At 31.3% G+C, this 72,089-nt stretch overlaps 3 protein-coding genes across 20 annotated transcripts; 1 reads left to right on the top strand and 2 right to left on the bottom strand.

Annotated features, from left to right (window-relative positions):
* Window positions 1-9,345: 9,345 nt before the first annotated feature.
* Window positions 9,346-58,469, top strand: LOC134721431 (uncharacterized). Of its 18 annotated transcripts, none has more exons than XM_063584438.1 (25): window positions 9,350-9,367; window positions 23,606-23,658; window positions 24,367-24,411; window positions 29,062-29,103; window positions 30,332-30,382; window positions 31,350-31,400; window positions 32,128-32,166; window positions 33,071-33,103; window positions 33,917-33,958; window positions 36,109-36,147; window positions 36,446-36,475; window positions 37,085-37,114; window positions 37,459-37,503; window positions 38,468-38,494; window positions 39,200-39,286; window positions 41,535-41,573; window positions 44,018-44,047; window positions 45,145-45,177; window positions 48,632-48,874; window positions 52,338-52,394; window positions 53,649-53,681; window positions 54,112-54,246; window positions 54,932-55,163; window positions 56,108-56,344; window positions 57,243-58,469. In XM_063584438.1, the coding sequence occupies exons 2-25, from the start codon at window positions 23,647-23,649 to the stop codon at window positions 57,332-57,334; spliced, it is 1,704 nt and encodes a 567-aa protein (XP_063440508.1). In that variant the 5' UTR covers window positions 9,350-9,367; window positions 23,606-23,646; the 3' UTR covers window positions 57,335-58,469. The 18 variants fall into 18 exon arrangements, with proteins under 18 accessions (XP_063440511.1, XP_063440508.1, XP_063440507.1 ...); XM_063584437.1 differs by lacking the exon at window positions 29,062-29,103 and adding an exon at window positions 29,165-29,209 and having other exon boundaries at window positions 9,352-9,367; XM_063584439.1 differs by lacking the exons at window positions 29,062-29,103; window positions 39,200-39,286 and adding exons at window positions 29,165-29,209; window positions 39,902-39,979 and having other exon boundaries at window positions 9,353-9,367.
* Window positions 15,551-21,787, bottom strand: LOC134722744 (uncharacterized). Its single transcript, XM_063586368.1, has 5 exons — window positions 21,271-21,787; window positions 20,121-20,298; window positions 19,381-19,478; window positions 17,076-18,200; window positions 15,551-16,350 (listed from the first exon to the last, which is right to left on the bottom strand). Exons 1-5 carry the CDS (start codon window positions 21,686-21,688, stop codon window positions 15,551-15,553), a joined length of 2,619 nt encoding a protein of 872 aa, XP_063442438.1. The 5' UTR covers window positions 21,689-21,787.
* A 6,454-nt stretch (window positions 58,470-64,923) lies between the features above and the next one.
* LOC134721432 (uncharacterized) lies at window positions 64,924-70,341 on the bottom strand. The gene is made up of 6 exons (XM_063584457.1): window positions 70,274-70,341; window positions 68,655-68,904; window positions 68,168-68,248; window positions 67,637-67,759; window positions 67,138-67,259; window positions 64,924-66,409 (listed from the first exon to the last, which is right to left on the bottom strand). The coding sequence occupies exons 2-6, from the start codon at window positions 68,889-68,891 to the stop codon at window positions 65,626-65,628; spliced, it is 1,347 nt and encodes a 448-aa protein (XP_063440527.1). The 5' UTR covers window positions 68,892-68,904; window positions 70,274-70,341; the 3' UTR covers window positions 64,924-65,625.
* Between the last annotated feature and the right edge of the window lie 1,748 nt (window positions 70,342-72,089).

Below are 72,089 nucleotides of genomic sequence, written 5' to 3' on the forward strand. Positions count from 1 at the left end.
ATAAATAATAACTCAATCTACAAATTTTCCCAGATATGCTTTATAGAATGTTCATAGCAGCTAAAAGCAAACTTAAAGTACCTACAATGTAACCTGCTTATATGCAATCAGGTCATACTAAATTGAAAATAAAAATATGACCTTCCCGGTCCTTCGTTAGTATGCACTCAATGATTTTTTTTAGGGTTGACATAGATGCAACAACGAAAAGTTAAGGTAAGGAAAACACTACATCAAACACTATTATTAAACATCATGAACCCCATGTAAAGCCAACTAGGGATTTAAGACAAAGAGCTAATATAATTTCAGCGATAAATTCATTTAGAATAAAGAAATTGCAAAACGTCAACAATTTATGTACTATACAATACGAATAGATTAAAACGAACTGACTTTTGCGACCCCAAATGCAAAATAAAATTAATACACAATCAAATAATTCACTAACATATTATATTTAATGAAAACGAGTTAAGGGGTTATTGGGTAAACCTAAATGGTAGATCAATCCAACAATTAAAATGAAAAAAAAACCAAAACAATTTGCCTAGTGTAAATCGCCTTTGGTCTAAAAAGTGAGAACAAAAAATACACAGAGGCTTCCATAACATGATCTGCCATCATCACTATGTTATCCAAATAACTGAAACAACCCCCCTCCAAAAATGTAAAACTAAGGATTATGTAAACCCTTTTCTAACTTTAGCAAACCCCTCTACAAATGTTCTTTTAAATATTATAAAAGGGACCATTTATTTTGTAAATACAGTTTGAAAGAAATGCATTTCGAACAATTGTTTTTAAAAAAAAACTTGTTTAAAGTCTAAACAAAATGTATCTGTGATGATTTAAAAGCCTTTAATTTCAATGATAGTCCTGTGTGTTATAATGTGATCAATATTTCCGCAACCCCTTCTAAATACAGTTTGCATTTACAAACTATATTTTTATGTTCCGAACACAAATTCTAATCTATTCTGCTAAACAAATTTCGTAAACAGCTTGATAGGACAACCACCCTTTAATTTTGAGAGTATTTTCCCCCTCTCCAACCGAAGGGATTAATCTAAGACTTCGATAAGGTAAAAGCAACTTCACATACATATAAGTACTAACTGTATTATCTAATTTGTAACACACTTAGCTCTATAAGCTTGCTTTTTAAAAAAAAAATTCTTTAATGATTTTAATGCAAGTATCTGTTCCTGTTATATTCACCTTCTCAGTTGTTATGTCATTCTTGATAATATCAGTGAGAGTTAATTGACAACTAAGCTGATAATTCTTAGAAAAAATATCGTTCTTACTTGTATTCATACGATTTTTTGGAAGTATTGAAACATTCCTTATGGGCTAAATTTGAACTAGTGTCATAATTTGTAATGGGATTTAAAGGACATTGTATTTATGGCTTTCACAAATTTTACAGGATTGCGTTTTTTTCGGCCTACAAAATATCATTCAAAACTTTAGAAAGGCAAAATTTTTATACCGTGACTCCTTTGCATTGAATTACAGCTTAGAAGGCTCAGGTTCCTGAAATTGAAAAAAAGGGGATAGGATCATGTAAGTAGACATTTTAGTTTAGAAATGACATTTGAGCTATCACTTTGATGTCGAAGTTGCTCTATTAAACCTTAATAGATTTTCTTTACATACATCTACCAACTCAACGTATTGTCAATTTGTATCGTCCTAAACATGCATTAAATAAAGGCAACAATAGTATACCGCTGTTCAAAACCCATAAATCGATAGAAAAAAAAACAAATCCGGGTTACAAACTAAAACTGAGGGAAACGTTAAATATTTGCAAATGGGACGTTGAGCGAATAAAACTAAAATAATCTATCCTGATAACTTTGAAATGATATAAATGACGTTTAAAACGTAAAACTGCAACAATATGATACCGCTGTTCAAAACCCATAAATCGATAGAAAAAAACAAATCCGGGTTACAAACAAAAACTGAGGGAAACGTTAAATATTTGCAAATGGGACGTTGAGCGAATAAAACTAAAATAATCTATCCTGATAACTTTGAACTGATATAAATGACGTTTAAAACGTAAAAGTGTTTTTGACGTTTATTTTTAAATGGAAAACTTTGACGAAAATTGCAATATTGTCACACATTTTTCTTTAATCATATTTTGACCGAGAAATTTTAAGTTATACTATATGACTTAAACATAATTATTATATCTAAAATTAAAGTATGTTTCAGATGAGTGAATTCAAGGAAAAATATGAAATGTATAGAACAATGTTTTTTCTAAGAATTTAAAACGACTTTAAGTTTCTTGCAAGCATAATTTAAATTCAACAACATGCATGTTATTCAAAAGTGCTATTAACATAAGAATGATGTGTAATGGCTTTCCTCCATATATATTCTTATATCATTAATGTCCGGTTTACAGGAATTTCTTGTCAAAATTAGGTATGCCTTTCAATAAATAAACAGTGTACTTTGCTACATAGATGCATGAAAGTCGAATGTTTAATGATTCTCTCTCTCTCTCTCTCTCTCTCTCTCTCTCTCTCTCTCTCTCTCTCTCTCTGAAAACCTATCTTAACCATGACAAAGAAACGTATTGTATTGGCATTCTAGAATTACAAATCAATGACATATCAATTGATGTAAATATGAAAATATTTCCTCCTCCTATTACTTCATTTAATCATTAGAATTGGGCTCGTCTGTATGTATTGCATTCAACACGACAACATGTATCAATTTCCGAAATGTAAAAACATTCAATTTGATATATTATCAGTAACTGATGGTGCTTGACCATCCTTCAAGTTGACAGGCATGCGATATTTGCCACTGATCGTTAAGCAATCGACCATCAATTAACCTTAATTGCAAATATCATAACCAAAACTGAAACGGTGAAAGATAGACAAGTTCATTTTTCAACCCTGTTGCAATCTCAATATATGCACTAACTTTACGTTCGCTTGTTGATCCTTTGTTGGATTTTTGTCAGATTTAAGGAATCCTCTGGGTTTTTTTTCATTTGAATGCCTTAAAAAATTTTGACAAAAAAAGGACACAGACTATGCTGATGATTTAGCTCTTTTATACCATACCGAAGACCATATGCAGGAGAAGACCAAAAAGCTAGAAGAAACAGCTAAAATGATTGGACTTAAGATCAATGCCAAAAAGACAAAAGCTAATGTACCTCAATACAGAGAAACATCCTGCCATATTTGTAGAAGGGAAACAGCTTGAAACAGTAGAGTCATTTAATTACCTAGGCAGTTGTATAACAACAGAAGGTGGTGCTGAGAGAGACATAAAGATCAGAATAGGAAAAGCTAGATCTGCATTCATTAGATTAGGCAACATCTGGAAAACAACAGCCTTTTCAAAGAAGACCAAGCTCAGACTATATAACAGCTGTGTACTCTCAGTACTCCTATATGGCTCAGAGTGCTGGAGAATGACTGACAAAGAGATCAACAGACTCTCCAGCTTCCATAACACATGTCTGCGAAAGATAATGAAAATATTCTGGCCAGACAAAATCTCCAACAAAGACCTACATGAGATGACGAATACCAAAGACATGGAGACTTTGCTCATACAAAAAAGATGGAGGTGGCTTGGTCATGTTATACGCAAACCATCTGATGACATGACCAAGGTAGCCCTTAGATGGACACCAGAGGGGAAGAGAAAGAGAGGCCGACCTAAAGCAACATGGAGACGCACTGTAGAAAATTAACTAAAGGAAAGAGAATATACCTGGGGTACAGTTGAAAGAACAGCAAACAACAGAGAAGAGTGGAGGAAACTTGTCCTTGCCCTATGTGCCACTAGGCATAGCAAGGACTAAGTATGTAAGTAAGTAAGTAAAAAAATTTGACCCCCAGTTTTCTTTTTATAAATCTTTTAAATGTAAAATGATAAACCATCTGTAAAAGTCTTATAAAAATTTAATTATTTTTGAATAGTTTTTAGGATTTAACTTGTCAATGATAAAGCTATGAAAAGTCAAGAGAGAATGTTTTCCCACCAAAATTTCAATGGCTAATATCTCGAAAACAAGCACATTAACCTATATATCTTGTTTGCTCTTTTGATTCCTTTTTCAATCCCCTATCAATATAAACTAATGTTTTGAAAAGATAATTATTTTGAAACTGAAAAGCAAACTCCCTCAACTAGAAAAACCGGAATAATTATAGATAACAAAAAAAATCAACAATTATTCAAAGCATACTGTAATATATGTGCCTTGATGAGCCTGATTAATTCCCCTTAAGTTGGACAAATTAATTATTTAGTATTTAAATGTTTATTTTAGGTTTGATTTGATTTATATATGTAAGATAATAGTAAGGATTGTTAATTTAACTGTTTTAGTATTTAACTTTGATATCAGTCTATTATGTTTGATTTTATTTGACAAAATTGAACAATTTTGGCTGCTAATAGCGAATTATTATTTCACTATTTCACTTTCATTATTGATTTAACAAAAAAAATCTTACTTAAGATTTTTTATATATCTTGTAGCTAGTTCCCCTTTAAAGTTCTCATGATTAATGACAAGAATAGGATTTTATTTGATATTCAGTCGGAGTCGGCCTTGCACAGGTCTCCAAATACTCGCCGGACTGTATCAGTCCACTTGAGTCTAGAGTTAGCCACCACTTCGGCGCAGTTCGCCAGAGTTAGTCACCTTGTTTTAGTGCAAATTTAATTAATTACTTAATTACAGAACGCGAAGCAAATATAATTAACTTTTAAGACTAACTCTGGGAACACTTTATTTTCATTTTACATTTGAAATTACTCTATTTTTGAACTACAGTTAAGAAAGTTTTCTAACTCCTGTTTATTTCCGACTTTGTTTAATACGTGCAATTATTGTACATTTGTGAATAAAATATAGTTTCGTTTGATTTTTTGTCTGTCGTTCAGCCATAATCTGATATCAGGTATCCCGATGGTCGAATAGGGGCGAAGTACTGGCCACTACTCGTCCTGGGAGGTGTCGTCATCGACCCCCTCCGTTGCAATACTATAGAATGTACTTAGCTCATAAAAGCAAGGGTAAAAGTACTTACAATGTAACTTGCTGATATGCAATTAAGTCGTACTAAAATTGAAAAAAAAATCCTTCCCGGTCTTTTGTTAATACGATATAGATGTACTCAATTCTTTTCAGGGCTGATCAATGGATCTTTGGAATACAACAAATAGATAAATACAACATCGGAAAGTTGAGGTCACGAAAACACTAACTACTAAAGTGAACTTGGTGTTCTCAGAAGGATAAGCAGTTTCTGTTCAACTGTTGCCTTCCGTCGTGTCGCTAACGACAATAAAAATGTTGTTAAGCCGGAATTATAGTCGGTGATGTTATAAAAAAAGAAATGAAGGGAGAGGGGAAATTTGGATACGTAAGGCGGAACTTAGTCAAAGTCTTTTGAGTCACAAATATTCAATCCAATGCTACTTGATAATTCAATGATAGTGTTTATGAACCTTTTGATTTGATTGATAACGTCACTCTAAGCACTATTGTGGCGGTCAACTTTTGTTGACGGAGGAAGCTGTAGTGTTCGGAGAGTACCACCGACCATCGGTAGGAAAGTGACAGTTTATTATGATTTTAGTCCAGCGCACTTGTTATGTGCGTAAATTCGAACTCACAACATCATTACTTCAATTTAAACAGTAAAATCCCTGTGTTCAATAGGTTTCTTTTAAGCAGCAATTATACATACCTGATGCTTTAAACCGTATGCATAGGCTTTATTTTGTACTTAATATCTAAACTAAAGTATAACATCAAAATATAGTAAATTATGACTGCTAAAACATATGCTAGAACATTCATCTGCATCCGTATTGCATTATTAGAAATTTTAAATAAAATTGAGAATGGAAACGGGGAATATGTCAAAGAGATAACACCCCGACCAAAGAGTATACAGAGATAAATTCATCCAAAATAAAGCAACTGCAAAGGGTCAACAATTCATGTAAACAAATACATAGACGTAGATTATGTATATATATAGTTTAATATATATGCCATTAGTAGAAAGCTCTATAATGTGAAAAATAAAGCAAATCTTCTCCAACATAATAATTCATATTTTCATCAAATGAGATATGCGTCTCTACCTGCAAAATGAATTAAAACAAGAATGTGTCCCAAGTACACGGATGCCCCATCTGCACTATCATTTTCTATGTTCAGTGGACCATGAAAATGGAATAAAATCTCTAATTTGGCATTGAAACTAGACAAATCATAGCATAGGGAACATGTTTACTAAGTTTTAAATGGATTGGACTTCAACTTCATCAAAAACCACCTTGACCAAAAACTTTAACCTGAAGTGGGACGAACAGACGGACGGACGGACGGACGGAAGGACGCACAGACCAGAAAATATAATGCCCATAAATAGGACATAAAAACAACACACGCTACCAAACTTCTCAATTAAATAGTATATTCTATTGAAACGACCTGAGGAAGATATACTGGGGTTTACCACAACCAGAGATCAACCCAACGATTAAAATAGCAAAAAGAGAATTAGCCTAGTGATAATCGCCTTTGGTCTAAAAAGCGAATAAATCACACAGAGGTGTTCAAATCGACCAGCAACACAAAGCTATCCAATTACATTACCCAAATATCAAATTATACAATGGACAAAAAAGGAGCATATAGCAGCCTTTCTGCTTGTATAAAATGAGGAGCCGTTGTGTACACGGACTCTGTGTGATTGAACAAACTATTTCAAAATATCATAGTGATTGTTGTATAGTCAACATACGTTTTACTTATAGACGATACTGTTGCTTTTTTCAAAAAGGATGCAACTGATTTTCATTTATTGTATTTCTTCTTGTACTACCGAACTGTCCCTGTCTCACCATCTTCTGAGAGATAAGAGTTTCTGAACATAAGAGTTACATGTATAAATTATTTGAAAAAAAACCAAACAAACTACATTCAAAAAGTAATAGGAAAATGGTGTCAATAAATATCATTTTGCATTTTAAATACATAACAAGCATTTATCATACATTTAGTAATCAATACAGTACTTTTGAATATTTGATAAATAGCCTGCTGTTTAATCCATATCGCACAACTTTGATGCGCACCCTTTATCCCACACCTACTTTTTAAATTTTGTTTTTCATTTCTTTACATTAACTCCATTTTAATTTATGGGAGCTTCTTCAGAATTTTTTCCCCCTCATAATAAGTGCAGTATTGCGGCGCATGTATGAAACGGCTATGAACTCTGCGCCGGGGATTGACTGTTGTGTACCTGTAACAAAGAGTAGGCAAAAAAAAAGAGGAATAAAAAAATTGAGCAAACATACACAATGACTTTTCAAACGTTATAATTCTGTACCTTTACACAAATTTGGAATATCATTTAAACATCCAATTTTTCATGTTTGTTTTATTTCAGCCCTTTCATATGTAGGAATCTGTAACAAAGAAACACAATCAGTATTAAAACACAATGTAAATCTGAGTTATGCCGCTTTGTTGGACAAAAATAACTTTAAGCAGTGAAATAGGTTGACAAAAAAAGAGTTTCTGTCAGCTGAATCAGCGCCGCATAATCAATATTCAAAGTACAAAAAAAAAAAAAAAAAAAATAGCGACCAGTTAAACTTTCACCATATACACATATCATTAAACATATTAGTTACATAGACAAATCTCTATTGGAATGATTATACTTTTCGCATAATGTATACTTTTAAAATAAGTATTGTATGGGTTATATACTCATTGTTGATGACCGTACGATGATATCATTTGTTTTTCAGTAGATACGATATAATTGCCATAGATTGATCGCATGCAAAATGAAACAGCGATTCTTTAATCTAGGTCTACCTTATAAATTCGATTTCAAATTAAAAATTCTCCAGAATTAAGTGGCGTATATCATCATATCTCCAATCAGCTATTAAAAGCCATACCAAAGAGACGTTTCTGTTTGGCTCAGTGGAACGTAAAAATACGCAGTCATATCCAATTTGAATGTAGACGTAAAACCCAATGTCTCATGTATGGAGTGCTACAAGCCCTTTGCATATTAAAGAAATCTTGAAACGAACTCTTTCATGTGTCTGTTGCAAAATAAAATATTTTTTTATTACCAATCGTACCCATGTTTTGAGGGATCTTAGTTGTCGACTCACAATTAATTGACCAGGTCAACACTGTTTACAGAACCTGCATGTGCATAGTGAATAGCTGTGTCTTCTTCGTTAATATTTATGTCCTATATACTTCCCTCTGGACTTTCAGCAAACACAAAACAATAAACGGAATAAAATATACATCTATCCCATTTATCTATAAAGTACGAAGTGAGATCCCTTTTGTATGGTAAACTTGGGCTTATTTTATCTTTCGCGCCATACATACATACATACATACATACATACATACATACATACATACATTACATTGATTTCAGTATAGCATAGTGAAAAGAATGATGCGATATTATTACAGTTGGTCATTAAGTCAAACGTTTTAATATTTCTAAGGGTTTTATCTTGTTCTCTCGGTTCCAAGTGCAAACGATATTTTTTTTCTTCTACAAACGGATTCAGTCATCAAAGGACCATTTTCCGACAAGTTCTCTGAAAACTCTTCGTCATTAAAATCGGTTCCATCGCCTACTGTAAATTTAATGTTTTCAAGTGGCAATCTCCCCCTGTTTTTGCACATGTTTACTCACGGTCTTATGCTCTTTTAGTTGACACTTTTCAAATTTCATTTGTGTTCATGTTTTAGAAATGCAGCTTATTAGTATCGATCATAAGGATATTATTTTATTACTTTTTTCTTGATCGAAAGGGAAAAAGGGGGGATTTGGTATTTTGTCCAGTCTTATAAATATCGTCAATATTTCATCTCGCATGTTCTCGGTGTACTCCTATAAATTTATCTTTTTTTAATATATGCATACTTACCACAGTGACCATAATAGATTTCTATCAAAAACAAACACTCGATTTGCTCAATTAGTTTACAAAAGTGTTCAAATTTAACAAACTTTTAAGTACTTCATTTTAAATGTTCCTTGTCATATAAACTGCTAGTTGCATTGAATTCTTAATGTTTGATTAAATCAGGATTATGTACAGTATTTAAATATGTAAATAACAGGTTTATCTTAAAACCGATAAATTTTCTTTTCAACTGAAAATAAAGACTTTCAACTGTTATCAATAACTCCCCTGCGTTTTAAAAACAAAACAACTGTCTCAAGTTGACATTTTCCGGTTCACTAAGCGCATAGCGTAACGAGGTACTTTTGTTTTCATTATTTAGGCAGTAAGTAATTAATTGGAAACAAGTGAAAGCAGTACCAGAAGACATCCAATTTGATTCTGAAACCAATGTGATGATGATATTTTGATTTATTTTGTGACATTGTGACAACAATAGTACATAACTACCAATTTTTGTGACGATAGTATTAATTTTGGGCACAATCAGTGCAGACAAGGATTATTTTTTTTCTAATTAAAGAGATATTATTTATATTAATCTGAAATAAATAAAAAAGGTAAGCTTAACATTTTGACAATGCCTTTTTTTTTTTAGTAAATTGAAAAAAAAAAGAAATTGTATATTTTCATTATTTATTATGTTTGTTTTTGTGTATTGCAACCATAATACGTTTCATTGTTTTAACAATAGATTTAAAAGAAAGTTATTGAATACACGAATGAATTTGAATAAACTGTGTCATGTAGTTAGCAACTGGGCTATTTAACGCATATCTTAAGGTATAGAAAATAAATAAGAAAAACATTTAATACTTCAAATTCTATGTAAGGTCGAATGGTTCGGAATTCTTTAAAAATTTGTCGTTATGTCAAAATAAGAAATATGGTATATCTTTAAATGCTACCTAGATTTCTTTTCTGTTAAGTTGCATGGCAATGAACAATTAATGTTCAATAAAAACAAAAAGACAGATTGTGTCTATGGCGAAAAACAAAACAGAAATAAAATGCTAATATCAAAATCCTTAAAACTTATAGTGCATCTATAAAAGAGTACAATCAGGCTATAAAAATAAAAGTAGCAGTTTAATAAGATAAATATGGAATTTTGTCTGGTTGGGCTAACATCATTTTCTGCTCAAATGTGGGATTCTTAATAATTTCTAGTCATGAATATGTATGAACTATTTGCCACTGCACGTAAAGCAACGAAACAAAACCGATATTGTCTACATCCGTAGAACCAAACTCAGTTTTCTTTAAAAAGATGTATATGGGTCAACTACGCATTTTAACAATACATGTGTTTCATGTGGTCAATTTTTCTATTGAAAACCTCAAAATATCAACAAACATTTTTCGATTTAATTTTTCAAAAACAGAAGTCATCCGTGTTTAAATTAAATCGAAGACTGCGTTGTATCAAGTTACTGATTATCTAGAGCTCAAAGTCAAAATTTAAATAAAGAAATATGCGGTTAATTAAACCTATTTATAAGTAACCTATAATCCATGTGGAATTCAGTTAAATATACATAGATATATATTGACATATATATTATATATTACAATTTAAACTTTCTAAAAGAAATTTTCATACACGAGTTAAGCGAAACAAACGTTATTTACTTTGTGCTTCCTTACTTTCCCGTAATGTTCATGCCTACCCCATCACAGCCTTCGAGCATCTGAATCCATGAAGCGCCTTTCAAATGCAGCCATTTTATTCTTAGCACTTTTTTTGACAATATCCGGAACATTTATTTTTTTAATTTAAAAGTTGTTTAGTTTAATAAAATTATTTAATCTATCTCCCTACCAGAAAACAAGTATTTATTATATTTATTATATATTTTAAACAATTTGAAAACATATGTTCATTGAGACACAGACACAAATGAGATTTGACTATACAGATACCATAGTTTACGTTTTCAAGTGTAAATATGAGGGTTTAAAGCTTTGCTACGGATACTTCAATTTGAAACTATATTACATTTTTTAAAAGTATAATATTGTCAAAAGAGGCATTATATATAATAACATGTACACATGTGATACGATTCTTGAAGACGGATGCACGGAAAATAACTTAATGTTTCAGAAACAACTTTAATCTTAGAGGCATGATTTTTTAATTTAGTTGTAAGTGGCTTTGAACTAGCTGTTAGATGACTGCGAGTACTCTCAGATCTGTTCATTGTGTCTTTTTGTGTCGGGATGTGTAAGTACCCGGACAAGTCCACTTGTATGTTTTGTCTATCTGATGAGTTAAGCCTTTTTCAACTGATTTTTATAGTTCGTTCTTATGTTGTATTGTTATATACCACTGTCCCAGGTTAGGGGGGTTGGGATCCCGCTAACATGTTTAACCCCGCCACATTATTGATGTATGTGCCTGTCCCAAGTCAGGAGCCTGTTATTCAGTGGTTGTCGTTTGTTTATGTGTTACATATTTGTTTTTCGTTCATTTTTTTTCTCACATAAATAAGGCCGTTAGTTTTCTCGTTTGGATTGTTTTACATTTTCTTATCGGGGCCTTTTATAGCTGACTATGCGGTACGGGCTTTGCTCATTGTTGAAGACCGTACGGTGACCTATAGTTGTTAATGTTTGTGTCATTTTGGTCTTTTGTGGATAGTTGTCTCATTGGCAATCATACCACATCTCCTTTTTTATATTAACTTTGTTAAAATAAAATGATAAAAAAACCACAAATTCTAATTTGAAATAAATGGAACAAAAACGTGGTTAAAATTCACTCCAAATTAGACCCATGGTATTCTTTTACTTTCTTGTGTCCTTGGGTTACTTTTCAATGAAGTCTTAAAGATATAACGATAGGGATCTGTGGTATGATTGTCAATGGGACAACTATCCACTAAAGTTCAAATGAAATGGAAGTTGGCAATAGTAGGCAACCAATGAGTAGAGCCCATTCCGTATAGTCGGACATACAACCCCCGACATGCAGTTCAATTAAGAAAACTAACCGCCTAAATTATAACAAATAATTTACTGACAACAAATATGACAGACTTGAATCAACAACAACCACTGTACAAACCTTCCTCTGACAATGGACAGTGGTCTAACTGTACAACATAAGAACGAACTATACAAATCCGTTGACAAGGTCTTATCTCATCAGATCGATACAACGCAGAAAAATCACAGACTGGACGTGATAGGGTATTTATCCATCCCTCATCCCTATATACAATATAAGTACCGAGAACAAATCTAAAAGTACACACAGTTACTGATAACGAAAGCCTTCGTTTCCTGTTACTAGTATAAATTTTAATAGCCTCATGATACATAATTTGTAATTATTACCTATATTGAATCTTTTCAAGATAATACGCAATACTCTATGATCATGACGGTTGCTTAATGCAAACCAATATACCTTACGATAATCATATTTAAATACACTCGGCAAGCTTCGGAAACATTTGAAATTTTGACAAATATTATAATAATAATTTAATCATAGTTAATATATAAAAGCTTGTGGTGACACAATCTTTATATCTTACAACCTTGTCTTTCGAGGACAATTGATGTCTATGTATTAACCTTTTATTTCATATTTTGAAATAAGTTTAGTATACTTAAATTTTTGTCTGACTTATCTCTATTAACTCTTTCAAATTTAATCATCAATATTTAAAAAAAAAATACAAGTACGTACATTTATTTATATTTGAAATTTAAATTTTGTTACAATTAATAATTTGCTGTTATGTCAAACGTTCTTGACGACTGACACTCTATGATTGTTAACAAGTATATTTATTTGTTAAAAAAATATAATTCGTGACCCATGCAGTGTGAAAATTACAGTGTCAATGTCAAAGCATTGTATGAATATCTTTCTTTGCTATCAGATTTGTATATACGGTAACGTTTCAAACTAATGGGTTGGCCTTCCTATAAAGGCCTCTCAAATAGCTGAATAATATAATCAAATAAACATCACGTCAAAGTAACAGGTACCATTTCAACCTGTTTGAAATATATACTCCATATCTTAGAACCAAATATCAGATAGCAGTTTACATGTAACTCATTTCTGAACTAAGTTTGTCATGTCGAATTTGTATTTACTTAATTCAAACTATATTGTCATTAAAAGCTAACATTCAATCCTATTCTCGACTTTGTCTTGTAAATCTTAGCATCATTTTAAATCATCAAAATCAAGTACTTGTAGTTGTCGACAACTTATATTACATTGATTGTTTGTTTCTCCTTTTTGTCTGTAACTATCTTTTTTTAAAGAAAATTTAAGTTCGGACCGATAATATGTACTTTAAGGTGGTACCCAACACCTGAACTAAAATTAATTTGGCTGGATTAATTTTCTTAAAATTTTGACAAAGTATTTACTTTCACCCTTTGACAAAAAAAATCAAAAAATCTGAACCAACTGTTTAATCGGAAAAATTACACTGGTTGTATATCAGTTTGATTAACACTTATTTTGATCCTTGAGAAGCTTAATATTACCTTATCAATACAACGTAATTAAAACGTTCTTCTGATTTTACAGAGTTATCTCTCTGTAGTGTTAGGTACCACCTTAAGGGCATACGATACAGTTACAGGGGAGGTAATGACGTTGCTAACGTAAAATGTTATTTTCGCGACGTCAAACTTTGACATATCGGGAAAAGATGCATTTTTGGACTGATTTTTATCATTCAAACTGATTTAATTTAAAAACGAGTTCATGGACCCCTATTTTTCAAAACAGCAATTTGTTTCATTTTGCAGGGAGATTATCTGACCCAAATTTTATAAATCTGTAAATAGAGGATTTTTTTTAATTTTGACAAACATGCAGCAAAAAAATGGCGTATTTTCCTCAATTCATGAACATTTGATAAATATGAGTTATTTCTGAATAAAAAATGCATAATTGTTTAGGGAACTTATAAAATACAGAAATTACCGATTATTTAACAGAAAACAATTTGTGGTTATCTTTTATAACAAAAAAGTTATGTCTTTCTCTCGAAAAAGAAATTACGGCCACAAATCTAAATTTTGAGCAAATATACAAAATTTCGAATTCATTTTACTCAAAAAGTAGCACATGAAGGTATATTTTTTATTACATATTTGATTTAATCAGGTAAAAAATAGCCTATATGCAAATTTTCACGAACTTGTAAATACGGGACCAAAACTGTATCGTATGCCCTTAAGGTAACAGGTACGTAAATGGCTTGTCCACCGATTTTTTTAAGAAATTGTATTCACGTAGAACTTTTAAAAACAAACAGAAAAATTGAAAATTTTGAGTGGGTAACCGATGTACTTTCAAAGTTACAGTCATTTGAAATTGTTAGAAAAACACCATGAAGTACATAGACATAACGTCAAATTTACGCAAAAAGTAAGAAATTTCCAGCTTATTTTAAACTGCAGTTAAAACCATTCCCACGATTTTTCTATAAAAATTAAATGTTTTTATGATAGAATTTTCCTTTCTATTGATATATAATTTTCCTATGGTTACCGGACTCCTTTTTTATATATCAGCCGTTGAAAGGGTATTGCTGACGGTAAAAGATAGAAATTGCATGACGTCGCCGAAGAGGATTACGCAACGTCAAGTCTCTATCAGCAGAATAGTCACCAACATAAAAATCTTGTCAAATGAAGACAACGACCGCTACCTCAAGGCGTCTCTTTGTTTACAATGTGTTTTTAAACTAATTACGCGCTATAGCGCTTATGAAATAATTATCCTGTCTGAAAAAGTATCACTAGTTATTACGGATATTCATTTGTTTACAGATTAGATGAGACCCTAGTCATGTATAACTTAATTTTTCTATCAGTGTGGGGTTTACGTCAATGAACAACAATTAAGGCACTGATTTAATGATAAAAGAAAATCTTTAAACAATGGACTGGTAGTTTAGAATCTGTAAAAGTTTAAGCCAAGTAAACGGAAACTATCATTGAAATCCACAGAATGACGATATACATTCATTGAATACATTTTCGACCCGAAAATACATGAAATATTTGCTGCTGCTCAATCAGTAAGGAAAACGAAATGTTCCAAAGATGAAAACAAATTGACAATGCCGCAGAAAAACTGTAGAAAAAGTCAAAAGACAAACTGTACTGAAAAACACATTTTTTTACCTAATCGAGTCATCAATGTGCCGATGAATCGTCGTACGACGTACAACACAAAAAATAGACAATAGTACTGATTTATTATTCCATCCTGAAATTAGATGGTGACTATGTTTTATATTATAAAAGCAAAGGGGATACACGTAATTTATAGATAAAACCTACACAATATATCAAAGTTTGATGCAAATCTTCCATTATCCTTTTATCCTACTTTTTGTTTTGTTCAATGATCGTGAATTGATGTCAATATTATAAAATCGTAATGTGTTTTATCTAGAAACTAAACGTGTAATATAAAATAAAAAAAATAATGTATAAACGTTCAGACAATGTTTTTTTTCTAGTTTTGCAATGACATAATATGTTCTGAAATCGAGTCCAGTATCTTCTTGTCTTTGGTAACTCGGGGCTTCCCGTCGATCTGTTCTGTAAGCAATTCGCGTATACCATCAACACCTCCTCTATTTCCTGCAAGGATGAGATGGTTTAACCGTAAACCGGATTTGGCAATTTTGTTCAGCATTGTCTTTGAACAAAAAGAAGATGGTATGTTGTTAAATGACTCCAGTCTAGATTTAGTTAGCTGCAGCTTACTGATCATGTTTACTGTGTAGCGAACAGAGAAGCTGTGTTTTTCAAGCATTCTTGGAGAAACTTTTAACGTGTTGATCAGCTGTTGCAGGGATTGCACATCACCAATGGCATTGTGTGCATCATAACTAATTCCAACAATATCTTTCACGAGTGATTCCTGGTTGTATGACTGCTTACTTGTCTTTCTGTCTGGTAGTAGTTCTTTCGTCAATGATAAGGTGTCAATAAATCCAACGCATTTCAATTCAAAATCTTTCATGACATTATTATTTTGTAAAGCCTTAGTCAGAATCCTGGAATCAAAAATTTTTGAATTGTGACCAATCAGAATGCATTTTTTTGGAAGCCAAGAAATAAACTGCTTAAAAATTTCAGGTTCTTCATCTGTCTGCATAATTTCCCCGTTTTTGTACAAAATTAAACCACTTTTTGAAAACCCGGTTACTTTAGAGGCAGATGGCGAGATACGCTGACTAGGAACCATATACCGATTATAATTTTGGTTGGCATATGCTGCAGCTAATTGAATGATATCACAATCAGTACCTGAAAAAGAAACAATTCAAAATAAGTCTTTGATATTAATACTTAAAAATTGCCGTCCTATCATTCATCTTACGATGCACACAGTAAAAAACTACAATGATTATCGTTTATGTTACTTAGCAAAACTAACGGAAACGCATACAATTCAATGCAGAAAAAAACGGTTGTTGTTTCATGTTAAACATTATATGTAGCGATTGCGGATGTGAAGGGGATTTTTTCTTTTTGTAGTGTCCTCTGAATTTCTGAATTCCAGTTAATTTCTCTCTTTATTCATAATTATTTAGCCTATTTATTATGTATGCATAATGTTAAATACATTTGATATTATTATTCAAACTTCTTAGTATTGGTAAAAACGCTAAGACATTTTAAATATACTGTGATACTATAAAGATTTCTAATAATGTATTCAGGTCCTATAGAATAGCAACGCATTATATTCCAAGTTGTATTTTATCCCTTTTTGAATGACAATAAGACATATAAATATTAGGCACACATATAACATTTACATACTGGTGTAGCCTGATCGTGTTTTTTTATTTGTTGTTTTTGTTTTTTGTTTATAAATTTCCAATTACTCAGTGTAGATTCAAATCAAAGAAGATCTGGCTGTTTAAGTTCTTCATAAATAGGAAAATAATCTGTAGCCGAAAAAAGATAACGATTCTATTGGCTATATAATAAAAGACAGCCATCAACAAAAACAATTAATTTCTTACCGAATCCTGTAGTTTCAAGGTCAAAGTAAACAAATGTTTCGTCTTTCAAAGACACGGGATCTTCTGTCACTTCTGGTTCAGGATCAGGAATGGGTGAAATATCATCAGCTTTCTCTATCGAATTTCCTGGTGCAGATATAGAGGTTGCATATGTGATGCCTTCTCGTATTTCTTTGGCCTTTAGATTTATGTTGAATTTTCCTTTTTTGACTAGTCTTTTTCTCTTTGCCTCCCGGGTACTTGCATTTACTTTGTCATGTTTGCGCTTTTTGTCTATTTTTGCCGTATGCATTACTGTAAATTTTCCCGGTGACAAATTATGAGCTTCGTATACTTGTGGTATATAAGAACGACCTTCGTTTTTCTGAATAACACCCACGCATACTCGGAAAGGAAGGGATTGGCTACTCCCAAAATGCTTAGCTTTTGGTGCCTTTAACGCGATTATTTGATTTAAGGATTCGTTTCCTTGTGAGCTGCCACAGTTAGCTAATTTATGTGAGTTCTTTGCGTAAGAATCAAACAATTTTGACAAATCAGCAAACATTTCCTCTCCGTTTAAATCTTTGCCATACGGAAGACTTTTGTGTTTGTAATTTTCTGGATCTTTATGGTAGTTACACCACGATAAGTCACAGTGAGAATGATCACCAAAAGAATGGGGAATGATAGCATAAATATTCTGGCTCAATTGTTCTGCATGATTCTGGTTTTGGGCTATCGCATAATCTAAATCTTTTGTCAAGTAGCTTATAGTACTTGTTGACAATTTACCTTTGTGTTTTTCATGTAAGCGGTATAAGTCACTAACAATATTTTTTCTCTGGTGGTTTTTGTCTGACCTTTTAACAATATCAGAATTAATGTTTTGTTTAAGTCTAGCTAGAGTAGTGGTATCGTCATCCATTATTATACATGAAACTGTGCATCCTTTGCATTGCAGGTCCTGCACCATTTCAACGGCTAAGTTTGGCTCCATCGACTTTGCACTTCCGCTGTGATTTTTCCTACAATCGTGCTGTCCATCTCCCTTTTCATCCACATACATACACTTTCTGCAATCTGCTGATTTAGTTCCTTGACTCACACATTTTCCAGTTTTTTCACCAATCATTGTAGCATGACCTACCAATATAATTATATGATTTATAACGACATTCATATTCAAGCTTGGTACAAGTCAAATATTTGACATTTTACAGGTTTCTGAATAAATGTAGTCACAGAACTTAAAATAAGTAATATAAATTGAAATTATATTCATATATTATTACTGTTGTGCAATACAAGGTGCTGTTGTGCAATACTTAGTACATCTGTTGTCAGACTATAAACAAATAAAGTTCAATTTATTCTCAATGCCATATAAGAAATTTATGAAAATCAAAATGGATTTTACATATTTAGATATAAACAATTTATGAAAAACGAATGAGAGCTCACAACAATAAATATAAACAATTCACCAAAGTTATATGAGAATTGGTTAAAGCGTTTTTGCGGTAATGTATGACATGTTGATGACGGACGGACGGACCGACGAATGAACGAACAACAGTATACTATAATACGTGCCGTAAACAGACGATGTATAAAATTGAAAAGAATAATTTATATGAAAACCCAAATGCCCCGCCCAAAGCTTTGAAATATTTCGAGTTAAAAAGAGCATAATTTCAGAACGGCAAAAGACCCAATACTGAAATTCGAATACTGTTTACATGTTGTGATACTCAGTAATGTATATGAGATTTATAAAATTCACATGACATATATAATAAGAAACAATGTTCCCATTTAAAAGGGCATAACTCTAGAATAGTAAGCGATTCACAGCCCAAACTTGAACCATGCATACCACTGTCCCAGGTTAGGGGAGGGCTGGGATTCCGCTAGCATGTTTAACCCCGCCACATTATTTATGCATGTGCCTGTCCCAAGTCAAGAGCTTGTAATTCAGTGGGCTTTGCTCATTGTTGGAGGCCGTACGGTGACCTAAAATTGTTTATGTTTGTGTCATTTTGGTCTTTTGTGGATAGTCTCATTGGCAATCATACCACATCTTCTTTTTTATATGTCTGCAAATTGTTGTATTTAACACTGATAATTTCTTTTATTAAATTTAAGCAAGATTGTATAAACAAAGATGGGACAGACAGCCGGACGGTGAAGGATTACTCTTAATGCTCCTTCTTCTAGACTCTGGGCATACAAAATCATTAACTAAATAAGAAGTGATTTTTGGGGGTGACGTGAAATCTCTGTTTTAGCTATTTATCGTTTTACTATATGCATATAGGCATACCTGTCAAGCTACTGTAGCTTCTTCCACTTCCTCGTTTCTGCCAAGCACCATCAAAAGAAACTGTTATTGAAGGTCCATTTAAATTATCATCTTCATCTCTAAAAATATATGTTTCTTGTTAATGGGTAGTTTATATAACTAGGTCTATTTAATCACACACGCTGGCAATCCGATTAACTTTATTTTCAATATATCTGACTATAAATCATCTTTTATTGAATTAAATATTATTGATTGTGAGGAGATGCCTGAATTTTGTTTCGTTTTTTCATAAAACTGAACACATCGACACTTCAAGATTTAATTTTAGATGTTCACCATTTGCAATGATTTATTTTCTTCATAAAGGATTTTTTTTAAATTGTTCAACTATAAACTACATGTATAGAGACATTACTATCCCAAGTGTGTGGTAGCCAGGATAAGTTTAACCTCAACACCTTCTATATGTGCTTGTCCCAGGTACGGAGCCTGTAATTCAGTGGTTGTCATTTATTGATGTGTTTCATACTTATTTTCATTCTATTATTTTGTAAGGAAATTAGATCGTTAGTATTTTTCGTTTAAATTGTTTTACTGTATTTCGGGGCCTGTTGAAGCTACCTATTCGTTATGATCAGCCGGCCTTACGGTCTTATACATGTAGTTGTTATGTCAGAATATATCGCGTGGATAGTTTTCTTAATACATGCATCATACCAAATCTTCTTATTTTTAATAGATATAAAATTTTGACTTACCTGCTTAAATCTATTTCTTCTTGTAAAGCTTTCTGACAAGACATTTCAGCACACTTTTCAATAGTTTTACCGATTTCTCTTTCTCTGATCTTTAAATTCTTAACTGCTATTGGGGGGATGTTAATGCCAGCAAGAAAATTCACTGTCTGGTGTGGACCCATTCCAGCATCTAAATAGGCTAAACAAACGATTTTTTTTCATAAATACAATGTATCCGATATATATGTAATAAAATTTGATTTTATTGGAAAGACATTTATATGAAATGTTTGTACTTGAAAAATACATATTACAAAAGCAAAAACCAACCCCAAAGTCTACATTTTAATACTTTTTTTTAAATGAAATTGCAATAACTAGAGACATATATTTTCCTATTTCAAAATGAATTAATCAATGCACGCACAAATTTCCTAATTTTCTGTATACTATATGAACTCGCCTTATCTTTTAATTTTTGAGGCGGCGGTTATAACGGATAATCATAAAACACGATACTATTCTTATCAAATCAAAATAAAATAAACTTGTAAACTCTTTTATTTTATTTTTTTATTTTATTTAAAAGACTACTTTGCTTCCCGTTTGTCTGTGTGTGCACAATGTCATCCATATTTCGTATCACAGTCAATTTTATTTTCCTTTTCTCTTGCTTATAATAATCACTTCCGATTTATGCATTTTGAAAATTTCATTTCACGCGACAATTAAAATTCAATGTTCAATATTTCTAGTAAAAATTATTTGTTTTAATCCTACTTTTTTCACTCTCGGTATTAGCAATTTCCACTTCTATTAATAGACCATATTGCGGACGTGAAAGAAAGCACTGTAAACAACGGTTTCTATTTGTATGAACGTCCAAATGTTTATATTAGAGTGAAAAAATGATTGTCAAATCAATAAAACTCATTCTCATTATTTAGCATATAAAGGAGTATTTACTCTTTATTTATTTTCTTGAGAGAGTCGAATTGAGTGTAGACAGTTGTTTTTACTTTTAGAAACGATATTGTACATGCAACTACTGTAAAGTAAGTGTCAGTCTTCAACTTCAAAGATTAGAACGAAAATAAAAAAAGTCAACGTTACATAGTACGCTTTTATTTGTTATTGTGTGTATATATGCAAGTTTTTGTAATATTCTTACCCAAACTGCATTTAGTATTCACATCCCATATCAACATTCCCTTTTTGGATGTTTCTGATCTGTGTCGTTTACCAGTGTTTATTAAGTTGGTGTAGGGACAGCTGCCACAAGGTATATACAATATACTTCCTAGGCCATATCTTTGTTCTTTTGAGCAGTTGTGAAGATATAAAGGTGAATAACAGTTCTTACACGCTTTAAGTTGGTCAGCTAATAATCCCAACTCAACCACTCTTCGACCATCACGCCATGCCAAGGTACTATTACTATCATTTTCTTGGGAGGGAAGCAATGTTTCATTTGGACAAGACATTTCATTTACTACTACCACACTTTTTGTTAGATTTTGACGAGAATTGTTGAATACTTTACCACCAAATTGACCATTTTTACGTCGAAGCGGAATTTCTTCCGACATTTTGAAAATATTTTTTCTGGTGTAAGGGGAATAACTCTCATAACAACGAACGCAAATTTTCCCGTTTTCCGCTAGAGGCGTTCATTTACGTACCTCTCACCTTAAGGGCATACGATACAGTTACAGGGAAGGTAATGGCGTTGCTTACGTAATTTGTTATTTTCGCGACGTCAAACTGTGACATATCGGGAAAAGGTGCATTTTTCGACTGATTTTTATCATTCAAACTGATTTAATTTGAAAACGAGTTCATGGACCCCTATTTTTCAAAACGGCATTTGGTTTCATTTTGCAGGGAGATTATGTGACCCAAATTTTATAAAACTGTAAATAGAGGATTTTTTTTAATTGTGACAAACATGCAGTAAAAAATGATGTTTTTTCCTCTATTCATGACCATTTGATAAATATGAGATATTTCTGAATAAAAAATTGCATATTTTTTTTTAAATATTTATAAAATACAGAAATTACCGATTATTTAACAAAAAACAATTTGTTTTTATCTTTTATAACCAAAAAGTTATGTCCTTCTTTCGAAAAAGAAATCGCGGCCACAAATCTGAATTTCGAGCAAATATACAAAATTTGGACCTCATTTTACTCAAAAAGTAGCACATGAAGGTATATTTTTTATAACATATTTGATTTAATCAGGTAAAAAATAGCCTATATGCAAATGTTCATGAACTTGTAAATACAGGATCAAAACTGTATCGTATGCCCTTAAGAAAATAACTATATTTCGTTCAAAATGTACAGAAAATTAAGCGCCTGCATAGTATTACTGCATGGAACTTTTGAATGGATCGATTTGAACTTAAATATTTTAAATTACAAAGTCTAAGGTAGAGATGGACAGAGTATATTTTTTTTCGGTCTTTGAAGTTTGATAAAGAAGTTTTGAGGAATAGGGTATGACAATATTGATCAATATTTGGTTTTGTGTTAATGTTCCGGACCATATGAGTATTTGGACCAAGTATGGTCATGACCATATGGGACCGTACGCGTATGGTCGGGGTAAATAACTCGGTGACAGTTTATTTTGAATACTTCTTAACTCTTCATATGGTATGACCGTTCCTCAAAAATACGCTATAATATAGGTCATTTCATTATCATATTATAATAAAGATATTAACTGAATAAAAATAAGAAGCTCCTCATGGTTAATTTGACTACCTAGTCAAAACTATTATAAACACATTTGATACCGATGCCCATTACCGATTTGTTATTACGAGTGAATAGCAATATGTCGACTTGAAAAGATAACTTCCAAAAACTGAATAAACTGATACACAAAAAGTCACTGGCAAGGAACATATTTCATATATTTCATTTAAGTTGTTTTGTGAATATGGTGTACTGTAGTCATATTAAGATATTTGAAAACACAAAACCTCGACATCACTTCAAGCAGCTGCAAAGAATGCTATCTTTTCACTTGCAAACAAAAAGTGTAACTGAAAAGGATCGTGCACAACCATGACGTGCAAATGTACATTCGAAAACAATGTGGAAGTAAATGTCACCATAAGCCTACATGCAAGAATGTAATAAGCGATGAAAATTAACTTTGGCATCAATATTTAATTTAACGTAGCCTTTAAATTAATACATTGTCATGTAACCATCATTGCTTTTTTTTTAAGAAAAAAAGTTTATTGTATTATTGAAACGTTTGTAATGCATATTTGAAAAAAAATACCTATATGGCCAAAATACTCATATGGTCCGGCCCGTTAAAAAACCATACGATTATATACTCATATGGTCATGACCATACTTGTATGGTCCAAATACTCATATGGTCCGGAACATTAACAAATTTCAGTACAACTAAAATCCTTGAAATTGATTTGGAAGCAATATTTATGAAATAACATTAAAATTGCAACTTTTATCTTTCAGATTTACTGGCATTACAATAAGTGAGGAACAATCTTTGAACCATGTCTTCTTACGTAAGTATTAACTGGCTAGTTCTGATTTAATATAGTATTCAGATTTGATTACAATTTTGACATTGATATGAGATGCTACTGTTGCAAATATACATATCTACAGATGTTTTAAAGGAGCATCCCGACGGGTGAAATTAAAACGGTAAAGAAAATACTTATTTTATAAAATCCTTTAAAACACTTGAGTTCAGACAAGGAGGACTTTCATTCTTTAACTGTGTGCGTGGTGTTTTGTGACTGTTTATTTGATGTACGTCTATTACATGTATTTTTATTTTGGCATTGATATTGCCTGCGTTTGCGTGTCTCAGGTTTTTGCTGTTATATTCTCAAACTTATTTGAATAATCGCGATGGCCAACGGTTCAAACCTATTATTTACAGATGAGTGTATATGGCTGTGTGGGATGTATAAATACGTAGCCACATTCAATCTAAATGGGAACATTAAATTTAATGACCAATGAGAAGAGCGACACGTTTGCATCATTTGAGAACCTGAAGATGGCCTGTTGTATCGTATCCAAAGTACTTCAATTCTGAAGTAAAATTAATGTGCTTTTAATTTGCCAGCCCTTCTTCCCGGTTGACCATTCACCTAACCCAATAATTGGATTACTTGTCAAATTGATTTGAATATGCATGAGTTATTTTCCAATGAACAGAAATAAATATAGCAAACCCATAAACATTAATCGTAATGTTTCAGATACTAGGAGATGATTGGCCAATTAAGCCGTCATGGAAAACGATGGTATATTTGAACATATATTATACTCCTATATCAATTATATACTGGGTTTCTGCTAGATGTCCTACTTAGCATAGCTCTATTTTATTTTAATCTAGATCTTTACATGAAGAATGGCGTATCTGCTTTTTATTAATATTTAGTAACTTTAGATAGAATGTCGATTGTAATTCTTTACTCGTACTATTTCGACTATAAGAAGATGATTTATTTACTTTTTAAGATAATATCTTTTATATTTAAAATAGAAGTTTGAAAATCTATTTTTATTTCGAATACAGATTTTGCATGTATTTTCAACTGGTTTAGTAGATTTTTGATGCGTAAGTTGACATATTCAACATTGAAATATTTGGACTATTTATAAGGAGAAACAAAAACTTTCATACATAAATCTAGATACGATGTCTGAAAGGTGTAACTTTACTTAAGGACATTTAATTGGTACAAAAGGAAGGTTACGAACAGATAAAAGCAAAAATTAAAAACAACGGAATATGAATTAGTTTTTATTTTCTATTTGATTAAGTCTTTTGTTTGATTCTTTTGAAAACAACCTTACTTTGATTTCATTTGGTATATATTTACTTTAAGTATAAAAAACTTAAGTATATAACATTAAACTCTAACAATAGAAATTGGAAATTTGATAGATGGGCTACAATCGGTTATATTGGTTATGGCTGTCAAACATGCGAAAAAAATATAATAAAAACATGAACTTATATTGTATACGGTAACAAAAAACCCCAACATAAATTGATTTTTGAACAATGGCAAACAATAAAACTGTATTTATAGATAAAGTCTGCTTCAAGCATCTAAGACGTTTTTATGCACATAAGTCCTGGAAGTTGCCTGCTACATATGTCTGTATTTTGTGATGTGTTGAGCCGATCAAAAATTTGATTTTTTGAGAAACCTGCTGCTTTCTGTAGCCATTAATTCTTGTTAAACGATAAGTCATTATTTTCTGAAGCCGGTAGCCTTAAAACTCATGTTTCATGCGAAATTTTGTTTGACATGTTTTTACGTGCTTCAATGCTTGTAATTACAAATTGGTAAACACCAAAGAATCAAGAGCCAAGATTAACTACTAGTATTCCTTTAACTCATCCTAAATGAAATATAATGACATATTTTTAAGAAACTTAAATATAAATTTATATACTAGATAGAAAAGAGGAATATTGTTTTTTAAATTTAGTTGTTTTGATTTACAAATTACAATTTTTATGGCATACAAAGCTAATTCAAATGCACATAGATATCAGAATACTTAGTTATATGAAGGTACTGGACTTTTGACATTTCCTTTTAGATTTCCAATATGTGCTATTGTACAACCTTTGAGTTTCAAATATTATCTTCTATTTGAACATCCCACTTTTATTTATTGTTTAACTCAAGTGAATTAATTCAGTCGCATGTTTAATGTTATTTTCCAAACTAAATGCGACCGTTTTTTTTTTATTATACACTGTCAGATAAGTTTCTGAAGACTTGCAATTCAATGTCACAAAGACAAAGTAACAGAAAAGTAGTACTAAATTTATTACCGAAATTCTATCATGCCTACGGACGTGTATTGTTGCTAAAACCAGATTAGTTTATATGAAAAACAACTGGTCTGTGCATTTGTGATCTGATTATAAAATATCGTTCAAAAAGAAATGAGAAAATGTAGGATATATGGTATATACTGGGGTGGTTACAGCCGATTTCGTTGAGTGTGTAGGCAAAGGTGATATCTTTAGTAAACTTGCGTGCTAGTTGAACCGTGAACTCATTATAAGGTAAGGTATACTACCCTCCTTTCGAAGTAGCCTATAGTTCTATAGACAGATATATTGGTTATCTATCGGACTAGTCTACTCTTAAAGGAGGATAGTTTACCTAACCTTATAATGAATTCACGGTTCAGCTAGCAAGCAGGCTAACCTAAAATATTTACTCTGCCTACACACTCAATGCAATCGTCTGTAATATTTTGCAAATACATGTCTTTATTTAGTGCAATATTCTTTTTCAATATACCATGTCATTTTGATTGACCTTGTTTCTTATTTTCACCTGTTCAAAACAACTTTGCATGCCATTCTCATTACTGCTATTAAATGATATAATGGTACAAACTTAAAGTAACTATACAGTTCGTTCTAGATCTTAGGCCGTGTTCACATTGACCTAAATTAGGTGTTGTGTTAGTGTAACTCACACGTAAACTAAACACAATTGCGTTCCCATTGATAAAACTCAATGTTTACATGTAGTTTAAATCATGTTTTACCTACACACAGTCGATAGTCAATGTAGGCCGTGTGTAGGTTAGGTGTACACAAAACTAGGCATTTAGGACATTAGTTTTATCGTGTATATATCTAAGGAGGAAACTATTTTTGAGTAAAATTGATATTTTTGATAATTATTAGTTGTCTAAATTTTGCAGATTTTTTTTTGTTAAAAAAAAATAACGTACTTTATTAACCCCTTATCAAGACTCAAAGCAGCATCATTGCCGAACACATAAGGCAGCAACCAATTGATTTTCAGGGGGGGGGGGTATTATAGTTGAGTATAAAACATAAAGGCAAGGGGTGGGGTGGTGAGCTATGGAATTTGTTTTGGAAACAAAAAATGTTCCCAGTTTTTGGCCCTTAAAAAAAAGTGTTTGTTTCACCCTCAGCTGCCACTATATATAATGCTAAAATTGATTTCGACTTGTCACCAAAATTTGTCCTGAAAAAAATCAACAGCTCACGCCCACCTCCCCCTCCACAGAAATGAAGTAAATAGTTGCTGCCTAATTCATTTGAAAAGGTCTTCACGAATCGTCTTGACGTACACAGAAATATTCGCCACTGGTCTTTACTCAAAAAACGATTCACGCATAAATAAAATTGAGAAAGGAAATGGTGAATATGTCAAAGCGACAACCACCCGACCATAGAGCAGACAACAGCCGAAGGCAACCAATGGGTCTTCAATGTAGCGAGAATTCCCGCACCCGTAGTTGTCCTTCAGCTGGCCCCTAAAAATATGCATAATAGTACAGTGATAATGAACGTCATACTAAACTCCGAATAATACACAAGAAACTAAAATTTAAAATCATGCAAGACTGACAAAGGCCAGAGGCTCCTGACATTGGACAGGCGCAAAATTGCGGCGGGGTTAAACATGTTTATGAGATCTCAATGCATGACTGAAAAAAGTGTGAGGTAAATGATATGTTTGTCTAGTATCTCAGATCCGTTAAATAACACGTAAAATAAATTAAAAAAAAAACGTTACCCTATTCCTTTACCAAATACTCCTTGGAGAAGAGATACCATTTGAAACGAACAGAAAAGTTAGAATTGAGTGATCCCTTATATCTCAATCCTTTTTTTTTCCGGCTGTAAGCACGCTGTTGCAGCTAACGTTTTCTAATTGCGTTATCGAGACATCTCTTGTATATTCAAACTACTGCAAATTAGAAAAATGGCTTTCATAAAGTAGCAACCACTTAACTTAAAAAAAGGGGGAGGGTTATTTTTTTTATCTGAGTCAGATTATTTTTTGCGCGTACGTTTTTATTCCTTTTTTTTCGATGCTGTGATAAAATACTTCTTTTTCAAAATTTAACACTATAATGTATGGGGAAACTCTTGATTCAGAATAAAGAAAATTCTCATCTGTATGAACATTTTTTTTTTTATCAAATTGAGGATCGGAATATTTCCATTCCCATCCCCCACCCCCCTTTTGAAGTCAAATGGTTGTTCCCTTACCGCTAGAAAAAAATTCCAAAATTTTTGAATTCAGTTCTACGTAATGAACATTTAAATGACATATAGTTTACAAGTTGGAACAAATCTTATGTACAGGTAGCTAAACAAGGTGTATAGATGTGAACAAATGTAATGTGAAACCAGTGTACACTACACTAAACTAATTCTAAACATGTTTACTCTACACGGCGTTTGGTGTGAACACGGCCTTATACATGTTTGCTTTTATATTGGCTAGTTTTAGTTAAAATAACTACATATAGTTATGTTTGTAGACTTATCTTATAGTTTTTACAATTTTACGTAAATCCATTTTTTTACAAAGCTACTTATGCGACTCTCATAGAGAGAGGTGAGTGGTTTAGCGCTATACAAGCAGGTTCAATCCACCATTTTCTACTTTTGAAAATGGATGTACCAAGCCCGGAATATGACATTTGACGTCCATTCATTTGATGTGTTTTATAATTTGATTTTGACATTTGATTAGAGACTTTAACGTTTTGAATTTGCCTCGGAATTCAGTATTTTTTTTTTTTACTTTTCACCATAAGAAACATTTTCTAATACATCATTCATCGTTTTCATCATTTGTATAATGAATGAGTACAAAATTCCATCGGAAGATATTTTAGGAAAAAATAAATGTATTAATTTCTAGGGTATTGGTACATTGGTACTATCATGATTTATTACCACCTTTCTAAAATTGTTCCATTTTTAAATTTTAAAATTACATTTTGTATAAGATACCATTAAATATATCACATTTGACAAATATTTATAAAGTTCGAATTTCTGACAAATATTTATAAAGTTCGAATTTCTGACAAGTCTTTCATAGTTATCCTTTAATACATACATTTTGTTTTTTGCGCAGTATATGAGAAAGTCAACATACCAAAAAGATTTCAACAAGAGGGTAAGTTTGGAATATATATGGTGTCGGTTCCGAATAGTAATACATACTTTTATTTTAACAGTACAGGAAAGAATCAACATATAGACATGATTACAACAAAGGAAAGGTTAGTTCTGTGCAGTGTCTTTGAGTGTTTCTACCTCTTGGGAATCTTACTCCAATGATTAGATATTCTAGAAAGTAGAGTCACCTGTTTGTACTAACTTTCGTTTCGTCTATCTATACCCACCGTCTGTATTTGCTCCAGTGGCAAATCAACGTTGTAGTGCATATGGGTTGTTACTAGAAACCTCACCAACAATCCAAAAATAAAACTCAATATCATCGTTTAAAAAGTTTTCCATATAGAGTAAATCTTTGTAACCACTTCGCGTCGACCATTTTATTCTGAGTTATTCTGCCACTCAGATTGTTTACTCCTATTTTATATGTTTTGTCTGTTTTGTACAATATTCGTACACAATACATTAGGACGACAAACAAGATTCGCTGCAATTTAGCATAATTTGACCTTTAACCTTGATTCTTATTCTCCTTTATTTTAAAAGAAATCCACATTTTTGTACATAAAGCATAATTAAAACAATAAAATTAATATAATTACATTTCTATAGCTGAAAATTGTAATACAGTAGGTCGTTGATATAAATATATATATGGACGTTTTACTTGCTTTTTTTTTATAATTATCACTTGCGTGTTGCTTTCTGGTTTTGTGGTAAATAACATTTCAATGGTATTCTACTAATATTTTTTTTCTCGATATCTTTATGTTAGCATTCTAATACTTTAACAACTAATTGAAGGGGTTTGATATTCAATGTAAATTAAGGTTTCAATCTAATTGGATATAAGATGTCACAATCTGCATTAATTTAGACTATGAAAAAAAACAATAGGGCCTCAGGTTAATATATACAACAAACATTTCTTTATACATTTTTGTACATCTATATCTATATAAATATTTTCAACATCACATACATACTATAATCATCCTTAAAAAAATTAAACAACAACTTTGTGTTTTTGAATAAATTAAAATTCTATCTATAAATATTCAATTAGACCGTTGACATATTGTAGTTTGAACAAACAGAGGCAATCATATATATAGCAAAATATAGTATTTCCATGTTTTTTTTCAATCCAGTAAAAATTGCAGAAAAATGTGTCATTTAGTAAATTGCTGTGTTGATACTTTGAGAACTTAATATCCTTCTTTTAGGCACCAGAATACGACCGACATGGTATGATAAGAAATATGGACTACAACAAGGTAAGGTACACATAGGCACGTCTGTAGATAAAAAAAACCCGGAAAATATCACTTCATAAATAAATATATGCGTCGGAAGAGATTTTCTTGTTTTATCATTACACGGAACATTCATAGCCAAGTATTTAATTGCAAAGCACGTACAACATCTGCATTATCGCCAAAAAAAAACAAAAAAAAAACACCACCACCCACCCATAAAAACGTAGGAAATAAATTATCAACAAAATAGGTAAGTCGTTTACAAACAACTACAAACACAACTTTAAATATGATACGGACACCAGTATAGTGAGTTTGTTGCTCGTTGTGAGATAAATCTATTTGACATAAAACGATGTCGTAAATACAATCTCATTGTCATAAATACAACCCCGTCCTCTTTCCCTTAATTGTCGAAGAAGACATATTACTGAGTGTGTGTGTCCATGAACAACTTGACGGTGTTCAGCAGGATCTGTTTTCCGTTACAGATCATTAGAAACAAACCTAGGGTTTTTGGTAGGGTTCGCATTGCTCAAAGTTAAATATCTAGTATGGTATGTTTGTGGACTTTGGTCGTTTTCGTGTTTTTTTTTTTGCAATGATATCGCCAATTCTCCTTCGACTTGTTAGTTAACATATCCCTCTGTTAGTTAACATAACCCAATCTTGTGTCTCTCCTTTAAAAAAAAAAAGAAGAGCAAGCGTCCATTCTTTTGAGAATTTAACACACAAAATGCTCTTTATTTATCTTAATTGCAATTTTTGAGGTATATCAAAGATTTCTAAAGTAAGTATGTTTTTGTATTTCTTTTAAAACACAGCATAAAAGTAAAACGCACCACAAGCAACGGACGAAAAGCTAAATTTTCGGACAAAAAGCAAAACGGACCGAAAGCAACGGACAAAAAGCAAAAGTGTCGGACGAAAAGCAAAATTATCGGACTTCGTATGAACTAATAAAACTTTATTCGTATCATTTCAGACAAAATTTGAAGATCCGATGTGGCAGAGAGGTAGAAATGAATCGTCTGAGGTATGTGTAGAATTTAGAAAAAAACACCCAACTCTTGAAATGAAGATGCCAAAAAAAAAAACCCCACAAAAAAACATAAAAAAGTGAACATGACAATTCGAAAAAACCCAACCCAAAACCAAAAATAATAAACAATACCTAACAAAACTACATATACATTTATATATATATGAAATAACTAATAAGAAATATGTTAATGTGCTATTACACTCCATTTACGAGCACTAAAAAGGCTATCAAATGGTTGTATGAACATTTTATGGAGTTCCAATATTTGTAAACTCTTTGTGAAAAATGTTAAATTGGTGCATTAAAAATCACCAGTAAAAGAACTACAGAAAAATTGACCTTTACCACCCTCAAAGTCAAAACATCAAATTAAAGCCATCAGTATTATACCGATGTTGAAAAATCACCTATGCAGTCTGAAGACATTAATCCGGGTAAAACAAAAACAAAAGGGGTTCACTTGTTATTAAAAAGGAAACGATCCCAGATTTATACAAATCATTAGCGACTCAAAAATATATACCAGACGACCACTCTGTCATCTAAAGACACTGTACCAACCACTACACAGAATTATAAGAAACAGATTCATTAAAGTGACCGACAGTTTGGGTTGAATGGAAATCAAGCATTATGTCTTATAAATAGTCAAAAGCTCATTCGTTATTCAATAAAAATAATACACACTTTTTATATCAAATTTTGAAAATGATTTCAGCAATATGAAGATCGACTCAGAGAAATGTCAAAACATCAGGTGAGTAACAAAAAAAAAATAACTTACATATAACGAATTCGGATGTTTGTAGACTGAACAAAGTGCATACACTATTGGAAATGCGTTTGCACAAATGTACCCAATATGTGGATATATCTTATGTTACTAGTATAAAATATTCGTTTGTTTGGAGAATATAAATTTGAGAAGTGCAATAAGATGAATTTAAACTGAAAAAGACAATCACTAATTATGATTACACTTTTATAATGCAACGCGATAACAAACCAAATCAGGAATATGACAGGTATTGTTTATTTGTTTGTATTAGTGTGTATGATTTTGCCATGTAATTAAGGACTTTCCGTTTTGAATTTACCTCGGAGTTCAGTATTTTTGTGATTTAACCTTTTACTAAACAAAAGAAAATATGCTTTTACAATCTTGTTGAACCGTAAAAATAGTCCTTACATACAAAAATATGTTAACAGGAACGTTAAGTATGTTAATAAGCCATAAAAAAGGGTGGGGATAGTCTCTACCTTAAATGAAGTACATCAAGCTAAATCCCGTTTCATTAATTAAATAAAAGAATGAAGTACTACTTTGAATAAGGAATCTGACGGTTGTAATTCACTTTTCCCGATGATTGGTTGTATTCAATTCTGTCCTTTTGTATGACCCTTTTTTTCTTTTTGTTAATTTACTTTGATGCTCGTTTTTTTAAATAATTTTCTGCACTGCGTTAGGTGTGCATTTCAATACTGAGAGCACCCCCAGTTCATGGTGTTAACTATTATTTGTCTTTTTTTAACCATGGTGTTGTCAGTTTATTTACGATCTATGAGTTTGAGTGTCCCTCTGGTAGCTTTCACCCGTCTTATTTTGTGTCATAACATCATAACAAGAGGCAACTTTTACATTTTTTATATCTTTTTTTTAGGCACCTGACTACTATCCTACATATGAAGCAAGGGTAAGTCTGTTGAATATATTTTGTGCATGCTATTGGGAGGTTAAATAAATAAAAGAGAAACATGAAAATTTTAAAATATATCACACAGTAAACGTTTCATTAAAATCTTTAGCTACAATTGGTAAGAATTTTGTAATCTAATAAATGTTTATTTATGTAGTTGATAAACTTAATAAACATGCGAAAAAGAGAAAGATTATATATTTTCTACACCTAGATATAAAAATATGATGACATATACGACAACGAAAAAACCCCAAGCCAATCAATATATATATAACGAAGTAGCAGAGTTATTAAGAATTTCAAACATGCTGAATGAAAATAATCAAATAAATAAATATGCTGGTTGCATAAGTTTAATGCGCTATCTTATATTCTTTAACTTAATTTAATTCAAGTCTGTTGTATTATTCGTGTTTCGTATTTATTTATTAAGTTATGGAAATGAAATGCTATACTACTATTATTTATAGAAAGATAAACCTGCAGTAGTAGTTGTGTTTTTTCTATAAAAAAAAATGCTGATATAATGACCCATGCACATGTACTAAAAAGACTACCAATGCAACGATACGAACACTTATCAAATCGCTATCATCAATCCAAACTCTGTGACGCTATAACTCATCAATGACGTCAAATCCTTTCTACTGTAACTCCCAATTAAAAACATAAAATAAAATCATCTTCCTACAGGCTACCCATGGTGTAAATGTACAAGTATTCCATAAAACGTAACTACGAACAAACACAAAATATTTAAACATTTAATTGTATATATTTCACCTTTCCTTGATTGGATAATTGTAGAAAGCACATGAAATGCATGAGTATGGTAGAGAAAGGCGACCAGTAAGTATAGTCTAGTGTAAGGTTAGGGAGAGCAACTGAATTCATATGTAAGTAAGTTGATGTGTTGCTCAGTGATTAGTTTTCTTAGTTGTGTTTGTATACTGTTTGTCCTTTGTCCTTTGGTTTTTGTTGCCATCCATTTGTCAGTTTGTTTTCACAGTTAGGACAATTTAAGTTTTTCTCTCTTTACTTTTTGCTCGACTTAGGAAAGTGCAAAATCGCATCTTTGCAATTCTTAAAAGTAAATCAAGTAATTTTTGTCAAAATAAACTGTTCTTGGCATAGCCGTTTGTTAACACAAAAACAAAAATTAATTTGACACGTGGACAAAAGAGAGTTGAAAGTAAAATTGAGAATGGAAATGGGGAATGTGTCAAAGAGACAACAACCCGACCACAGAACAGACAGCAACAGAAGGTCACCAATAAGTCTTCAATGCAGCGAGCAATTCCCGCACCCGGAGGCGTCCTTCAGATGGCCCCAAACATATATATATATACTAGTTCAGTGATAATGGACGTCACACTAAACTCCGAATTATACACAAGAAACTAAAAGTAAAAATAATACAAGACTAACAAAGGCCAGAGGCTCCTGACTTGGGACATGCGCAAAAATGCGGCGGGGTTAAACATCTTTATGAGATATCAACCCTCCCCTATACATCTAGTCAATGTAGAAAAGTAAACGCATAACAATCCGAGTTCAATGTCAGAAGATGTAACAAAAGAAAAAACATTGACAATAATACATAAATAATAACAGATTACTATCAGTTAACTGACATGCCAGTCCATATTATATACGTAATTAATTATCATTGCAATCAGCTGAATTCACCCACTGTTGTAATTTAAAACAATTTTCAAACATAACGTTTTTTGTCTTGTAAAATGTTCATGCTATTGATAAACAGAAATTTGATATCTGCGTATTATCAAACAAATGAAAATAATAAAATTAAAACACACCTACTTAATCACGAAAATTAAGAAATAATTGTCTTACTTACAAATAAAATTAACGGTACCACTTTTCTTGCACCAGATGCGCATTTTCGACAATACATGTCTCTTCAGTGATGCTCGTGGCAAAAATATTTGACATCCAAACCTTATATAGTTTAAGATAAAGAGCTATAATTAGGGTTGATTGATTGAGATCGTCTTAACACAAAGGGCTATTCCGCGCAAGATAAAATTACTATATACATCATCATAATAAAATTATAGTTTGGGATTTTAAACATTAACATATATATCAAAACCAATACCAAAATTAAATGATGTTCTGCCTACATCTACACATAATAATACAAATTACTTCCTGTTCCGAATAGAAATTCGAATCAGACAGGAACACAATTTCCTATAGCACATTTTCGATGATAAAAGAGAACGAAAATAGGGAATTTGTCAAAGAGGCAACAACCCGACCAAAGAGTAACACAATATCCGAAGGCCCCCATTTAGTGTTCAACACATCGAGATAAATACCCAACGCGTTGAAAGACTTCAGCTTTGCTGCATTAGTGATATCTCGATATAAAAATGTTTAAATTATATTTGAAACTGGCGAGATAACTCTCTTACGAACACTTATCGTCAAAGTTATTTAAACTTTCTTGAAAAATTCTTTTGAGATTTAAGTTGTTATTATAAAGTGATTCCTAGCATGTCAATGTCTTGAATTGGAAAAGAACTGCTCATTTATGAATTGATCAATTCTAGATTCACAATTACAATTTAGAACTCAACACGTGTGTTTTGTTTACAATAGACTCGGCAGTGACGCTCGAATATAAAAAAAAGTTTAAAGGAAGAATAAAGTACTAAGTTGAAGAACATAGTGAAACAAAATTCCGAATAGTTCTGCCAAATTTTGCTAAGTAACTGAAGAAATGTGTGTTTACTCACAGTCTTAATTTATTAGTGTTGTAAGTTTTACTGTCGACCTTTTTTTGATATACTCGGATAATCAAGCTTTTTCCATGAAAGAAAATCATTGGACTAATGGCACTTAAAGTGACTTTAAACACAAAATTATACAAATACAAACAAAAAACATTTTTTTATTTTCTATTGTCAGAAATATCAAACAGGGTAATTCATGTAATTGTAGAATAAATTTACTTTATGTTTGTGTTTTAGCAACACGACGCATACCATGATGGACCAATGACAGACAGGGTGAGTTACACATATCTAAAAGTAATGATTGTGAGGTATAAAAGAAGTCCAGGATGTGATTGAAATATTGAGATGTTTTTTTTTAAACGGCAAAAACATATCTACTTTTATAAAAAAATCTTCCAAATGCATGAGAAAAAAGCCAACAAAAAGTCATACAACAATTTTGTTTGTTTATAATAATGTTTTGATGCATAGAAATATTCAAAGTATCATTTTTTGTGTGCATTTTTATTTTTCTTCATTTTATTTATTTACATCAACTTCAAGACTGACTTTTAACCATAATTTATTTCAGAGAGGAAATGGTGATATGGACAGAGGAAGGGTGAGATTTTCACATATATTTTTCTAATTTAATTCATTTTATTTAAACAATTTCAAAATCTGAAGAAAAAAATCGTAAATAAAAAATCAAAAGACGTCGTAAAATAATTATGAAATATTGAAAACAGATATGTAGATGCCGGTATATAAATACAATTTTTCCAATTCGTATCTCAATTTTCCTTATTGACATAGTATCAATAGCTGTTGTCTTTCATTCCCTTTGTTGATAAAGTCTAACGTTTGTTTTGTCCAGTCTTTATGGGCTTCTCATTCTTGCATTTTCCTCGGAGTTCGTCTTTTATGTTAAATTCTATTATTTCTAAGTAAACTCTTCATAGATATCAGGACTAAATTTTGTATATAATTTAGTTTGTCCAATATCAATACTTATAATGTAAATATTTGCAATAAATTAAATTTTAGCTAAAACGTGAAGATTGTAACGATATATTGAAAATATTAATCTCTTTAAAGTATTGATATGGTCATTACTTTCTAAGATAATTTAAGAAAGTACAAGATTACTTTTTCAATTTTGAGAAATAAAAGTCGTCACAAGCATATTATTCGTTTTTTGTTCATATAATAATTGAATTTTCATCTCTAGGGATACGAAGATGGATCGCAAACAGACAGAGTAAGTAGTTTCAGTGTAATTTATAAACATATTAATTAATTAGAATCATATTTGAAAATAATCAATAGCTTTTGGTTGCTATTCTCACAATAAAAACTCGTGGAAAACATATCATCAACTCGTGTGCATTTAATATCAGAAAACAAAGTATTTTAGTATTATTTTTATATCAGTTGAAACATTGAAATAGATAAGAATAGCCAAATTTCTATGAACGAAAAAAATAGGGTCTGAAAAATTAAACTTTTTGAAATGTTCTGTTATCATATAGTCAAAACGAAAACGAATAAAAGAAGAAAAAATAATAACAAAAATTAAAACCAATAATAACTTGTGTATTACAGGGTTATAATCGCACCTATTTAGACCATGGTAACCTTACGTATCGGGTATGATACTACAATTATATCATCATACTAAAACTCTTCTATATCATTTTGGCTATGGTAGAGAGTTGTCTCATTGACAATCATTCCACATCTGCTTATTTATATACTCATTAAAAATTATTATGTTTCATCTTGAATCTGTTGTCAAGGTAACATAGGCCAGAATTACAATTCATATTATTTTTAATCATTTCTATAGCAAACTCAATTGTAATCAAGCGAATAAAAAGTTAAACTAAACCGAATCTAAATTTCGTAGATTATTTTATTTTCATATGCTTACATAGGCATGTTAGAGCAAAAGTATTTTTTTTTCTAAAAAGATACATTCATAGGTCATGACCTTTGTATACATGTAGTCAAAATTTATCTAAAGTGTATAATAAAGCCGAATTCAAATTTGCAAATGTGTATCAATTTTCAGTAGACGCTATAGATATAAGTATATTTTCATATGCAAATAATATCTCATAATAATTAATCACTTTGTTTCAGAGATATTCTACTTTCTTAAACAATATTTGCATTTTTCTCATTTCTTCTAGGTATTTTTGCTTTTGAAAGCTGCATCAACTTCAGATATTTGTTTTACATTATTATACTTATGACAGTCATAATGAAAGACGTGTAATAGAATAACAGAGACTAAACTTAATTATATAAATAAAATACTCCAAAATGATGTTTTTTTTTAATTTTTGAACTTTGATGCTTTTGTAATATTCCAATATTATATAATTTACTATTTTTTATCGCTTTAGTTAAGTATATAATAAAAGAATACATGCCAATTTGAACATCATATGAATGTTCAGCTCGAAAAAAAATTACCTTAAAGTTTATAACTGAACATTTAGTGTTAAGTTTTAATAATGTGCAGTAGGTAAATACTTTTCAATTGGATTAATGTTTTTAAATGACAATTTGTGTGTACCAGTCATAAAAAAGATTATGTATGTTGCAGAGACATGACAGAAGAGATGATCCGAAGGTAAGGACACGTAGATCTTTAGTAAAAGAAATGTTTATGTCGTGTTGTACGGACCAAAATCTCAAATAACACGTTCAACTACCATGACTGATATTTTTTCTTTCAAACATGGGACTGTAGAAGGTGGCACATACTGTAGCTCAAAGAATGCACATTATCATGTTTTGTAGGATAGATATGATGATTTAACGTGTGTTCTGGGGACTTGTTGATTAGGTAGTCTCCGTAGTTAGCCTGTAAACAGTGAGGTTGTGCGAGGCGAGGTGTGTTCGATTATGTTTTTAATTAACTAAAACTTACTTGCCGAAGGTAGGATGTACTCTTTTTGTACAAAGGTTCCTCCACCTATAAACAAACTGGTCGCTATGCTATAACAACAAGTGCTGAAACTGGCGCAAAAAAATAGAAATCAATCCGTAAGGAAACAAATTTCGTACGATGTTAGAATATTTGTTTCGGGTTTTCAATCAAGTGAACTTTCATCAAAACATATGGATGCAAATATATGTATAAAAAAATACCTTCATTGGCATCAAGCAAAACAATTACCGTACTTTATATATGTCATATTTACATATAAACAAGTGTATTTTTATCTAATATCGTATAAAAGTTAAATAGCCCTAAGTGAAAGCCAGAATACAATTAAAATGATTATGCATAATGTGTACAAAAAGTAAAGTATCTTATATGATATTTTAACAGTCAAAAAAGAAGATTGCATTCAAATTACCACATATACAGGATGGACAATATGGCTTTAACTTAATCGGCGGACCCTTCATAAGTCGGGTATAATTTATTTGTCGCTATGCTGATGGCTAGGATAATATTTTCGTATAATGTAATAAAAATTGCTAGTATGAATCGAGGCATAACTACAGTAAAAACTAGGAGACACATACAGAACCGTTAAATTTTATCATGATTTCTGCCTGTATTATTTACAAAATTATTTAGTACTGTTTGCCATAAAGTCCAGTTTAATTATTGTCAGTAAGTACGTTTTTATCTTTTGAGTGATGTAACGCGTATGGTTAAAAATTGTAAGGTTACCATCATTTTCTATATTTAACAGACACAGTTTACAAAAAAGTTAAGTGATTCAGCATAGTGCCTTATGTTATACTGTTTAGAAAAACTGGAATTATGTATTGTGTTCACACCATTTCCATTCCTTTTGAAAGTGGAAGATTGGGTTTTTGTTTGACATTGTTTTTTTTTATAGTCAGAACATAGTTTGACCTATAAGCAGCCGATGTTAATCACAACTTTTATAATACATTTTGTATAATCATTTATATTTATAGGTGGCGATTTATTTTTATTTGATACGTTCAGTTTGCTCATCCTGATTTGTTTTATAGTTTTCTAAATTGAAATACGATAGATTTATTTGCATTCCAGAAAAGAAATGATATGTATAAATCCAAAGATTATGTCAACAATCGTGCCATGGCAGATCAAGTGATAGTTGATAAAGAGGTTATCGTTCTTTCTAAAATCTATTCTATTATATAATATATTAACACATTCACGTTACACTTAGCTTGTATTTGACCAAAGTTGACCTCTAATAGCCTGTCGATTTGATGCCATGAAAATAACTAACAAGTTTAATTATGATACGTCTCCGTATTTATATTAACGTTTTAATATAATTATAGATATTCAATTCATACAAATGCTGCTCTTTAAATCTATAAACGACACATTTTTTGTTTTAATTACATGGTTTAATTTCGTACGAAACTAACCCATGTCATTTAAAAGCATTTCAAGATCATAAAATTTTGAACTTCCCTTACCAAAGAAGCCACACTCCATTTTACCATTGTAAGTGTACTTTGTACACACAACTTTGCTTTTTAAACATCGTAAGTGTAAATTTAACTACTTGTGTGAAGCTTAGTAACAAGGGAAGGGCATCATGTGATGGTCACTTGCTTAAGTTTGGTGTAAAATTTCTAAAACAGCATTTAATTCCGTAATCAAATGTCAAACGTTGCATTTCATATGAATCTGTCTTTTTTATTGGTCGTTCATTCTATGTCTATTATTTGAAATTTTATGCTGCTATTTATTGAACCGGTTTTTGCTTCTCTCACTTTTTAATTTGGAAACTTACTTGAAATGTCTAGATTCTATAAACAATGTTTGCTTGATGTGTACAATACATATTTAACTTTCCTGGAATGTATAATTTTAACAAAAACAAGTATTATTAACATGCTTTATCCGAATTAAAATCAATGACATATTACCTTATGTCAGTACAACCATACCAATTGACATTCAAAAGTACCACTACCAATACACGATGGCAGATAGCTACCGACCAGTATATTTCAGTGCATGGTCATTTTACCTATTATCTTGTATTTGATATCATAACGTTAACATTTTCCGAGTTCAGATCTATACGACTACTAGCAAGACTTGTCAAACTAACTATAGAACAACTGTAAATCATATGCAAAACCGGACATTTATGTACAATACAGACAATTTCTATCGACAAGAAAGTAATGCTTGTCCACAAGATGATTCAGCTACTGTTATGAGATGATTATTAAAAGCAATGCAAATGTTATATTTCTGAATTATGTGTATATCAATTAGGGCTACGCTGCGATTGGTTTTAATTGCTTTTAAACGGAAATCAAAATAAGTCATACAAGTATAATAGTTAGCTAGTTGATAATTTTGTTATACTGCAATTCTTATCCAACTAACAGAAATTTTGATGACAATTTTCAGATTATTAAGATAAAAGAGGATCGACCTGTTGTAAAATATGTTGAGTTGTCTTTTACCAAGTAACTTTAAAGTAAAATATGCTGTAATTTGAAACTTAAGTTCATTTTATTTACTATTATAAAAATGGAAGACGTTATTAATTTTTAATAATTTTATCAACATTTTAATGATTTTGTTATAAGAAAAAGTGTTAAAGAAGTGATAAATTTCCAGTTTAAATTACTGTATAACTTAACTGAATAGACATTTAATAAACATATTTTGTTATATTTTTACATAGTATGACCGATACAGACCTACGCAGAAAGATTATGGTGATGTAAGTCTAATTTGATAAGATGTATTGCGATGAGTAGTTTAATTTATACATGTATCCTAACTTATCTTACCAATTCATTTGATGCATGTTCAACTTTGCACTTGTTTGGCTTTATAACTATTTTTATCTGAGCGTCACTGATGAGTCTTATGTAGACGAAACGCTCGTCTGGCGTATTAAATTATACACTTCGCCATAAGTTAAGCACCACCCATATTTTTATCAATAAGAAATTTTCAAATCAAAAAATTAAATATTTTTGAATAAGAGTTAATCGTGTGACGTTGGTTAAATAAAATGTAAATATTGTGCAGTATAAAAAAATAAAAATATGGGTTTTTTATGCTTTCTGCTGTGTGAAGGGAATTTTCAATTTTACGTTAAAAACAACAAGTTAAAACCCATATAAAATGTTTTTATTTGTTGATCATTTTCATTAATTTCAAATAATGATACAGTTTTGAACGTTTTGGAAACAATCAAGTATACATTTACTGTCAATTAAGGTTCATAAAGTCAATATCGTGTATAACTTCCGCGCTTCCGGTAGAGATTCAATACACGTCTCCTCATTCCTTGCACTAGTCGTCGTAGCCTATACTGTGGAAATCTCTGCCACTCCTGTACCAAAGCTACCCTCAATTCTGGCATTGTTGCACATTTCGGTTGTCTCTGGTTAAGTTTACGGCCGATAAAGTCCCATTCATGTTCAATTGGGTTCATGTCAGGTGACATGGCCGGCCAAGGTAAAGTGTCTATTGATTCCGACGTCAGGTATGCGTTGACAATTCGTGCGCGATGAGGTCTCGAATTGTCATCTTGAAAGACCGGTCTATCAGCTAACGCGTGATTGTCAAAATGAGGCGATACAATGGTTTTCAGGATGTCTTCCCGGTACCTTTGTCCATTCAGGGTATCGTGAAGAACATGCATATCAAGCTTACAGTCATGGGAATAACATCCACATAATGTTACACCGCCGCCACCGAAAGCTGTTATACCAAGAATATTATTCTCCCGATATGCGGTGTTTCTTTCCCTCCAAACACGTGTTCTGCCATCGACGGGCTTCAGCAAGAAACGACTTTCATCGGACCAGTGAATTCTTTTCCAGCTGCGTAAAGTCCAGCGGCACTGTAGTCTTGGTCTAGGGTGTCTTAAAGTTAATTCCGGGCGCTTTATTGGCCTCCGAGACCTTAGACGGAAACTATGCAACCTACGTATCACAGTCCGCACACTTACTCTACCCCCAATAGGCAAAAATCTACGAAGCTGATCAGCAGACGAGAAAGGTTATTAAAAAAATAATTAAGAAAATAATTATTTCGAAATTAAATTGGGTGGTGCTTAACTTATGGCGGAGTTTATATAATCCTGATACCTTTGATAACTTTTTTTTAATAAGACTTACAAATTTCGTTGTCTTTGAATCACGAAGAGTACTAGTACTTATATTTACAAGTAGAATGAATATGGATCTAAAACGGACTGATCTGAAAAAGTTTTGAACAAATGAACAAAACTCATTACGATATTTTAAGATTTATTAACTGCATTGATTTCAGCACTGTTAAAACAGTCCGCTTGCAGTCAATATAGATCTGACCAGTCTATGTTCAGACTGTTCAGCAGATGTTATTATCCTATACACATTAAAATCAAACCGATTTATCTGAAAAGCTACCGAACATTTCTTAATTGAGTTTGAAAATTGAATATAATACGAAACATGACTGAAAAAAAATATTTTTCATACTTCTCAGATGGTGTTAAAACTAAAAAGACTATTTAAGACTTAACTTTATTTAATTGTGTTGTTCGTATATCTAAAGTAGAAATAAAGTAACGCCAGTGACTGCATATCCACTGTTATTTTTTTTTAAGTATAAGGATTTTAAAAATTATACCAAGAACGCGGATATTTCGTACATGCAAAATTGCGCTATATTCAGTCGTCAAGTACTCGTATAATATAAATATCTTAATCGTCGTCGTTTTTCCAATGATTTCGTCCAATTGATCTCAATTGCATCTCGTCTTGTTTTCTTGCAATTTCGACTCTTTTAATATAAACATGAAAATACTAACTATTGTTGAATAGAGCCTCACATTGTCATTAACTGTTTATTGACTTTCTATTTTGAATATTTCTTCGAGTTAGATATTTTTGATACTTACATTCGCGTCATTTCGGCTATGTTTGATAATTCTCCCATTGGAAATAATATTTCAATTCATCATCATTTTAGTAGCATGCAATGGTTGATAATTTTACACACTTTGAAATATCTGGTTTCGCTCAGACAAGTATATAAGAAGTGATTGTATTCTTAGATCTTTAAATTCTTTTTGGTTCCATCTATTTATTTCTTTTGAAAAAAATCCTATTAAACCTGAAGATAGTGAGACAATCGAATAATATTTGTTTTTTTCTTTCATTTCAGTTTGAAACTACACCCAAGCTTGACAACATGGTGAGCACGTTTTTGTTTTACTTTGTCGTTATACGTTGTACTAACTATAAATATTCAAATGCAAAAAATACGTGTTTAATTAAGTACTTAAATTATTCCATTCTGTTCCATTTGAGTCTATAATTATATACTTGTAGATATATATAGACATAAACAAAATTCTGTCAAATGTACCTATATCACATATAGGGTTACTGTTTAATTTTTAAGAAATGAATCAAGAAACATCAGTTTAAAAGATATCTTGCATTACTTCTAACACAAAGGTTCCTGGTTCGATTCCAGTTCCGGGATGAACATTTCAGGGACTGAATTTTCGGCTCTCACTTGACACCATTTGCTAGTATAGTCTTGAGGAAACAATGATATTCAGTAGGAAGAGGACTGTAAATGGCTGACCGGTGGAAAGAGAGAGCCATTTCCCTTGCACGTTAAAGACACATTGTTGATTTCGAAAAAGAGCAGGCTTATTCCGTTACAAGGCAGCACTCGCACCCACAAAATGGAAGGAATGAATATAAGTTGCAAAACTTGTTTCCCAATCCACTATAAATAAATGGGACAACATCCCTAATGCGCCTCGAAATGAGGATCTCAAACGTCACGTGTAAAGAAAAAGTCTCCGTGTAGTGATATTGGACATGTTTCTATATTTAACAAATGACTGAACTTAATTATTTGTGGTGATTAGGAAAGTAGAGGAACATAGAATAAATGTGTAAAAACTATGGAGCTATTGAATGTGTTATAAGTATTAAATATTCAAAATTGTGTTAAAAAGGGGATATTTTACCACAAGGAGCCGCATCACCAAAGGATGTTCGGGGTTTGCTAATTTACGGAAAAAGTAATCTCACTTCGTACCCTGAAAATTTAACCACATATGTGAAAATGTCACAGCTTCGAAACGAGCTATCATACATATCCAAGTTTACGATATGGACTGAGCTACAGGAAAAAACGTTACCATTATCGCCTATGGAAAAACAATTAAAGATATTGAGCCAAATACGTTAACTCAATAAATATCGAAATATTTTGAAATAAAAAAAAAAAAAAAAAAAAATATATTAATAAATCACTATTTTGTTTTCCAGCCAAAACCTTACAGAGGACAGTTTGATAAACAGGTGAGTTTTTTACAGTGTAACTCTCATCAATATTAACAAACACACAGTGTGTTCATTTTAGGATTGACCAATGTAAAAATTTCATCAATATCAAAATGTTAAGCAATCAGAACAAACTGACTTGTTCATTTTAGAACATTAACTTTTTTAAACGATGTCATAATTCACAGGAAATGGTACATATTTTTTTCTAAAGGTATTATAAATTCCTCAGAAACGAAGAGTAAAGATACAATTTATAATATTTTTTGTTTACTGTTTTTAGTAGTAGTCATTAAATCTTTAATACGCCCTAGCCCTTTTTTCATAAAAATAACAATGATGCAGTGCAACTTAATACGAAAAATACAAACAGATTTGAACATTTTGAAAACAAACCTAAAGTATATCAAATTTCTTTGTTAACTGTTTAGAGTAGTCATTAATTTTTATATTTCATTAACAATACCAATGAAAGTAAGATTAGATGTACCCAACAACGTATGACAGTTAAAAGCATTAGCATGTGTAATTGCTCGCATATATCATTTAACATTTATTGATAATTTAATTGAAATAATATTTGTAATGTGTATTGATGTAATAACTTAGCACTGCCAAAGATGTTTTCATTTCGTATTTATATGCCTCGATACAGGTTGACGCATTCCAAAACAGGGTAAACTGCAATATTGGTGGTTAATTTAAACACAGCTTTAATGCATAATAAAGGGTTAAACACAGTTTTAAGGCATAATAAATATGGAATAATAGGTAGTTTCGTTTTTGATACTGACTATATCATGTGAAATATCTAGACGAGCCCGTAAGGGCGAGTTAAGATATTCCACATGATATAGTCAGTATCAAAAACGAAACTACCTTTTATTCTGTTTATCGGTAATTATGACGTCACAAAATGTATTGCCTAATATTTTAAGTGATACAGCCAGTACGTTGATACTCGAAAATATTAGGCAGTAAGATCAAAGGGACAATATACAAATTACCGATAAAGGGTGATACACAGTTTTGAAGCATAACAAAGGGTGAAACACTTTGAACAGAGACGGACACATAATGTATACCAACTTATTTTCGCGGATACCTTTTTTTCGCGTTTAGCTTTGCTAGCTCACTTCGCGGCGATTTAATTTCGCGATTTTCTAATTTACTGGATGCGGTTCGATAAGGAAAAACCAAAGTTTTAACTATTTAACTACGATTCGTATTCGCGTTATTCTTACTCGCAAAAATAGGTTGGTTTACATTAATCAAGGGTGCAAACACAATGAAGGGATACGGGTTCATTCGAATACGTGTGTATTAAACAAAAAGTTGTATAATAATTATGGAAAATATCATGATTTTATGTTGCATCGTTGAAAGTTTGCAAGGTTTCTAATGCTTGTAGCAGTGTTGAGCAAAAGGCAAATATACATTGTAAATTCGATTGGTTTATATCAATCAATATAAAATTTAATGACAAATCCCAAATAAGTTTTAAGAAGTTGACAATTGAATTTAAAATTTACGAGATAACATGTACATTCAGTAATGTTGGAAAACAGATTAGTCGTAATAAATGGTATACAGAAGTAGGTTCAAGTACGGTCTATTTGACTCACGAATTCCGGGAACTTTAAGTTTAGTAACAGTAATGATCGTTCTCGACCATTACTATGTAAGAGCAGCTTATATGCAAGTCCCAAACCCTTTAAAAATCAATTACTGGATAACATATATTTTGAATTGGAAAAAAAAGGAAACCGAAGTATAATGAAGATTCGAATGATTGAAGTCTCAGAAGAAAGAAGTGAATTAGCTTTAATACCTTTAGACAACATTTGTAGGCATGGTTTTGTAGCCAATCAAATGGAAACAGTTGGTGAACAGACATTTTTGATGGAGTTGACAGCCAATAAAATTATACCACGCTGACATGTCGTTTTGTAACTTCTCTTTTGTCACTCAGCTTAAATACTAAATGCAGAAATAAGTTTCAAAACAGTGAAATTTTCCCTAATTTTATGTAATATCATAATGATGTCAGATATTCCGGAAGACTGATACTTTAATTGACACACACATTAATAAGCATTCACAGTCCGAGGGTTGGGATGTCTCAGGGACAAATAAAAGATCTGTTTTCAATAATTTGTAATTTATAATAATGTAATGATTGAAAATAATCCTCAATAGCATTTAGGTTGGGATGTTCTTGATGAGGGTAAATCAAGTAAGAACCTTGTTCGTTCGAAAACAAATTTACAAATTATTTATCTTATACAATACGCAAACTTCTTATTCTTTTTTATTTACTTTTGACTTTTGTCAAGTAATATTACAAAGATTGGATCCGGTTGAAAAAAAGATTTATCTCATTTTAACTTGAAATATATAGTGACAAAGCACGATGAGTACTTAACCATACATAAGATAGTATATTTTTGAAATAATTCGAAAATGATTAGAATAATGTTGCAATTAAATGCGTGCCAACTGACACCATGAACATGTAAAGATGCAGAAACAAACAGTCCTATAAAAAGACAGACAGGAACAGATCTTTATTTGCATACTTTGTGTTAAAATCATCTTTTTGTATATACATTTTTGTAATTTGTACTATACAAATTGGTACATACAATTACCTGTTAAGTGACACTGATCGAAATATAAAAGTATTGTTACAATATTTAAACAGTTGATATAACCTCGAATTACAGAATGTTAAAGTAATACTTTTAAATGGTAAGGCGATTCGATATTCCATCGAGTTTGAATAACATCTTTTAGTGTGTAATCTGACTAAAAACCAAGTTATGCATACTTAATTATCAAGCAGAAAGGACTAGATCAATAGTAGATATTCTTTTTATACCGTTTCATTAACGACAAAATCGATTTCAATGTACTTTGTGCAGTCTACAATCTACGAGATGTAAATATTCTATTCACCTTTCATAGCGGGAAGATTTTATTTTAATATCAATTTAATACTTGAATCAATATTGATGAAAGACTTCTCTAATACAAAAATGTCCTATATTATATTTTCCAAATAACCCCATTAGGGTAAACAAGAAAAGCGAGGTATACAATACTGATCTATTACTCTCGAATAAATCTGGTTTGCGGAACACCTTTGGTGATAACGAAAAAGTTAAAGTGTCTTCCGTTTACCTTGACGACAAGGATATAAGTTGGTATTAATTACACCTGGTGGCATTTGTGACTCTCATTTTTTAAATCTTTCGGACTAAACAAAATGGATCCACAATGGAAAACTTATCATTCTCGTATGCAGCATTTGGAAAGGAATTTAGCGGATCATGATTCCCGTTTTAATAAATTTGATCACCGTAATGAAACTCATTCAGCTAAGTTAAGAACGCTAGAAACACAATTAGAGGATTTAAAATTGGATAATTCAAGACTTTATAATGAAGTTGTTTCCTTACGTTCACATGAGAATCCCGGACAGAAAAATGTGGAGCAAAGGTTGAATCAACAGCCACCCGATTCATACAGATCTGGGCAACATACTGACAGATATCATGATGAGAGGGGTCGGCCTGAATACCGACAAGAAGACCATGACCGCCGAGGAGAACCACAAAAGAGGAGAGATTTAGACCGAATTGAAATGCATGAAGGCAATTTTAAGCCTTACGCTTCCAATTACTACCAAGACAAGCTAAACACACGGAATCCGGTAAGCAGGTGTCTGGTTAACGAGCTAACGAGCTAAAGTGCTAGTGTAAATGTACTTGTAGTGGGTAGCAATAGTTTTTTTTCTTAATCATAAGCTTAACTTAAAAGAAGTATTTCAAAGTAAAGGATTCACATAATTAAAAAGGTTTTTATATGCAAAATGTTCAAAATGCTATAAAAAAAAACTTAGCATTTAGCAGAGTATGTCGTACTTTGAAAACGTAGGGTGATGCTATTGAATTTAATTGTCTTCCTGCATTCGTGTGCTTTAATATACAAATATACAATAGAATTCCTGTCACGTGTAATGACAGTAAATGATATTCCCTGTTTATGTCCTTAAATAATGGCATGAATTATTTTAATTGTTGCTATGGCATGAAATTAGGAACACAGATTCGATAACGATTGATATCGTACAATTTAGATGTGGTTGGCTAAGGAGTTGCTAGTGACAATTGATTTTTGATGCGACAGACATAGAATGTATCGTATAACAACATACCTACATGAAGTCTTATTGTCTAAGCCACAATGTTCAGCCTTTTGTGAACTCGTTCGCTGTGCTCATTCGACAAAACAGGAAATTTAATTGATCTTAGCAAATATTTCGATTTAACAAGAAGTTAGATAATGTGACATTCTTTACCAGAATCATTATTTATACAGTTTGAAGTAAGGGAGTGAATTACATTTTAATTTCTGACTATATGTAATTCATATAGGTTATGGGTATCCTTTGATACAAAATTAATACAAATCATGTAACATTTCAAATAATGTATGAAATCATCTTCAACTGCAGTTAATATTTTTTTTGAAATATGTAAAGTTATTAAAAAAATCCTTAAAGTGTACAGTTTAACTCTTATATAATGAATTTGCACTAAGGTTCATTAACTTTTTTTCTATTTTGACCCGCTGAGTGAATCAATTAACAAACAATTGGGCATACCACTTTACCAATATCGTCTTATACAAATTGTACATCAAACATATGAATGCTATTTAAAGGAAAAACTTATCTGAATGTAAATCACTTTGTATGAAATACGATTTTTAAAGATAAGTTGTAATTCAAAAGATAATGTTGATGGCGGCGAATTGATAATCACAAACTATGAAGAAATCAAACCCAATAACATGATATAAGTTATTTCTATAATAAACCTTACTTCGTTCTATACATTTGTTTAACAAAACATTTCTTATATTATATACAAATATTTAATAGCTTTGACAATGATCACTTTTTTCATAGATGTCATCTAGCAGATTATACTTAATTATAATTTCTTTAATATATAGCCATAGTTTCCATCACCCAAGTTAATCATCATAGAAAGTAATATTATATTGAAGTGAGAATATTAATTCATATTTAAAGCAAACTTTAATATGTATGATTATAGCATTTTTATGTTTAACTTGACTGTGTTTAGATTATGTCTAAAATATACGATATTTAGACATCAAGTGGTGCTGAGGACTTTAAGCAGATAAATGGCCATTCTGAAAGGCTGTGATGGATGATTAAGTACGTAGCCACGTCTTTTTTCAAGAACACGCCAATTGCAAATTCTTCCTACTTAACATGTTTTTTTGTGTTCTTTCGCAGACAAAAAACCAAAATGTTCCACTCTACGAATCAATCAACCAACAGCAGAACCCAGCTTTTTCGTTACATTAACAGATATCGAGTATATCACTTGAAACTAAACAAATAACAATCAATCAGTAATGAGTAGAAAAGACTTGTAGCGATATATGTCTATATAGAATGTTATTTTGATAATTATTCAGTTCTTGTTTTTGGTCTTATCATCATGTTTGTTTTCCGATTTTGTTTTCTACATTAGTTATATATGCGTTGGTTTTCTCGTTTCAATTGTTTTACATCTTGTCATGTCGGTGTGTTTTATAGTGATCTATACGATAAGGCTTTTCCCTATTATAGTTGCGTACATATGATGTTTTCATTATTTGATTACTTTAAAATTGATTTTTTTTAAAAGATTTCTTTTTCCCTTCTTTAAGAAAGAAGGGTGTAATCGCAACGTTATAAATCATATTTATATACTAAACCGCTAACGGGATGGAACGTACTTGATTGTCAATGATGAAAGATAATCTTTCAATCAGTTTCATTGAGGTCTGGAACTGGCATGTCAGTAACTGCTAGTAATACATTGTTCATGTATGTATCATTGTCATTTGTCTTATATTCTTTTGCAACCAGACATCGGACTTGCACTTCTTTAAAACTGAGTTTTTGCGTACTCTGCTATACGTTTCTTTATACTACATTAGCCAGAGGTATAGGGGAGGGTTAAGATCTCACAAACATGTTTCTCTCCGCCGCAATTTTGCGCCTGTCCGAAGTAGGGAGTCTCTGGCCTTTGTTCGTCTTTTTTTCCATTTTAGTTCCTTTAAATATGTTTTTGAAAAAGTACACATTTTTTAAGGGGCCAGCTGAGGACCAGTTCCGGATGTGGATTTTTTTTCTCGCTGCGTCGAAGACTCATAGGAGGGCTTCAGCTGTTGTCTGCTCTTTGGTCGGGCTTTTGTCTCTTTAACATATTGCCCATATTAATTCTCAATTTTATAATTTAATGTAAAATTCTTTTAATATTAAGACTTCAGGAAATATTTCATTCGAATGACTTCTTCATTTGTCAAATACATTATTTTCGATTTTTAACTTTATATTTATTGACCTTGGAAATTAACGTACAAATATATTACCAAAAATCATAACATTTAAGTATTGAGTGCCCTTTACATGTGACTGAAACGTTAAAACTCACAAGAATATAGATTATGTTTGCTTTAGTCGTACAAATGTCATACTATTCAAATAAAATGCTTCTATGTAAACCTAATATGTTTTGAGATTACCTATAAAATATACCATATACAAATAAACGATAGCTGACATATTTAAATGAAATACCAAAGTATGTCTATTTTGTACGATGTGTCTATAAGAAGAAATTGAAATTTATTTGCACATACTTATATCTTTTATTCCAGAAAGGAATTACCCTTATAAGGTTCAAGTGGTTTACGGAAAAGGAATATTTGTTTTGTTATTATTTTATTATGGTGACGGGGATATATTGTGAAATCGGTGGTGGGGTTTTGTACTTTTGATATGAATATTTTCAATTCTTATAGGCTTTCATTTCAATATGAATTTAAATATGCTTTAAATGAGAGATTTTACGCTTTTTGACAGTAAAATAGTGTCTTTTGACAAGTTATTTAGAGTATTTCAAAAGGGATATTATTATTTTCTTTTGAGATAAAAATTTAAGATTACAATAAAGTTATAGAAAGTTTGCCTTTTAAATGTAAATTTAGTTTGAATAAAGAAAATGTTAAACTAAATTAGTGTTATTTAAAAAAAAATACGTAAGGGAAATAATCACAAGGTATTCTTTATTAAGCATAAACTTTTGTAGGTTAGAGAACAAAATCTGTCACATGAGATCTCGACTCATGCTGTACCACCTCCTCATGTAAGTTATCCTCATTTGAATAAACCGGTTATGAATAATGTACCTTATTAATAAGTAAACATAGTATATAAACAATTGATGTCGCGTGTTTCAGTTGTTTTTTCTGCCCGAATCTCGATCAGAGTCGACAGAAAAATAAATGTCTTTGCAAATATTGTTATTCGGTAAGGAGCGACCCTTTGATTTTAATTGAAGTTTCATGATTTTGGAAATGGATGTGTTCTAGAATAGAAGAACATTACATTTGAACCTCAATCATTGAAAAAATTGAAATAGAAATCCGAAGAACATTGATAATATTGTTGAGCATATTGCCTATTCAATTCACGAACAGAGCTATGCTGGCAATAGAGTAGAACACAACAATTATGTTGCTTAGATCAGTAGTAGCGAGTGAATCAAATGCTATTATGCTAGAGAGACAATTAGCAGAACCTCTTTATAGCAGTTTAAGTGTGTATTTTTACTAATTCGCCTTTTCGTCATTTGTATTGTTCTAAATGCCATTTAAAAAGGAAAACTTTAACATTAAATAAATTTAAAAGTAGGTGGAATGAATTTACATTTATAAATGATGTTTGCATAAAATCTTCCTGACAATTTTGTTAGCTGCAGTGAATCCATAAGTTCTGCATATGCCCTGCGTGGTTTTGTGTTTTGAGTTTTCATATTTGATTATAGATTTCGATAATAACAATAAGTGGTTTTAGTGAAGTTGGCTATTTTTTTTTCAGTATGTTTTTTTTCTGTTTTATTTAGCAATATGTTTGTTGTTTCTAATCTAGTTTGACCTTGTTACATTTAAAACTTTAACATTCGTCGAAGTCTTTGAGTTTTATTTATTTTTACATATCTTAGGGGATTTCACAGCGTTAAACAATCAAGATACATCAATCAACTTTTGTGGAAATTCTCATCACTATATTATTTACAGTGTATTTAAACAAAAGTTATAAGACGGGTGTGAATGTTGGCGAAAAAAATAAAACCCGCATCATCGAATTTTACCTTCAGTTTTTGATTGGTTATTGTTGCTATCTTAGGTTTCCTTTGTATTGTTTTGTTATCATTGTTGTTTGTCTTTTTGTCGTTTTACTTTTTGTTTCATCATGGCGTTGTATTTTCGTATTGGACTTTTACTTGAATCTATGTTTCTTCTGTCTGTGTTTTTTCCATGTAATTTTTAAATAAACCCCTAGTCTTCGAGATTATCCATTCATTTCCTGTAAATTCAGAAATTGATTTTTGTTTTAGATTGACTACAAGTCGACAGGAAATATTGAACCAGTAAGTAACACTAAATAACCATAAAGCAGGTGTTATCATGCGATAAAATAAGTTGCATCTTGCAAAACCACAAAAGAATAAAAATCAAAACAAAATTTGGCTTATATTTTTGACTTTCAAATTCGTCATTGATCAAGGGAAACAGATCCAGAGGACGTAATAAAAGTGTACAGAAAAAGCGTCCAGACTAAGTAAATCATTTTGTGAGAAACATTGCATTCTCAAACCAATATACTAGTAATACAAATTATGCTATGAGCTTACAACAAAATATTTTTTTTTAAATGTCTATCAAAGATACAGAAAAATTATTGATTTGGGAGATGAATGCATTTCTACAACATATTTCATCAAATATACTTTATTTTTCATTTATTCTTTGTGGTAATGTATATATGATGTTTGATAATTTTTTCCCCTACACATTCAGGTTTCTAGGCCAGAGAGTGGAGTTTATCTTTTTATCAGAACTCACAAGGATGCTCTGTCAGATATTAAGACAAGCTTCCAGAAACACAAAACCATGTTGAACCAGAGTGGGATGTTGACAGGAATATCAACAAGGGTATGGTTATGTTTTATTTGTAACCAAATTAATATAAGAGGGTGGACATGGGTAAGAGCACATCGGAATAAAGTAGCGGGAAACGAAAGTCTGGATAGGGAAGTGGGAGTTTGGGGCGAGTAACGGAGGATAAAGGGATGAAATAGGAATATTCTAAGAACTTTGTTTGATAAAGATTTATTCCTTCTTGCTTTTCCAAAAAAAAATTAAGATTTTACAAAATGGTAAATCCGAGGTAAGTACATCATAATATATGTAAAAATCTCCGACCACGATTAGGGCATTCAACAGACACAAAAAAAATCATCGTAATTACAAACGAATTTTGCACACCATTCAGTTAATAAGATACTACGTTTACGTTAAATAAAAAAAAAATCAGGTAATTCTTATAACACACGAGGGTAGCCGAGTAATCTTAGCACTTTTAAAGTACTGCATCAGTACATTGTAGCCTGGTAAATCTGAGGTATGAGGTTGTGGGGTCAAATTTCTAAGGAAGCAGTTTCGCTCGATACAATTCTCATTTGACGAGGAATGTCAGTTTTCCTACCAATCGAAAAGTCGGTATTTCAATTTATAAATAAATCAATTAACAAACGAAAAGTAATCTCTTTCATTTAGATAAGAATTTTCAAAATCTTATATTCAAAAGAAATTCAATTTTGATGATAAACATTTCTAGGTAAGAATTACTGGTGACTACAGCAATTGGCAACTGAAACGAGGACCAGCTTTTGAAGACCACGGAGTTACTGAGTATGACACCGATTATATTGTTATAGTTCTTTGGTTCCCAAATGCAAAGGCGGCTAAATACTGGATTGACTATGATAAAGATTTTAAGGGAGCGTCGTTTCCTGCTCCATATGGGCGGGACATGGTTATAGTGCCAATCAATTACATCCCACCAGAAGGTAGGTCTACCATGGCAATCAGTATGAGTACATGTAAGATTTTGTTTTACTGAATATGTTACTGTAATACTTTATTTTCAACTCGGTTTGAGTAAATATTTCTTTTATGTGTTTTTCAATAGTTAAGAGCTCGTTGAAATCAAGCGGTTGTCTTTGAGCGCTGTCTGCCATTTTGCTTTTGGTCATCTTTGCAATCATAAATCGGGATGTTAGTTTTCTTCTTTAAATCTGTAATGCACGAAACTTTACATAGCTATATGATATTAGATTTGTTCTCATTTTTGAGGACCGTTACAGCGCCATATACATTTTCTTGTTTACATATTCGTCCTCTGATAAATAGTTGCGTATAATTTATAATCATACATGAATGTACATCACCTAATTTTTAGTTATTTTAAAGATAGGGCTAACAAGGATTTAGATGAAAAATTGAGCTTGCTTTTGGGAATAGCAGAAGTTTAGCCTTACGGGGGTATATCTATACCGCCCCACAAACACCGTGTCTTATCGCACCGAAAGCACCAGGACATCTTACCCAGACAAGGAAACGGATATTACAATCACATTAAGATTGGAGGTGGCTGCGTGATCATACATTCAAAACAGACGATGTGTTTTTGCGAATATTTTCACTAAAATTTCTGTGGAATTCTTGCGATATCTTTTTCAGAAACTTATAATTCTTTTTAAAAAAAAAAACCTATTGCTTTGTCTCCAAAATTATTTATTAAATTCAATTTGATACACACAATAAGAATGGAAGAAAACATTCTTAAACTGGTGACATTTCAAGAATAAAAAATCCAGCGTTGCTTAAATCTACGTCAGTTGGTCTCTAGGGCAAATTGTCGCATTTGCAATCTTAACATATCTTCTTATTATTTTGTATCTACTCAAATAAAAGTACAGAACCATCTAAATCAGATTATATATTATTTTAGACGGATCATGTAGAACATTTTTACTCACTGAATATCCAGCAGTGAAACATCCCGATTACTTCCGAACAGACATAATTGAACCAATGAGAGACATTCTACGTGATTATAATTGTGAACCGTTTGTTGTACGTACTAACAACGCTAGTGTTGATCGAAGCAGCTGGATTGGAACCGGAAGTACACTGGCTGTACATCGTTTCCCTAACGACACAGAGGCTCAAAGATTTCTTACAGATCGTAAGTAAACTGAAGATTTTGTTTCTGTCCCTTCTGCGGGTAGAAAAAGAAGTCTGTTGTTTATTTTTGGTATTATTTTACTAATGTTTTCAATTTCGGTAGTATATGTACCAGATGTATCGTTATGGTGTTTTGAAGTGGCATTTATTTTTTTCTACCAGACAAATGTTAAATTTCGTGCTTTTTTGGTTTGATCGCAATCGTCGACATACATGATGCATACCCTAAGAATATTCAATATTTTTGTCCATATCAGCAATTAGGAAACGCAAAGGATACATAAAATGTTCACAAAAGAGAGGCAAAAACTATCAAAGAGATATTCAAAGGGATATTCATAGGTCGAAAATAAAATGGCAATGCCATGGCAACAAATGAAAACTCGCCTTAATAAACTCATCAAAGATACCAGGACTAAAGTTTTACATTTATGCCAGACGCACGTTTCGTCTACAAAAGACTCATGAATCAGTGACGCTCGAATAAAAAAGATTTAAAAAGGCCAAATAAAGTACGAAGTTGAAGAGCACACCGAGGAACAAAAATTCCCAAAAGTTAAAAACTTAGGTAATCTATTCCTGAGGTATAAAAAGACATAACCGTTCAAAACACAGCATAGAGAAATAAAGACCCATGCAACACTTATCCCACCAAAAACGGAATGGAGTTGATTCTGAAGGTTAAACAGATGCTGCTCCACATATGGGACAATCCATCTATGAATATGTAAACAATATGATATTCTACGGGAATTGTTTTGAATACCCGGTATTTCAGTGTCATTTCTAATGGAATTTTTTTTCTCATAAACAGTTCACCATACTAGTATATTGTAAATATTGCGTTTTAATTGTTTATTCTTTTTCTTTAATTCAATCTAATTTATATTCCATTGCAGCACGTGCAAGAAATTTAAGAGGAAAATTGAATGGCGTCACAAAAGGAGGCCGACATACTACTGTCAAGTTTACAATAACTGATTTGGTATAAATATAGAAATGTCAATATCATAAACACTTCCAATTTCCGCCATACAATGTATGTAGGAAATCATTAACATTTATATGTATGTATTATATCAATACGTGTATTTTTATTCACAGAAGAAATGTTACATTTATCTCTATACTATATGATGTTGACACAAAATATCTCCCATGTTTAGCAATTCTTATAAGGGTGATTTCCTTTTCATAAAGATATATTGAAAATTTTTAAAAATCCAGATTTTTAAAAATACATTAGGCGAATTCCTGTAGATCTAACAAGAAAAACAATTAACATACAATTAGAAGAAAAACAAAAGCCCTTACATAAATGGGCGATAACTCACGCTTGCAGAAAAAAAAATAACAGTTTGTTCTTCAAAATCAGGATACGATATACACGTTTTGAATTAAAATTTATTAAACCATTTAAAGACTATGCTTAAATACAGTTTCTCAAATAACATTTCAAAGTTTTCCGATATATCGGTTGTAATATATATTGTTGTTCCTAAAACTTTATTTATATTGCTGAATGGATTCTCAATTTAACAGAGAATACATTTGTCCCGTAACTCATTGCAATATTTTTGTGTGCATTATTTGATTTGGTCATTCTTTAAACAGTTTAACAGTTACGAGTATTGCCTCTTGTCTAAGCTTTAGTCATGTCAGCTTTAATACCAATAATTATGATTTTCTGTGGTAGTGAAATCAGTAGAAGTAAAATGAAGCATAAATACGTCCTTGGGACAAATTTCTCTATGTTTACGCAACAAAGGGAGGTATTTGCAAAACTTTGTTAAACGGTCATATATCCAATACTTGTTAGACATCAAATGCGTACTGTGCAAGATATACAATAAGTATAATACATGTATGTATGTGTGGTGCATGATTTGTGCATCGTATAACAATATTCATAGTTGTATTTTTTAATCTTTTATTCCAATTATTGTTGTGATAGATATGTGTTATGGATGAGGGTTTTTGTTTGACTATGTGATAATGTATATACTATTTTGAATGTTGTTTAATTATCTGCAAATATTATAATATAAAAGATCTCTTCTTTTAAAGAAATCTATGTATACTGTTTTTATATGTAATATATTCAAAAGAAAACTTTGTATTTAGGCATGGAAACTGTGTTTTATAAATAAATCATCTAAACAAAAAAAGAGTCTTTGAATAGAGAAACCATAGAAGAAACCTTAAACATTATAAACCTAGGCGAAGCCGAAATAACAATATTGTTTTCTAATATACTATATATATAAATATAGCTATGCCAGAGGGGTAACGTTACAAAACATGTTACCTCCTGACTAACGTTTTAGAGTAGAGTGTAAATTCGTTTCAAAAAACGAAAAGGGCATTTTTATACAAGATAAAGCATTTTCTAATATAGAGTTAAAAACTTGGGACAGGCGCAAAAGAGACAATAACTCAATGTTGGACAGATACATGTCACCGTATAGTTTCCAATAATATGCATGTGTCAATACGCTTTGTCAAGGTCCTTTGAATATTTTACAGACTATTAAAGACTTGCCATAAACATAATTAAGGCTGTGGCTTGGTTGAACTAGTGTTATCAGATCTAAACCTTTTCTTAGTTTCAATCTCGATTTGTAGACTCACAAAAGATATACCACAGAACATAACATAGGAGATCGCTACAGGGAAAGCACTTAACCACGATGATAAGTAAAACGAAAAACGGACAGTAGGTTCAATCAACAATCAATCGTAGATCATAAAGTTGGTTTTCTCATAAGAATTATTGTTCTCTTGACTGTAGTACTGTGGCCTTTTTAATAGCTAACTATTATATTCGATATGAGTGTTGTACATTTTGTGAGAAAGTACATCGCCCTACTATAGTTACATACTCGTTCCCTCGGCTCAGATGGATAGTCGTCTTATTGGTAGACATACCTTTTATATATATATATTTAATGTGTTTTATAAAATAATGACGGCAGAAAATACCAAATGGAAAATAAAAATAATAAGAAGTCGATGAAAAACCGTTTAAAAAATATGAAAAATAACGAAATCATTATGACACATCACGGAGCATCACAAACCGTAAAACGGGAATGATTTACCCCTGATTTGAAAATAAAAGGCCGTCCAACTCCCTAATATCTGTTTGTGTACATTACAGACATTTTAACAACAAAGCGCATGCACTATTTGTGCATTTCTCGGAATATAGAATTCTTAAACATTACTACCCTTTTTCAATATCTTAGACTACAGTAGCCTACTCAGTGAGGTATACGTAGCTCTTGATATATTCCCCAAGTAACTATTTAATAAACACATATTTAATTTTCATTTTAAACAAAATGTTATTAGTGACAATTCTAACATTATCAATGTAAACAAAATAAAATGGTAAACATATCCAGCAGCCACGTGCACATTCTGGTGGAAATGTGGGCGTTAAATTAAAATCGATGTCGTAAGTACATGCACTAGTAGGGATTGAGAGTACCACACTCTTTCCCATACACACACCAACATTGTCTGTATATAACCCGATGGAAGATTAAATATTTGCGTTTATCCAACAAGGTCCTAATTGACAGCAGTCTAACGATCACGCCCTTTTTATCGAGCCTATATTATAGATAAAGTGTATTTTCGATTTCGGCCCGAATACGTATGAACTATTTGCCACTGGCAAACACATCTCAATCAATCTATCCGATCCGTCTTCACTAATTTGTAGTACACATAATTTTTTAAACGGTCATCGCTGACAACAATGCACTTCATTACTGGATAATAGTGATAGTCTTCAATTAATTCATGGAATTTTGATAAACATATAAAAATGTTTGAAAAAAAGTCAAAGTATAAAATATTAAGAGTATAAAGAAATATCAAAATTACAAACGCCTGATAAATAAATCTGCAGTACGATAGAGTTCCTGAATATTCAAAGTTAAAAGTAACGAACGTAATAGGTCACTGCAAATGAAAATAAAATTTTAAATTATTATACAGAATTGCTTTTTACGACGTAGAATTGTAGGCACATTTTAACTTATGTTGATTCATTGCTATAAATAGATTAGAAGTTCCCTATCCATGTTGTATCCAATAGAAAAATATACACATAATCGTCTATAAATATCGAAGTAAATAATACAGATATGGAATTATGCACCATAATATATGTATATAAATATATGTCATTATATAAACATTATACTAAACATAGATATGACACACACGTAGTACTACATGCATGTAGATAATAACTTAAACTCACACAACAGGACAGAAGGACAGATTTTGTGCAAATCTATATAGCACTGACCCTTTTCAGAATATATGTTAGGCTAATTACTGAACGAACTCTTTCTGGGTGTCCCTAAAAAGTATTACTAGACTAAGTATAGATTTTATAATGATCTATAATTGATTAAAGAAAGACAACTAGATTTAAAATTCCATTTAGTTTTAGTATCCAACTTTGGTACCATAATAGGATATTTGCACCAACAGGCCCTTTTGTAATGGCTTTTCTTTTAAACAAGAAATTAAAATTAATAATTAAGAAAAAAACAAAAAAAAACCGGACAGGCTCGTTCTCAAAAAGTGTTTTTATAGTGGGGTGTTCTACGTTTTGGACACATAATATCAAAATTATAAAAAGTCTGCCAGCTCTCGACTAATTCAGTATATGGACACATCTGTGTTAGATGGTTTTACCGTTCTTTTCAATCAGTGACCCCCCTTTCCTTGTCAACACACTTTATATTTACTGCAAAAACATGAGAAATAAATTTGGAAAGTTTATTAAAAAAAAACAAGAAACTAACTGTTCACACTATGGACTACGTTTGTAACTGTGACTAACTATAGGTGAACACTGTTCTAGGCGAAATATGATGTACAAAAGCTCGCGAGTGCAGTCGTTTTTCATTTTGAACGTTTGCATGAATTACGAAGCTTTTCTTGTTTACCACAACAAACATACATTCCATACGTGCAAAATATTTGTATAGCTATAGTGTATAAAAAGTATAAAAAACATAGTAACCCTTTTTTATTTAGAGTGTTTGTTTGCTTGAACAAATACACACTTCAATATCTTCCTCATACATATGACAGAGAATAGACATATGATGGAGTCAGGCACACAAATCGTTCGAAATATTTAAACTTGGTTTCAATCTTATAAACAGTTATATTAGGAACAGGACATCAGTTTGTAGTTCGACGTCACCTTTACATTATCAAACCTTCGGATTACTTTGATATGAACGAATAGACCACTTTCGAGTTCGTCCGTCACCGGCAAAAACTCGTCAATTATGCACGCCTTTATGACGTCATTTACCAGATAGAGGGGCTCGCCTTTATCCCTGCACTATTTACGTTCATCAAGCGTCTTAGTGATCGTCTTTGTGCAGGACAAACTAGAAATAATGGTTGCTCTGTAGGTACTTACTGACAATTCCCTAATGACAGCAGTGTTGATTGTCAATTTTGAGAATTCAATTTGCCGAATAATTCGTACAATATAGAATTATAGTTTTCCAACCACTCGCTCAACATTGGAAGGAAGTGACGACGCCCCTAAACGCACAAATGACGGTGATAAAGGCGCGTATAATTGACGAGTTTTTTCCGGTGACGGATGAACTCGAAAGTGGTCTATTCACACAGTTTCCAATTACATATACAAGTGTAAAAGGAACTTCATTCTAAAATTTTAGAATTTATTGTATTCATATATTATATCTTATATTTATATGTATCAGATGTACGATATAAAAGGTGTTGACAAAGATTTAATCAAGTTCATGCGAACAGAAAATAGCATTACATATACACTTTGTAGGTTGGAAGCATTTTTCTTCATTCTTTATCAAGGTAGCTGAAACCCAGAACATTGAAAGCCTAAAATGCATATGTATAAGGACTTGGATATACAAGAACCAAGTATTGACAATCATTCATATATCAAGGGGGTCTCATTGGGGGGGTTCCGATCCCGTATCCCGCTTACTGTTTTGTCAGATTCCCGTATCCCGCTTACACTATATACGTAAACAATTCTCATTTTTTTGTCATTTCCCTGGTCCCGCAAGACCTCATTTCCCGTTTTCACGACATAATAATTCGCATTTTACGTAAATAAATAAATATAGATAAATAAGATTTATTTAGAGTCGGCAATGTATATAAACATAAACAAACATAAGCTCTAATGAGCTTTTAACCGACATACGTGTTACGCTTACAAAAATCGACAATCCCGCGTCACGCTTAGACCCCAATGAGACCCACTATCAACTGCGCATGAATGAAACTGACCAATGATTTCTTACTTAAATGAAAAATTAACCCACATTTTTACTCTTAATTAATTAATACACATATATTTAAGCAGACTACCTTGTGTAAAATTAAATGAAGAAACGATTAAAAAAACAAACAGACCGACAAATTAACGCTGACGAATCTACTACATTTTCATATATAATATTTATTGTTGATTTGATATTATCCTGGTTTCCGGTACTATGTTCTATGTACTAAGTATTAGGTAATAGCCATACGCTCTAATATTGGTATAGGATGTGTCACATACTGAATATTGCTATCGGAAATCAGTCTAGTTCGAGTTCGATATGGTCTTGAATCTGTATGAAATATTTGCCACTGGATAATAAACAAAATTCAAATAAACCGGTTTTATATTATATCTTGTCCGTCCCTATTTTTTCGATTAAAAAGTATTCTTAAAAAATTTGGTCGACTATAAACATACACGTTTAACTTACGAAAAAAGAGAAAGAAAAAAGGAAGACAGCAAAAGAATGGGGAGTGCTTTATGCCCACACATATAAATCTTCTACAAAAAATTGAAAGCCCAGGATAAATATATTTTTTGAAAACCTATTACAGAAATTGGACATAAAAAGAAACCCAGATTTATCTAAGTATAAATTCGCTTGAATGGACGAATTTTTAGGTCAAACCTAGAATTTTAAATATAATAGACATACGTTATAATTACATATACTAAAAATAAAAAAAATAATCAGAGTGGTTATTGTGTGCCTCATATCAGCTTATCAGTGCTGATGCATTGTTATAAATAGATTGTCAATTTCCTATTTCTTAATTGTTTTACGATCTACATTATTTGCAATCTATACATTCTGAATATTCAGTAAATATAACTGACACGTCTATTCAATGACGTTGGGAATCCCCAAATTTCTTACGTAGCTTGGTTTACAAATAATCGAAATTGAAACTATCTCTAGATAAAGAAAGTGATAATATAATCCTATTTATTTGGCAAATTGTTAAATTTGTGTAATAAATCTTCTATTTTCAGACTGAGGTTTTAAACTGTTAAGTTATTGATTGATATCATATGCCTATAAAATTGTGCGTAAACATGGTAAAAAGAAATATTTTCTATAATAATCACTGAAAGTGTATAATGAAATAGTTTTATTATTTATTATCGAGTAGTTATGGAGCAACAGTTAAAATTGTGGTGGGGGTTATGCTCTGGTTTCCGAGTCAGAATATTTTCCTCTCAAGCAAACGTGAAATTTTGACGTTTATATCAACATATTTTTTTCTCTCTCAAAATTTAACATTTTATTGTTGAAACTAGTTTACCGTCTCTCATTCAAGTTTCTCCCATCTCTCAACTAATAACTTAAAAAGTAAAAGTTGTATAACATAAATACCGGACTACAAGAACAATTCTAAACGGAACGTCCCTAAAAAATGGTAAATAAACTCTTTATAGATACTAGGATTTAATTTTGTATTTATGCATGTCTTCAAAAGACTCATTAGTGACGCCCGAATTCAAAATAGTTATAAAGTACGAAAATGAAGAGCATTGATGACCACAGTTCCTAAAAGAATTGTCAAATACAGCTAACATGGCTAAAGTAATCTGTTCCTGAGGTAGAAAAGCCTTAGTATTTCAAAAATTAATAAAAGTGTTGTAAACAGTTAATTTGTGAATATGACCATATAAATAAAGGCAACAGTAGTATACCGCTGTTCAAAACTCATCAATCCAAGGACAAAAAACAAAATCAGGGTAACAAACTAAAACCGAGGGAAACGCATTAAATATAAGAGGAGAACAACGACATAACACTAAAAAGTAACACACACAGAAATGGACCGAGCACCAGACAAAATCCCACGAGAATAACAAATATAACATCAAAACCAAATACATGAACTTGAGATAGACAAGTACCGTGACACGTCTTATCGCAAAGTGAATTTACACTAAAAAATAAGAGAAAACAAACGACCCAACGTTAAAATGTAACACACACAGAAACGAACTATAATATAACAATGGCCATATTCCCGGCTTGGTGCAGGACATTTTTAAAAGAAAAAATGGTGGGTTGAACCTGGATTTGTGGCATGCAAAACCTCGCACTTTTATGGCAATGTGAAATATAACATCAATCAATGATAATTTATGTCAGTTAACAAAGTGCTGACTACTGAGCTTGTGATAACCTCGGGGAATTAAAACTCCACCAGCAGTGGAATCGACCCTGTGGTTGTAAATATACTCATCATAGACACGCAGGATTAAATCTTTAATTTACGCCAGACGCGCATTTCGTCTACAAAAGACTCACTAGTGACGCTCGAATACAAAAAGTTAAAAAGGTCAAATAAAATACTCAAGTATAACTGGAATGTTATGTCAGATGTGCAATTAAGATAATAAGTTGATACTTTAATTCATAATGAAAAAAAAACCCCAGCCAAACTATTGTTTTCAAAACTTTATTTCAAATTCATTTTTTGTAACCTGAGGGTTTGATCGCAAATATATACAATATACAATAATGAACGAATGATAACAACGATAATTATATCTATAATAATAATAAAGTACAAATGATAAATAACAAAAAGTAATGATTATATTAATAATAATAATAATAATTATAATTATAATAATAATACTGTACAAATTATAAATAATGATATTGATATAAATTATAAATAATGATAACAATAAAAAATGATGTAAATAATCAGTAATATAAAACTTTTTTACGTTAATACTAGTACACAAATACTCCTTTCATACAGTCAAACGCATATTTATAACAAAGTAAGCAAATGCTTGAATGGTCCTTCATACAAAAATAAAAATAAAATAACCATCTATATTGATATGTAAGTTTATGGAATTTATACAATTGTTCGACGACAGCTCAGTTCGATTAGTTTCAGATAAACGATGTAAAATACTTAAGTGCATTGACGACCGGGGACAACGCCTTTTCCAAAAGTTCTGTCCAAATTTTTCATAAACCGTCTCGCTTTTGATTTCATTTCTTCTGGTACATTTCCAGAGCAGCAAAATTTTAACCATTTATAAAAGTTTTCTGGAATAGTGTAATCCGACTCCTTTTCTCGAAAAACATGAATTGTTGAATCGAGATTTTCTTCTTTCATTTGCCAATAAAATTTCAGCAAGAGGGGGTGTATTTTTCTGTCTCTAACCCCTCTTGGTCTCAGTGTATTGAGAGCCTCCTTTTCGTTCAATGCAAGCATATCGGGACTTGTTTTCGGATCATATTTTTGAAGCATTATGTCCAAAATATTTTCGTTTATCTCTTCTAAAATTCGCTTTGCCTCTGTCTGTATGTCTTCATCGGAATGATTTTGGTAAGTACGTAAAAAGGCATACGATCTGGATTTTGGCGTAAATGAATTTTCATCGTCTGCTAACTGTAAGTCAAGGTGTTGTAGCTGATTTTTAATGGCCTCCGTATTCAGTCTTTTAAGCATAGGATGCAGATTCTTGGTGCTGAATTTTGTTTTTCGGATTGCTGTTATATCATCTTCGTCAGTTATGTCTTCAAACTTGATATCAGATGGATACTTATTTGGGATTTCTTTCATGATACTTTTAACAACTTTGTGTTGTCGTTTGTACCGTTTTGTCGATTGTTTTTTGTCATGCGCACATGTGATCTCTTCGTAAACTCTGTCTTGAAATGTATCAAGTAGATCATTTTCTTCCAAATACCTGTAGAATGTAGAAAAAATGCTATAAACGAGAATCTGGTATATGAGTGTCAGTAAAAAAAATACAATATAATGTGTTATGTCTTTATGACTACAATAACAATTTTTTAAAAGGTGACATGTTTGTGGCTGGTTTTTTTCTTCAGTCATTTGTCATTTGTTTGGGTCTAGAAAGAGGGTATGTCCCTGATTTCTGTTCTCTTTAAAAAAATGTTGGCCATTATTATTTACTCTTTATATTTTAGCTTCTTATTATTCTCTATCTTTAATTTTTGTTGGTACATTTGATGGTTTATTTTTGCCCATTATCCTCTATTCTGTACATCTCATCCACACCATCATGTATCTGATGAGTTTTGTGTAACATGCAGGTTTAACGTAACATCTTTTGATTTTATTTTATTTTTACCTCTGATTAAACATTAACTGATTTCAAGTCTGTTTTGACGGTTAGAAAAGTAATTGAAATATCAAAAAAATATGCAGTGTTGGCATTATGTCAATTGTTTCTGGAAAAATTCTTTATCAAAAACGTTTTTTGGCTACAAGTTTAGATATACACAGGCATACAAGTTGATTGCTAACTGACAACCGAAAAGGATACATAGAACACCTTAATTCGTATAAATTTATCTCTAGTCTCCAATCTTTGCAGATCTTGATTGATTGGCAGTATTTGATCCCCTGAGTCAGTTTATCCTTAAACATAATTATAATATGACCACTTACGTTTTTTGTGTCTCATACACTTCTGGAATCAAAGCAGTGACATCGCCAGATGCATAGTCTATCATTTCTTGTGTCAACGGCCTATTTGCCCAAAAGCAGCCGTCTTCTTTTGCAAAAATTTCCTAAATAAAGTATGCAGTAATGTTATATGTTTTGTTTGATCTTCAGTGAATTCAATAATTAGGAAATAAGAAAACTAGAAATCGAAAGAATTTATCATGATACAGACACAAATAAATTTGCTCACGTCTAAATACTGTTTTTGAAAATAGTAAAATAGTTAACCAAGTGGTCACCTAATATTTTGGAAAGACTTTGAATCATGTTTATTACTTTTATTCATTTCTGGTTTTCAAGACAAAATATAAACAGGCTTGCAAATAGTATTTTTAGATAAATTAAGTATCTCGTATTTTAATTCATATGAAAGACATGTTACATATATTTGAATAGTAACATTTTTTTTTAAAATGATCTTCATACTATAAACACTAATTACCTTTATTTCATCTTTTTCCTCCGAGACTTCGGCATTTTCCGAATATTGTTTACAGGCATCGGCTAATTTTATACACTTTGGTAGTTTTCGACCTTTGTGTTCTTCTATTACCAAATGAGCTACCTGTATGGAAAAGAATTCCAACTCATTCAAACTTATTTTCCGTGATGATATATGACAGAAACTTAAAAAGGACACAAAAAAGAGGACATTATCAACACTAATGCCAATAGTCCTAATACACCTTTTGTTAATCAGATGTACAAAACTAGAAAGAAAGGATTCATAACGAATTGGAATAACATTGAACACATATAGACAAGTAACTCAAAATGTACGAACATTCATTCTGTGAAATAAGTAATAAATTATTGCGTTTTACTTAAAAAGATGTATACAGTATATGAATAATTAAATAGGAAAAACAATGTTCAGATCTAAAGAGTGTGGTCTACTTGTGTAGTTTCCATGATGTCCTTTTAACGGATACCCTCAAATTTATTTCACAATAAACACAAAGACAGTACTAACCTGTGTATCAAAAACATTTTCAAGCAAAACTTCAAACTGGAAGTAGAGGGCAGCACTATCACCTCGACATGAATGCATCACCTGTAATTGTGAGTATTGACAAATAAGAAATGGCCGCTAAAATTTCCCGATTATTCAATAAGTACACGAAAATGAAGATGAAAATATGTATGCATTTAAATGATATCGTATAGCATATAATGTGTTTGATTGCATTTAGGAAAATAACGTGATTCCAGATATTCTGAACTTTTGCAGATACGCAGATATAAAAAGTAAAAAAAAACCAAAAAGTAAAAGCTCGACATACCGAATGTTTACATTTAAAGTCTTTTCAGTTTCAAATTGCGTTTATATATTGTCTCATTTATCAATATTCTATATCAACTTTAAATCATACTGATTGAATAAGTTTGCCCTTATATAGTTTGCTAGATTCTGTATATAATTTAGGACTATAAAGTATTTCAAGTTATGGACTATTCACCTTTATAATTGTTTCGGATTCTAAAATATCTTTCAGTTTGCCTCTTAGAAATAGATTTTTGTTGGTCCAAACATCAAACAAAAACACATGTCCATCGATGGTACCAATCTGTAGTAAGGTCAAAGGTCCGTCTTTTCCAAGATTGATACCTTCAGCGTCAACGGAAATGACTTTGTAATGTTCCAATTGACGAACAATTTCCCTGCATCTTCTTGTTCCAGTAACAACTTCCACCATTGTTAATTATCACCTAACAACAAATGATAGAAGTATTAAGATTGTGCATATATTTAGTAAGGAATGCGTAAAATTGATAAAAGCAATCTCAAATTAATCATAAGTAAACAAGTTTCTGAAAATCCATTCTTGTGTCAATCAATCGAAACGTCGTAACACAAAATAGAGGTAAGCCCAATTTTACCCGGTACCTGCTTCCCTGTATACGGTCTGGACATTTGAAAAAAAAAAATATATTGAAAAGTTTATTATCTTCAAACACATCTCCATCAAAACAAAACGTTTATTACTTCTATATGTGATGATTTTGAAGATTATTATACTAGTCTAATGTTTAAATTGTACTGATTTTGAAATTTGTGACATTTTGCATTATAATTCAGACTACTTATAATAATAAACATGTGTTAAACATTTTTTAAAGAAAAATAAATAATTGTTTAAACTAGAAAACAATAAATAGAGCTTCCATTATGAAATAGTTTGATATCTAAGATCTTTAAATATAATTATTTTGTTTATAAATACTAGAAATAAAGGAAGGACATTATACAGAAATGTTAATTACTTAAGACAATTTGCAGAAAATAAAAACATGAAATGTTATACCTGCTATACTTTTTATTGATTTTGTTTTACAAAATTGACTTCGATTGAAAAGTAAGTAAGAATAGGTAAATATAATCGCGTATCATTTTTAATACTGAATACATATTTATGCAACAGGATATATAAATAGTATCATGAAGTTTTATAGAGCATATCAGTTTACATTATGTGATTTATTATCAGCTGTCAACAAAGTTAACAATTGTCAAGTATCAAAATATAATTTTCAGAAAACTAATCTTTTTTATTTTTTATATCGATAACTAACGCGGAAGTTCACTCCTGCATACAAATAGTGTGGTTATGTGTAATACATTTTGCCTATGTAACAAAATATTTAAGGTGTAAATAATCAGTATGTTTAAAATCTATTAAAAAAATGGAATCTCTTTAGGTTTAAGAGAAATTTTATCTTATTAACTGTTAATATTTATCCTTTGTCTTTTTTTCGCTTATGATAACGGTAACATAACAAACATTCAAGATTGCCGTAACTAATCACTATTGTTTATCAGTGGTGTTTACATTCCGAGTGATACCATATACATAGGTTATTATGATATTTATGTATATTTTAATTTTCACAGTTCTAGAAATACGAGTTAGATTAAATTTTGATTAGTAAATTCGCAAACCTTCACCTTTTATATACTCACCATTATACTATTGAAATTTGAACAAATGGATCTCTATGAAACAAATAATTTAGAAAATGCATATTTAAAATGTTACTAGTTCAATAGATCATTAAAATGTTCTGTGTTACTACTTACGTTTAATTCTATATGAGTACAAATGTGTATTGAAATTATAAGTACTATGATACATTTTATATGAGAAAACATACTAAACGTATGAAAAATTTCCAGAGTTGTATTTTTAGAAAATTATGTTATTTTTCTATTTTTATATCAGTTTTTCCTGAAATTAAACTTTTGGAATACCACAACAAAGAATTGCGTTGATTCTAGGGTGGAACATCTCAGATAGCTCTTGTACAGTATTAATGAGGTTTGAATTATCTAGTCTATGGTTTTTAAAAAGCCTTTTCTATCAGTACTTTGCTTTCATTGGTTGACGAGACCAGACATCAGATAACGTTCAAAGTTTCCACATATCAGTTTATCAACTACAATTTCCATTTGAACTTTGATAAAATTACCAAAATAATATTTATCCTTTGCAGTAATATGCGCTTGTTTTCATTTTTACCTGCACGGATCGGGATGGAATTATTTTATATAATGTAACCGATAATTAGTATAGAAATATGGAATGTAATAAGATTTCTATTAAAGAAACTACTAGAATCTATATAAAAACTAAACCTTTTTTAAAGGACGATGATATATAGACAATAACTGTATTATGTCTTTAAATATCAGCTATATTAGTATGAGACTAAGAAACAGGTGTAATGCGAGCCTCATTGAACAATAACTAATAATGTGTCGAACCGAGAAAAACACAACTGCTAATTAAAGGCCCAAAACAGTGATTGACTTTATTGATTTTGTACATTGGTTTCGGTTTGAAAGACACAAAATATCTCATTCATTGCATTGAAAATATGTCGGTTTCTGTTAATTTTTCCTTTGAGGCGTAGTTATAATAAAAAAAAATCATTATCAGCTAATTATCCGAAAAGAATCTCCAGTTAAACAATAATACGTGCTCGCTTAAAATTAATTACTGTAAACCAAATTATTTTCGTGGATGCTTTTTTTTCTCGATTTACACTTTAGTGACCACTTTGCGGTTATTTAATTTAGCGATTTACTTGATGAAGCTTGATAAGGAAAGATCCAAGTTTTAAATATTCGCGACGGTTTGTATTCCCGTTATTTTCTACTCGCAAAAATAGGTTGGTTTACAGTAATGTTTATTATTCAACAGCAAAAAGAAATAACAAAACCTTGTTGAATTTAACTTTACGACAAAAGTGTATGAATTGTTCTTTATTCAGTTTTTTTAACTGGATGTGACATTCACTGAAATAGGTATTGTTGCATGGTTGATTTTGTGTGTTACACATTCAAGTTTTGTACTTTAAGATGGACATCGTAGTAAATGGAATTTTTACTGCTGTTCCGGTTTATATGGAAGCAGCAAATGGGTTTATTCTATATTGTTTTAAATAAATGAATGAAAACAAACGGAACGGCCATTAATCTATGTTCACAGAAGTCCAGCATACGACCCCAGAAATCGACTGCAATACACATTGTGTACAGAGGTGAGGAAGGTTTATAAAACACTAGTCCACAGCAATGCATAAACGGAGTCCCGAAATGGTCGGAGATTTGAAGCGAAATTTGTTAAGTATACAAATACAGGCTGGGGATATTTGTTGGACTGTAAATGTTTTAAGACACCCGATTGCAGGAAAAATATACAAAACACAGGTCATCGTATTACAAGCTATGATATTTCCCATGACGAGGTAATCTGTAAAAAAGACTACTACCCAGTTCAAGCAATTACCGGAAAACCGAAATAAAGGCATACCACTGTTCGAAATTGACAGACGCCAATCATTAAAAAAACAACTTGTCCCTGACTAGTGAAAGATTGAGACTGGACTAAATT

Source organism: Mytilus trossulus, chromosome 6 (assembly GCF_036588685.1).
Source record: "Mytilus trossulus isolate FHL-02 chromosome 6, PNRI_Mtr1.1.1.hap1, whole genome shotgun sequence".
NCBI lineage: Eukaryota > Metazoa > Mollusca > Bivalvia > Mytilida > Mytilidae > Mytilus > Mytilus trossulus.

What these genes read in the sequence shown, in the direction of transcription:
- LOC134722744 (XM_063586368.1), bottom strand. Translation starts at nt 21,688, where the DNA reads ATGTCGGAAGAAATTCCGCTTCGACGTAAAAATGGTCAATTTGGTGGT. An exon ending in GAATACTAAATGCAGTTTGG is followed by an intron (nt 20,299 to 21,270) that starts GTAAGAATATTA and finishes TCGTTTGTTTAG; the next exon opens with CCTATTTAGATGCTGGAATG. An exon ending in GAAGAAATAGATTTAAGCAG is followed by an intron (nt 19,479 to 20,120) that starts GTAAGTCAAAAT and finishes ATATATTTTTAG; the next exon opens with AGATGAAGATGATAATTTAA.
- LOC134721431 (XM_063584437.1), top strand. An exon ending in ATGGTAGAGAAAGGCGACCA is followed by an intron (nt 33,959 to 36,108) that starts GTAAGTATAGTC and finishes TTTGTGTTTTAG; the next exon opens with CAACACGACGCATACCATGA. An exon ending in ATGGACCAATGACAGACAGG is followed by an intron (nt 36,148 to 36,445) that starts GTGAGTTACACA and finishes AATTTATTTCAG; the next exon opens with AGAGGAAATGGTGATATGGA.
- LOC134721432 (XM_063584457.1), bottom strand. Translation starts at nt 68,891, where the DNA reads ATGGTGGAAGTTGTTACTGGAACAAGAAGATGCAGGGAAATTGTTCGT. An exon ending in AATCCGAAACAATTATAAAG is followed by an intron (nt 68,249 to 68,654) that starts GTGAATAGTCCA and finishes TCACAATTACAG; the next exon opens with GTGATGCATTCATGTCGAGG. An exon ending in AAAATGTTTTTGATACACAG is followed by an intron (nt 67,760 to 68,167) that starts GTTAGTACTGTC and finishes TTTTCCATACAG; the next exon opens with GTAGCTCATTTGGTAATAGA.